Source organism: Staurois parvus, unplaced genomic scaffold (genome assembly GCF_062004578.1).
Source record: "Staurois parvus isolate SC_StPar_1 unplaced genomic scaffold, SC_StPar_1.0 ptg002113l, whole genome shotgun sequence".
Taxonomy (NCBI): domain Eukaryota; kingdom Metazoa; phylum Chordata; class Amphibia; order Anura; family Ranidae; genus Staurois; species Staurois parvus.
The window spans coordinates 4,517,916-4,590,004 of NW_028319909.1; the positions used below are offsets into that span (position 1 = coordinate 4,517,916).

General features: G+C 43.2%; 2 protein-coding genes across 2 annotated transcripts in view; one reads left to right on the top strand and one right to left on the bottom strand.

Moving 5' to 3' along the window:
- Positions 1 to 5,691: 5,691 nt before the first annotated feature.
- LOC149432758 (B-cell receptor CD22-like) lies at positions 5,692 to 42,320 on the top strand. The gene is made up of 9 exons (XM_089665039.1): positions 5,692 to 6,079; positions 8,987 to 9,355; positions 20,570 to 20,866; positions 23,492 to 23,752; positions 30,542 to 30,638; positions 33,681 to 33,732; positions 35,811 to 35,896; positions 37,533 to 37,596; positions 40,153 to 42,320. The coding sequence occupies exons 1-9, from the start codon at positions 5,692 to 5,694 to the stop codon at positions 40,288 to 40,290; spliced, it is 1,752 nt and encodes a 583-aa protein (XP_089521165.1). The 3' UTR covers positions 40,291 to 42,320.
- Positions 42,321 to 70,993: 28,673 nt separating this feature from the next.
- Positions 70,994 to 72,089, bottom strand: part of LOC149432759 (phospholipase A2 inhibitor gamma subunit B-like) — a 44,823-nt gene continuing 43,727 nt past the window's right edge. The window contains exon 5 of the mRNA XM_089665059.1: positions 70,994 to 72,089. This exon is cut by the window's right edge and continues 682 nt beyond it. The gene's annotated coding sequence lies outside the window, so the exon portion shown is untranslated.

Sequence of the window (72,089 nt, forward strand, 5' to 3'; positions counted from 1 at the left end):
GGGTCTTCATGAGGAATTTGAGTTGTGAATGGTCATTAACATATCTTTTGTTTCCAAGGGTGGGAGAGGTCTGAGGTGTGAATGGTCATTAACATATCTTTTGTTTCCAAGGGTGGGAGAGGTCTGAGGTGTGAATTGGTCATTACAATGTGTGACAAGCTTGGTAGGAACATCCTGTGTTCAGTGTTTTGTCCATCTGAGTACCTTGAAAACGCTTTGCATGCATTTTTCATGATGGAAAAAGACTCTGGACAGCATCGGGAACTGGAAGAGTTAAAAAAAATTTTTCAAACACAGACGCTTATAAACGCAATTTGCTGCGTTTAGTCACGTTTACAAGCATTTTGCATTTGAAATGCTAATAAAATTGACTGCTGAACGCAAGTTTTCTGCGTTCAAAAAAATTCCTCCCTTCTTTTTGTATTTGGACATAGCAGAGTGTAGGCAGGTGCAGTTAGTCACTTTGCCATGAGGTGGCCCTGTACCAGAATAGTGTCCGGTTACAGTAAGTAAGCCCCATGTACAAGGGACACTTGTGAACGATGGAAACTGACTGCTGGAAAACGTAGGTTAAAAAATGTCTGTTTAGCCACCTTTGCATAACGCGTTTATATGCGTTTATGAGCGTTTATGTGCATTTGCATTTAGAAGCATTTTTTAAAGATAAGCACAGGAGAACCTCTCAAATGCCCAGAATGCACTGAAAAGTGATAAATTATTAACTATTTCAGGCTATTTCAGAGCAATACAGAGAGTAGAAGCAGAGACAGCAGTATGTGTTGATATTAGCTATGTGTGAGTTGCTCATTAACATTCCTTTTGTTTCCAAGGGTGGGAAAGGTGTCTGGTGGAGGGAGTCATTAAGGCCACCTGGCAGGGGGTCTTCATGAGGAATTTGAGGTGTGAATTGTCATTAACATATCTTTTGTTTCTAAGGGTGGGAGAGGTCTGAGGTGTGAATTGGTCATTACAATGTGTGACAAGCTTGGTAGGAACATCCTGTGTTCAGTGTTTTGTCCATCTGAGTACCTTGAAAACTCTTTGCATGCATTTTTCATGATGGAAAAAGACTCTGGACAGCATCGGGAACTGGAAGAGTTAAAAAAAATTTTCAAACACAAACGCTTATAAACGCAATTTGCCACGTTTAGCCACGTTTACAAGCATTTTGCATTTGAAACGCTGATAAAATTGACTGCTGAACTCAAGTTTTCTGCGTTCAAAAAAATTCCTCCCTTCTTTTTGTATTTGGACATAGCAGAGTGTAGGCAGGTGCAGTTAGTCACTTTGCCATGAGGTGGCCCTGTACCAGAATAGTGTCCGGTTACAGTAAGTAAGCCCCATGTACAAGGGACACTTGTGAACGATGGAAACTGACTGCTGGAAAACGTAGGTTAAAAAATGACTGTTTGCATAACGCGATTCTATGCGTTTATGAGCGTTTATGTGCATTTGCGTTTAGAAGCATTTTTTAACCGCTTGCCGCCCTGCCACTGTGTATATACGTGTGCAGGGCGGCAGTGGAGCGCAAAACCACGTTTAAAAACGGGTTCCGCGCTCCCGACACTTTCACCGGCAGGGGGCGCGCGCGCGCGCTCCCGCCGACCCGCGGGTGACACGATTTGATCCAGGAGGGATCAATCATTAGATTTCAGCCAGTGATTTCTGGCTGAAATCACATGATCGGTCCCTGTCCTATCCTGTCCTGTGTTGACATACACACAGGGCAGGATATGATGTCATTCTTCTCTGCCTGGACACATTCCGTTCCAGACAGAGAAGAAGACATCCAAAAAGTGAGTACACAAGCGCTACACTACAGTTAGAACACTCTAGGACACATTTAACCCTCTGATCGCCCCCCCCCCCCCCAGTTAACCCTTCACTGCCCTGTCACCAGTGTCACTGATCAGTGAAGCGATTTTTACTGATCAGTGTCGCTGGCGACTTCCGATAGAGTTAGCGCCCCTCCCAGATAGCGCCAGTTTGCCCGCCAGTACACCAGTAATCCCGTTTAACCCCTTGATCGCCCCCCCCAGTTAACCCCTTCACTGCCCTGTCACCAGTGTCACTGATCAGTGAACCAATTTTTACTGATCACTGTATCAGCGTCGCTGGCGACTTCCAATAGTGTTAGCACCCCTCCCAGATAGCGCCAGACTGCCCGCCAGTACACCAGTAATCCCGTTTAACCCCTTGATCGCCCCCCCCCCCCCAGTTAACCCCTTCACTGCCCTGTCACCAGTGTCACTGATCAGTGAACCAATTTTTATTGATCACTGTATCAGTGTCGCTGGCGACTTCCGATAGAGTTAGCACCCCTCCCAGATAGCGCCAGTTTGCCCGCCAGTACACCAGTAATCCCGTTTAACCCCTTGATCGCCCCCCCAGTTAACCCCTTCACTGCCCTGTCACCAGTGTCACTGATCAGTGAACCAATTTTTACTGATCACTGCATCAGTGTCGCTGGCGACTTCCGATAGTGTTAGCGCCCCTCCCAGATAGCGCCAGTTTGCCCGCTAGTGCACCAGAAATCCCATTTAACCCCTTGATCGCCCCCCTCCCCCCCAGTTAACCCCTTCACTGCCCTGTCACCAGTGTCATTGATTACAGTGAACAGATTTTTACTGATCACTGTATTAGTGTCACTGGTGACTTCCGATAGTGTTAGCGCCCCTCCTAGATAGCGCCAGTTTGTCGCTAATGCACGGGATTTTTTTTTACCAAAAACATGTAGCAGAATACATTTTGGCTTAAATTTATGACTAACTTTGAGTTTACAATATATTTTTTATAGCTGAAAGTAGAAAATATTGTTTTTTTTCAAAATTTTCGTGGTTTTTTTGTTTATAGCGCAAAAAATAAAAAGCGCACAGGTGATCAAATACCACCAAAAGAAAGCTCTATTTGTGTGAAAAAAAGGACGTAATTTTCGTTTGGGTGCAGCATTGCATGACCGCGCAATTATCATTTGAGTTAGTGCAGCGCTGTATAGCAAAAAAAGGCATAAATTACAGTATCTATACCATAGTTTGTAGACGCTATAACTTTCACACAAAGCAATCAATATACACTTATTGGGATTTTTTTTACCAAAAACATGGAGCAGAATACATTTTGGCTTAAATTTATGACTAACTTTGAGTTTACGATATATTTTTTATAGCTGAAAGTAAAAAATATTGTTTTTTTTCAAAATTTTCGTGGTTTTTTTGTTTATAGCGCAAAAAATAAAAAGCGCACAGGTGATCAAATACCACCAAAAGAAAGCTCTATTTGTGTGAAAAAAAGGACGCAAATTTCGTTTGGGTACAGCATTGCATGACCGCGCAATTATCATTTGAATTAGTGCAGCGCCAAACAGCAAAAAAAGGCCTGGTCATTAAGGGGGGTAAATCCTCTGGGGCTCAAGTGATTAAAGATAAGCACAGGAGAACCTCCAAATGCCCAAAATGCACTGAAAAGTGATACATTATTACCAATTCAAGCTATTTCAGAGAAATACAGAGAGTAGAAGCAGAGACAGCAGTATGTGTTGACATTAGCTTAGGTGTGAGTTGCTCATTAACATTCCTTTTGTTTCCAAGAGTGGGAAAGGTGTCTGGTGGAGGGAGTCATTAAGGCCACCTGGCAGGGGGTCTTCATGAGGAATTTGAGGTGTGAATTGGTCATTAACATATCTTTTGTTTCCAAGGGTGGGAGAGGTCTGAGATATGAATTGGTCATTAACATATCTTTTGTTTCCAAGTGTGGGAGAGGTCTGAAGTGTGAATGGTCATTAACATATCTTTTGTTTCCAAGGGTGGGAGAGGTCTGAATGGTCATTACAATGTGTGACAAGCTTGGTAGGAACATCCTGTGTTCAGTGTTTTGTCCATCTGAGTACCTTGAAAACGCTTTGCATGCATATTTCATGATGGAAAAAGACTCTGGACAGCATTGGGAACTGGAAGAGTTAAAAAAAAATTTAGAACACAAATTTTATAAACACAATTTGCCGCATTTAGCCACGTTTACAAGCATTTTGCATTTGAAACGCTAATAAAATTGACTGCTGAACGAGAGTTTTCTGCGTTCAAAAAAACGGCTGCAAACTTAAATGCCTGTAAACGACGATGTGTACATGGACACACAGGAAAACATTAGGGAGAGTTCAGGGGCTGCTGAAAAAAACACTGAACAGCTCCTAAACGTCGGTTTATCAGCTGCAGTGTACATGAGCCCTAAGACCTTTGGGTGCTAGGCTCCTTTTAGGTAGAGCCCTCCTGCAGTGATGTCAGGGGTGAGATAGCACCCACATATGTAAGTCACTCTCTCTCGGGCCATGGGAGCTAAACACTCCTGTGAGGATATAACCAGCACACGGAGGCCCTCGACAAGGCAGGAGTCTGGGAGGAGTGGACCTGTACTTGGAGGAGCAAGCTGTAGTCATTCTGCCCCTTATGGAGGTGGGGGGTCAAGGGAAAATTGCAAAAAGCAGTTTAGGCCAGTCTGGAGATCCCTGTGTGAGATTGATTCCTTGGAGGGTTCCCAGGAGAGGTGCAACCAGCTTGCAGGTATCTACAGAGAACATAGTCCTGTGAGTACTGATGGCCCTGGGCAGAGGAGACACTAGAGGGAGATGGCTGTGAGGTGCTGCATGTGCTGTCACTGGTGATTACTGCAGATTGTCCACTTTATGTGACTGACCGTGTATGTCAAGTGTACGTCAGAATGTCCAGTAAAGGGCTTATTCATTCGGGTGCCTTGGTGATGCATGTTCATGAGGGAAATAAGTATTTGATCCCCCATCATTCAGCAGGATTTCTGGCTACCAGGTGTCTGTCATACAGGTAACACGCTGAGATTAGAAGCAGTCTCTTAAAGGGAGTGCTGCTAATCTCATTTTTTTACTTGTGTAAAAGACACCTGTCCACAGGAGCAATCAAACCATCAGATTCCAAACTCTCCACCATGGCAAAGACCAAAGAGCCGTCCAAGGAGGTCAGGGACAAGATTGTGGACCTACACAAGGCTGGACTTCCCCAATGGCTGCATCCAGGGTTGCTGCTCCTCCTGTCCACCCCTTGTAAAGGCCCTGGTGAGGAATAAGGGAGGTCTCTACATTTCTTCTGGGATATCTCCAAAACATCCAAGGATGTCGGGGACAAGATTGTAGACCTACACAAGGCTGGACTGGGCTACCAAACTATCGCCAAGCAGCTTGGTGAGAAGGTGACAACAGTTGGTGCAGGGGATCAAATACTTATTTCCTTCACTGTACATGAATAATTACCCCAATGTGCAAATGTTATATGGCAACCTCCAGACATAAACAGTAGCAGTGGGGGCCAAATAACCTTTAAAATGTTTTAATTTTATATGGCCGTACCAGGGGCGGACTGACCATTTGGAAACTAGGGCACTGCCCGAGGGCCCGGGGTCAGTAGGGGGCCCCATGAGATGCTCCTTTGTACCTTTTCCATAGGCTCTTTTGAGTTTGGGCAAGGACACAGGGGCCCCAGGATCCCCTATTGCCCGGGGGCCCCATGAGTTGTCAGTCCGCCCCTGGGCCGTACAGCAAGTGTACTTCCTTTTTCAATTCCCAAAGATGAACCTGTTTCAGGAAGAAAAAAAAAATATGACTCATTGCTATTAGGACTTCAACAGCCTTCATATTCAATATTGATTTTTTTTTACACTGATATAGCGATGTCTCTGTTTTTGTTTTTCATAGCGGTGTCTTCAGATGAGGATGTAAAGAAATGGTCCTTCTCGTTTCCAAACTCCATTAAAGCACTGAAGAATTCTGATGTGACCATTCCCTGCACATTCACTGTTCCTACTGACCACAGTGAGGACAGTTTAATTTGGTATAAGAATCAAATTACAGGATACCCCCAGGTCTTCAATAGTAAAGACCCCTCTAAAGTTATAGAAGAGTACAGAGACCGTACAAGTCTTGTTACTAACGGAACAAACAACTGCACACTGAGGATCAAAGATGTGAGAGAGACAGGAGAGTTTTATCCAGGAATAAGTGAAGCGATCAATTCCTTCCACCTTAATGACAGAAAGATTGTCGAGGTCCGAGTCACAGGTAAAGTTGTTAAAACAATAGTTCATATGTTGAATTACATTAACCTCCCTAACGGTCTGATTATGTCAATATTTCTGTGCTCAAAGCGGTACATTTTTTTGCATGGAAATATGTTGTTTTTTTATTCTAGGCCTGTAATTCTTAGGAATAACTCAATGAAATCTGTCTGAAAAAGAGTCTAGTAAACATCCCGGGTAGGATAAAATTTGAAATCATAAATTATAATATAATAACAAATCAATAAAAAATAAAAATATAATAATAATAAATGTAATTCACTCATGTACACAAACCAAAAACACTGAAATGTGAAATAGAGCGCCAAGTTCTCACATCGCTGAGCAAAGTCGCAGAATCGTTTTCAGTGTCTGATGAGGAATTTCCCCCACGAATCATTATCACTCAATTCGGCAAGTGGTTCTGATTTACTATCGCTGTTCTCTAGCCGGTCTAAAACCGCTTTTGACCTAAAGGGATGCTTTTTGGACGCCATGGACGTTTCTCAGTTTCCAGGCAGAAAGAACAGTAAAAATGCAGGCAGGGCGCCGGACGAAGCACTCGGGACAAAATGTATGTGAAATGGTTTGATACAGGAATGTTATACTATGTGATTTTAGTGTATTTAGTGATTGTCACTTAAAATTTTTTAATTTCCCGCCGTTTCCGTCCCCCGAACGGAACCCGAAAGACGGATGCCGGCATCGGCCGGAGGAGATGGTCGGGGACACTGCAGGGGGGACATTGCGGGAGCGCAGGACAAGGTAAGTGCAGAAGAGATCCCAGAGCAACGCTGCAGTGTATTCCTGAGTGTAGCTTGGGGTTACCGCTTGTGGTGCTGAAACTTTACCCCGAGCTACACTCAGGAATACAGCCGGGGAGTTAATGACAAACTATTTCAACAAAGTTAATAAGACAATACATTTCATTGCTCTCATGGTATAGAAAGGATTATCTGTACAAGTATAATGTGTTAATAACAAACCCCTCCTATGATTGCCTCCAGGACTTCTCCAGAACCTCTACCACCCTCTGCAACTCCTTATCCCAACCTGTCCCCCTATCCCCTGCTCTGTCCGAAAATTCTTGGCCACGAAAATTCTTTTCTCTAGCCACATGAAGTGATATTAAAGGCTTTGTTGGTCGAATTTCGAAATCAATGGTGGTACCATCAGATTACAAAATGCACAAAAATTCTAGTTTTGTAAAGATTATTTTTTCGGAATTCGACCCGTGTATGGCCTGCATTAGTTCCATGACAGTTCTGAGATTGAACGTCTTTGATAAATAAATTGATGAGTGAGGGAGAGTTGGGAGCCATAAGATGTATGTGCTAAACCTATCACCTCAATTTGTTCAGTTTTTTTTTTCTATTAGTGTTTTTTTACTTATTCTTTAGCAACCTCTTTTTTCATAGATTTTTATTTTAGAAATAAAGGATTCAATTCACAGGAGCCCTTTATGCAATGAGCAGTTTTATATTGTATATTTGGTTTACTTTGGCCATCTCTTCAGTCTTGCACAGTTGTACCGGCTCCTCTCCTGGACTGAAATGGCTTCCTCTGATTTCACCGCACACTGTGAGCCTTCCATTCATAAGCAGGTCTGTGCAGTAGATTGAGATTGGAAGTATTCTCGCTTCTACCACTTTAATCAGTGGTCTCCGAACTATGGCCCAGGTGCCGGATGCGGTATCTGGCCCTTGCCCTTATCTGGCCCTTGGGGCACTTTTTCTCCCACTGATACAAGACACTATTCCTCCCACTGATACAAGACACTATTCCTCCCACTGATACAAGACACTATTCCTCCCACTGATACAAGACACTATTCCTCCCACTGATACAAGACACTGTTCCTCCCACTGATACAAGACACTGTTCCTCCCACTGATACAAGACACTATTCCTCCCACTGATACAAGACACTATTCCTCCCACTGATACAAGACACTATTCCTCCCACTGTTACAAGACACTATTTCTCCCACTGATACAAGACACTGTTCCTCCCACTGTTACAAGACACTATTCCTCCCACTGATACAAGACACTATTCCTCCCACTGATACAAGACACTATTCCTCCCACTGTTACAAGACACTATTCCTCCCACTGATACAAGACACTATTCCTCCCACTGATACAAGACACTATTCCTCCCACTGATACAACACACTAGTACTCCCACTGATACAAGACACTATTCCTCCCACTGATACAAGACACTATTCCTCCCACTGATACAAGACACTGTTCCTCCCACTGATACAAGACACTATTCCTCCCACTGATACAAGACACTATTCCTCCCACTGTTACAAGACACTATTCCTCCCACTGATACAAGACACTATTCCTCCCACTGATACAAGACACTATTCCTCCCACTGATACAACACACTAGTACTCCCACTGATACAAGACACTATTCCTCCCACTGATACAAGACACTATTCCTCCCACTGATACAAGACACTGTTCCTCCCACTGATACAACACACTAGTACTCCCACTTACACCAACAAGGGGGCATATTTCTAGCTACTGACATCAACAACAGTCACTATTTCTCTTACTGAAACAAGTCATGGGGCCCTATTTCTCCCACTGACACCAACAATAGGACACTATTCTTCCCACTGACACCATTGATGGGGCACTATTTCTCCAACTTTCCCCAAGAATAGGGCACTATCCCTCCCCTAATGCCAAAGATGCATTGTTTACTCCCAATGACGTAGGACAATTTCTACTCCCAATGGCCATAGTCTGGTCCCCCTAAAGTCTGAAAGCTAGTAAGCTGGCTCTTTGTTTAGAAAGTTTGGAGACCCCTGACTTAGATGAAATGGATTTTTTTTGCTGGGATATACAGTATTCATATTTATTTTTGAAAATTTTCTTCCCTCAGGCTGCTCTGAAGATGGATCATGTAAGGACTGGAAGTTTACATTCCCACACAATATTGATGCTTTGAAAGGTTCCTGTGTGGACATCCCCTGCAAATTCACCCATCCTGAAGATGCTAAAGATTTCAATTTCTTCTGGTATGCAGAAAGGGGTAAATTCATCAGTAATCTCGCTAAAATCTTCAATAATAAAACCCCGAGCGATGTGGCTGAGGAGTATAAAGGACGGACAGTTCTTACTGGGAATACAGAAAACAACTGCTCCATAAAGATCATCAATGTGGAAAAATCAGAGAGTTTTGGTCCAGGAATAAATATTGATATCAATTCCTTCAAACTCGGAAGTGGAAAAGTCCAAGTGACTGTAAAAGGTAAATATTTAATTTAACAGACAGAAAATTATGAAAATTATGAATTCTGGTTTCAGGTTCACAAAGCCATTCTTATTTAAAATGTCATTGTGAGGACAGAAGGAAATTAACTCATGTTGGTAAAGTCAACCTGTCTGAGGGTCCTCCAGAAGTCCTCCTCAATCTGACCCCTTTGTCTAGGAAAAAATACCATAAATCCCTGTTTAGACACCTACTCAACAATCTCCGCTGACCTTAGCTCAATGGTTTGCCAGAGTGAATGACATTGAAAGCATGGAACATCTGACCTCTACCATTCATGAACAATCGGAAGAACATCGGACCAAGTGGTTTTACTGGGATCAGTTTTGTTTCTTTGATGAATACTCCCAACACACATGAGCTACTGCCCTGCCATGGCTGCCCCAATGGAGATATGCGCAATTCCATTACACGTAACCCTGCTGGACCCCTTTCTTGATTTTCATCCTCCTCCTCCCCCCACCTACCTCTAAGTATCTATCCCCCCTTTCTCCACTAATTTCCTTCCCCCTCCCCTCTACCTTTCCCTTTTTCACCTCCCCCCCGCATCATTTTTTCTTCTTACTTTCTTCTTTCTCTATCTTCCCTTTCTTTTTCTCTCCCTCTTTTCTCCCCTCCCCCTTTACTTATTCTTCAATATACACTTTAAAAACGTGGATGCACATTACCGTGGATTGTAGCCTTTGAAAATCAAGAATCCTTGATCTGATCTGACTTGCACTACTTCTGCTATTCTGTACCTTCGACTATACTCTGAAGCAGTGGTCTAAAAACTTTGGCCCGGGGGCTGAATGCAGCCCTTTGATTGCCTTTATTCAGCTCTCTTACTGGTACAAGACATTATTCCTCCCACTGACACTAGAGATGAGCGAATCGAACTTGGCGAAGTGGAATTCGTTTCGAAGATCAGGAAAAATTCGATTCGCGCCGAATCCGAAAATTAGCAAACTTCGGATGCACGAATCGAATTTTCCCAAAAATGGCGGCGACATGTGTGGTGACGGAGCGGGGATCTCTGGGAAGGCGCGCAGACAAGGCGCGCTGACCCATAATGCATTCATTCATGACATGTGATCGCATTAGCCAATCAGCAGCCAGCCAGCCAGCACTGTGTAATGGTGGAGCTATAAATTGCGGCCATCTTAGAATTCTCCATTAGCCTCCGGTCATTCAAGAGAGACAGACCTCTCTGTATTAGGGACAGAGTTAGGGCCACAGAGACTTTAGGGCCACAGAATCGTTACTCAGGGACACAGAATCGTTACTCAGGGACACAGAATTGTTACTCAGGGACACAGAATTGTTACTCAGGGACAGACACAGAATTGTTACTCAGGGACACAGAATTGTTACTCGGGGACACAGAATTGTTACTGAGGGACACAGAATCGTTACTGAGGGACACAGAATTGTTACTCAGGGACACAGAATTGTTACTCAGGGACAGACACAGAATTGTTACTCAGGGACACAGAATTGTTACTCAGGGACACAGAATTGTTATTGAGGGACAGACACAGAATTGTTACTCAGGGACACAGAATTGTTACTCAGGGACACAGAATTGTTACTGAGGGACACAGAATCGTTACTCAGGGACACAGAATCGTTACTCAGGGACACAGAATCGTTACTGAGGGACACAGAATTGTTACTCAGGGACACAGAATTGTTACTCAGGGACACAGAATTGTTACTGAAGGACACAGAATCGTTACTCAGGGACACAGAATCGTTACTCAGGGACACAGAATTGTTACTCAGGGACACAGAATCGTTACTCAGGGACACAGAATTGTTACTGAGGGACACAGAATCGTTACTGAGGGACACAGAATTGTTACTCAGGGACTCAGAATTGTTACTCAGGGACACAGAATTGTTACTCAGGGACAGACACAGAATTGTTACTCAGGGACACAGAATTGTTACTGAGGGACACAGAATCGTTACTGAGGGACACAGAATTGTTACTCAGGGACACAGAATTGTTACTCAGGGACAGACACAGAATTGTTACTCAGGGACACAGAATTGTTACTCAGGGACACAGAATTGTTACTGAGGGACACAGAATTGTTACTCAAGGACACAGAATTGTTACTCAGGGACAGACACAGAATTGTTATTCAGGGATACAGAATTGTTACTCAGGGACACAGAATTGTTACTGAGGGACACAGAATTGTTACTCAGGGACACAGAATTGTTACTCAGGGACACAGAATTGTTACTCAGGGACAGACACAGAATTGTTACTCAGGGACACAGAATTGTTACTCAGGGACACAGAATTGTTACTGAGGGACACAGAATCGTTACTCAGGGACACAGAATTGTTAATCAGGGACACAGAATTGTTACTCAGGGACAGACACAGAATTGTTACTCAGGGACACAGAATTGTTACTCAGGGACACAGAATTGTTACTCAGGGACACAGAATCGTTACTGAGGGACACAGAATCGTTACTCAGGGACACAGAATTGTTACTGAGGGACACAGAATCGTTACTGAGGGACACAGAAACGTTACTCAGGGACACAGAATTGTTACTCAGGGACACAGAATTGTTACTGAGGGACACAGAATCGTTACTGAGGGACACAGAATCGTTACTGAGGGACACAGAATTGTTACTCAGGGACACAGAATTGTTACTCAGGGACAGACACAGAATTGTTACTCAGGGACACAGAATTGTTACTCAGGGACACAGAATCGTTACTGAGGGACACAGAATCGTTACTCAGGGACACAGAATTTTTACTCAGGGACACAGAATTGTTACTCAGGCACACAGAATCGTTACTCAGGGAGACAGAATTGTTACTGAGGGACACAGAATCGTTACTCAGGGACACAGAATCGTTACTCATGGACACAGAATTGTTACTCAGGGACACAGAATCGTTACTCAGGGACACAGAATTGTTACTCAGGGACACAGAATTGTTACTCAGGGACACAGAATCGTTACTCAGGGACACAGAATCATTGAATTAAAGAGTATGTCAGACAACACGCAGAGGAGTGGCAGAGGAGGCAATGTTTCAGGAGCGAGCAGACGTGGCAGCAGAGGAAGGGGTCGAGGCAGCACTAGTCGCAGCCAGAGGCCAGTGCTCCCGGTGTCATCCAGCGGTCGTGTCTCCGCCGACAACCCTGCCGTCATCGATTGGTTGGCTCGGTCGTCTTCCTCTTCCCAAGTCACCTCTGACACCTACAGCCAACGGTCGGTGGGTACGTCAGACACAACCGTTAGTTGTCATGGCCCGGGAGCAAGCCCACTGAAATCACGTGTCCTCTACCTGCCCCTGTCCTTTGGTGTTCCCTCACCAAGCGAAGTATCGCATGCTGTGGGCTCAGCCCCACTGTACAGTGAGGAAGAGCTAACAGAGGGCGGTCAGGAATGGGGGGGGGGGAAATCTACCTCTTCAGCAGCCAGGCGAAGAAGTACTGGCGAGGAGAGTGGCTTGGTAGCCGGTCTAGAGACAGGTCTGTCTCCTGACCCACACGCAGCCGAGGGGGCTAGTAGTGAGGCGGAGACCCTAATTGATGATGATGAGGCTGATCGCACTTGGCAGCCTCGTCGTCATCAGGCTATTGCTTCCGCATCATCAGGAGAAGAGGGTGCCAGCTTGGCAGCGAGCAAAACAGTCGGTGGGTTGCCCAAGAGGCAGCAGGGTCGCAGCAGTGTCAGTGGAGGCAAACGGCCACGGAGTAGAGCACCAGCTCCACTGCAGCCTACCACCACGGCCAGTAGTGGTGCCGGTGTGCACGGAGGAAGTAGCAGTCAGCCAGTGAGGAGTAGCGGGGGCAAAGTTTCCTACTCGGCGGTGTGGCAATTTTTCGTCAAGCCGCCCGAGGAAGTAAACGTAGCCGTATGTCGACTATGTGGCCAGAAAGTCAAGCGTGGCCAGGGGGCCCATGTTGGGACTACAGCGTTGCGTCAGCATATGCAGCGTCGCCATTCGGTGGCCTGGGAAAACCGTGATAAAGATACGGCGGTTCTGCCTGCCCCAGCCCCCGCTCCATCACCCGCTCCGTTACTTGCTCCGTCACCCGACGTCAATCGCCCTCTATCAGCCAGTCAAGGCTCCAACACCTCTGCTGAGGGGAGTTGTCGCTCGTTGGCATCTTCCGCTCGTTCAGATGCTCCTTCTCCTGCTACTCCTCTTCACGGATTCCGTCAGCAGTCTTTCTTGGAATCCGTTTCCAAGAGACAACAGTTTGCGAGCACGCACCCGACGGTGCAGAAGCTGAACGTCCTCCTGTCCAAGTTGCTGGTGCTGCAGTCCCTCCCTTTCCAAGTGGTGGACTCAGCACCTTTCCGAGAAATGATGGCTTGTGCCGCGCCGCGGTGGAGGGTGCCAAGCCGGCATTTCTTCGCCAAAAAGGCAGTGCCAGCCCTGCATTCACATGTAGAAGAGATGGTGGGCCAGTCTTTGAGCATGTCGGTCTCTGCCAAAGTGCACGGCAGCGCCGACGTGTGGAGCTGTAACTACGGTCAGGGACAGTACATCTCATTTACGGCCCACTGGGTGAACGTGGTGCCGGCACAGCCGCACCAGCAACTTGGACAGGTCACGCCGCTTTTGCCTCCACGTTTGCACGTCCTTGGTCCGGCAAAGATGTCCGCCTCTACCACCTCTTCTTCCGCCGTGTCCTCAGCCGCCACCCCCGTGCCAAGTCCCATTACCCGACCGGCATATCACATGTGCAGGGCGCAACGGTGTCACGCTGTGCTGCACCTGGTATGCCTTGGCGAACGTAGTCACACAGGGGAGGAACTTCTGAGTGTAATGAACAGAGAAATCGACAGATGGCTGTCTCCGCGCAAACTGAAAATCGGAACCATGTTGACCGACAACGGAAAGAACATGGTGTCTGCTCTGCGTCAAGGAAGGTTGTGCCATGCGCCATGCATGGCTCACGTGTTCAATCTGGTTGTCAAGCGGTTCCTAAAATCCACCATCCCACTGCAAGACATCCTTAAAATGTCACGTAAACTTTGCATGCATTTCAGCCATTCCTACACCGCAAAGCACACCCTCCTTGAGCTGCAGCGGCAGAACGGAATTCCACAGCATCGCCTGATCTGCGACGTTGCAACAAGGTGGAATTCAACCCTACACATGTTAGACCGCCTTTACGAACAGCGAAAGGCCATCACCGATTTCCTGATGTTACAAGCGGATAAAGGTACTCCCCTGTGTAACTTAGATGTCAGCCATTGGCAGCTCATGCGTGACACCTGCCGCTTGCTCAGGCCCTTTGAGGAGGCCACGCTATTTGTGAGTCGGCAGGACTATGGGATGAACGACGTCATTCCTCTGTTGCACGTCCTGGAACAAATGCTGTTAACAATGGCTGGTCAGGGTGCGGTAGACGTGGCGCACAGATCTCAACGCCACATGACCCCTGTGGGGGCAGGACAGGAAGAAGAGGAGGAGGTAGAGGAGGACATTGGTGCTCAGGAATTATTGAGTGAAATGGGTGGTTTTTCCACTCAGCGGACAGGAGTGGAGGAGCAGGAGCATCTGGTAGAGGAGGAGGAGGAGGAGACAGAGGACCCAGACGCACCGTGGCAGTATGCTGTGGAGATGGAGGCAGGGAGTCCCTCGCATTCCTTGGCACAAATGGCCCATAGCATGCTTGGTTGTTTGCGTAGCGACAGCCGAATAATAACCATCAGACAGAGGGATGACTTTTGGCTGTCTACCTTGTTGGACCCTCGCTACCGTTCAAAAATGGTGGCCTTTTTCACACCTGCTGAGAGGGAGGCCAAAATAACGTACTCTAAAAACCACCTATGTAGTCAGTTGGTCTCTGCCTTTCTGCGCCAACGTCCATCCTCAGACACTGTGGGCCCTGTGCGCTCGCATTCCGCTGCCATGGCAGCAGGGGAGGGGTGGGGTGGTAGAAGCAGTGGCAGCTCCACCAGCAGCGGCTGCCTCAGTCTGCAGTCGATGATGAGTAGCTTTCTTCACCAGCGCAGTGAGGAAACTACTAACTAGCCGCAGCAGCAGCAGCATCAGGTGGACCTGGAGCAGGACCTCAAACAACAGGCTTGGGCCTACTTGGACAGCACCCTGCCAACCGAGGTAGACAATCCCCTTGACTACTGGGCAACGAAACTTGACCTTTGGCCCCAACTAGCTGAATTTGCCCTTGAAAGGCTGTCATGCCCGGCCAGTAGCGTGGCATCGGACCGCGTGTTTAGTGCGGCAGGAGGTATTGTAACTCCGCGGAGGACACGACTGTCCACCCAAAGTGTGGAGAGACTCACGTTTGTGAAAATGAATCAGGCGTGGATTAGTCTGGATTTCAAACCACCAGTTCCTGACACAACTGACTAAATCCGCCATGAATCATGCCCCAAACATGTTATTATTTTTAACATAGGCCTCTGTATGGCCTTCAATTTAAGCTGCTTACGCTTCGCCACTCTGCCATGGGCCCCTGTACCGCCTCCTCTTGCTGCTGCCAGGTCCAGAGTGTGTCATGGGTCCCTGTACGGCCTCCCATTGCTGCTGTCTCCATCGCCACACTCTGCCATGTGCCACTTTCAGGTCTCCTCACACTGCTGGTGGGTTCCATTTTGTCATAGGGTGCTGGCAGATTACGGGCCTCCCATTGCTGCTGCCAGGCCCGTAATCTGCCATGGGCCCCCGTACCGACTCCTCATGCTGCTGCCAGGCCCGTAATCTGTCATGGGCCCCTGTACCGCCTCCTCATGCTGCTGCCAGGTCCAGAGTGTGTCATGGGTCCCTGTACGGCCTCCCATTGCTGCTGTCTCCATCGCCACACTCTGCCATGTGCCACTTTCAGGTCTCCTCACACTGCTGGTGGGTTCCATTTTGTCATAGGGTGCTGGCAGATTACGGGCCTCCCATTGCTGCTGCCAGGCCCGTAATCTGCCATGGGCCCCCGTACCGACTCCTCATGCTGCTGCCAGGCCCGTAATCTGTCATGGGCCCCTGTACCGCCTCCTCATGCTGCTGCCAGGTCCAGAGTGTGTCATGGGTCCCTGTACGGCCTCCCGTTGCTGCTGTCTCCATCGCCACACTCTGCCATGTGCCACTTTCAGGTCTCCTCACACTGCTGGTGGGTTCCATTTTGTCATAGGGTGCTGGCAGATTACGGGCCTCCCATTGCTGCTGCCTGGCCCGTAATCTGCCATGGGCCCCCGTACCGACTCCTCATGCTGCTGCCAGGCCCGTAATCTGTCATGGGCCCCTGTACCGCCTCCTCATGCTGCTGCCAGGTCCAGAGTGTGTCATGGGTCCCTGTACGGCCTCCCATTGCTGCTGTCTCCATCGCCACACTCTGCCATGTGCCACTTTCAGGTCTCCTCACACTGCTGGTGGGTTCCATTTTTTCATAGGGTGCTGTATGGCCTCCCATTGCTGCTGCCTCCACACTGTGGCTCTACACTCTGGTTTTGGCCCCGTGACTGCCCAAATGAGTGAAGTGTGCGGTGATTCTAAGATCGACGGCACTCATCTGCATGTCATACTGACTGTCAGTATTATTTCTCTGCCCCAGAAGACTCCAAGGGCATTTAAATTAAAGGTACAGTGTTCTGCACTAATATAAAGGCTCTCTGAAGCCTAGAAACACCCTTTTTATAAGTTAAATTCGCAGCGAATATATTCGACTCGAATCGAATTTATTCCGCGAATTCGCCGAATCAGCCGAATCGAATTTTTGAATAATTCGCTCATCTCTAACTTACACAAATGATTGGCACTATTCCTTTCACTGTCACCAATAATGGGGCACTATTCCTTCCACTGACAACAATGATGGGGCACTATTCCTCCCACTAATACCAATGATGGGGCACTATTCCTTCCACTGACACCAATGATGGGGCACTATTCCTCACACTGATACCAATGATGGGACACTATTCCTCCCATTGACACCAATTATGGGACACTATTCCTCCCACTGATACCAATGATGGAGCACTATTCCTCCCACTGACACCAATGATGGGGCACTATTCCTCCCACTGATACCAATGATGGGGCACTATTCCTCCCACTGATACCAATGATGGGGCACTATTCCTCCCACTGACGCCAATGATGGGACACTATTCCTCCCACTGATACCAATGATGGGGCACTATTCCTTTCACTACCAGCAATGGGGCACTATTCCTCCCACTGATACCAATGATGGGGCACTATTCCTCCCACTGACACCACTGATAGAGCATTATTCCTCCCACTGACACCAATGATGGGACACTATTTTTACCACAGACACCAATGATGGGTACTATTCCTCCCACTGACACCAATGATTGGGCACTATTCCTTCCACTACCAATGATTGGGCACTATTCCTTACACTTCCAATGATGGAGCCCTGCTTCTCCCATTGATACCAAAGATGAGGCATTATTCCTCCCACTGACACCAATGATGGGTTGCTATTCCTCCCACTGACCCAATGATGGGTTGCTATTCCTCCCACTGATACCAATAATGGGACACTATTCCTCCCACTGCCACCAATGAAAGGACACTCTTCTTCCCACAGACACCAATGATGAGGCTCTATTCCTCCCACTACCAATGATGGTGCCCTGTTTCTCCCATTGATACCAAAGATGAGGCACTATTCCGCCCACTGACACCAATTGTGGGTCCTGTTCCTCCCACTGACCCAACGATGGGGTGCTATTCCTCCCACTGATACCAACAATGGGGCACAATTCCTGCAACTGACACCAATGAAAGGACAAGACATTATTCCTGCAACTGACACCAATGATGGGGCACTATTCCTTTCACTACCAATGATGGGGCACTATTCCTCCCACTGATACCAATGATGGGGCACTATTCCCCCCACTAATACCAATGATGGGGCACTATTCCTCCCACTGATACCAATGATGGGGCACTATTCCCCCCACTAATACCAATGATGGGGCACTATTCCTCCCACTGATACTAATGATGGGGCACTATTCCTCCACTAATACCAATGATGGGGCACTATTCCCCCCACTGATACCAATGATGGGGCACTATTCCTCCCACTGATACCAATGATTGGCACTATTCCTCCCACTGACACCAATGATGGGACACTATTCCTCCCACTGATACCAATGATGGGGCACTGTTCCTCCCACTGATACCAATGATGGAGCACTATTCCCCCCACTAATACCAATGATGGGGCACTATTCCTCCCACTGATACCAATGATGGGGCACTATTCCTCCCACTGATACCAATGATGGGGCACTATTCCATCCACTGATAGCAATGATGGGGCACTATTCCTCCCACTGATACCAATGATGGGGCACTATTCCTCCCACTGATAGCAATGATCGGGCACTATTCCTCCCACTCATACCAATGATGGGGCACTGCTCCTCCCACTGACACCAATGATGGGGCACTATTCCTGCCACTGATACCAATGATGGGGTACTATTCCTTCCACTGACACCAATGATGGGGCACCATTCCTCCCACTGACACCAATGATGGGGCACTATTCCTCCCACTGACACCAATGATGGGGCACCATTCCTCCCATTGACACCAATGATGGGGCACTATTCCTCCCACTCATACCAATGTCTGGCCCTCCAAAAGTCTGAAGGACTGTAAACTGGCCCTTTGTCTATAACATTTGGAGACCCCTGCTGTAGAGTACCGTTTTGACATTTAACCCCTATAGTCCTTAATGTTGGATACCCAGAAGTTTCATATCGTATCGCACTGTATTGCATTGTGTTGTGTTGTATCGTATTGTATTGTATCATATCGTAATGTATTGTATCGTATCGTAATGTATTGTATCATATTGTATTGTATCGTATTGTATTGTATCGTATTGTATTGTATTGTATCGTATTGTATTGTATCGTATTGTATTGTATCGTATTGTCAGACATTGCTGTCTTACTTGTTTGTTAAGTTTTTCTTTTTTTTTCTATGGCCTGTTGACTTTTCGATGGCACACAAGCATTGTATTGTTTGATATTCTGTTACTTTTTGTGCGTCTCTAAATGAAAAAAAAAAGTCAACCTGTCATAAAATTAACAAAAGAAGTTTCCCCTTCTGGGTGTGTAGGAATCTGGGTGTGTAGGGATCTGGGTCTGTAGGGATCTGGGTCTGTAGGATTCTGGGCGTGTAGGAATCTGGGCGTGTAGGAATCTGGGCGTGTAGGGATCTGGGTCTGTAGGGATCTGGGTGTGTAGGAATCTGGGTGTGTAGGGATCTGGGTGTGTAGGGATCTGGGTGTATAGGGATCTGGGTCTGTAGGAATCTGGGTCTGTAGGAATCTGGGCGTGTAGGAATCTGGGCGTGTAGGGATCTGGGCGTGTAGGGATCTGGGCCTGTAGGGATCTGGGCCTGTAGGGATCTGGGCGTGTAGGGATCTGGGCGTGTAGGAATCTGGGCGTGTAGGAATCTGGGCGTGTAGGGATCTGGGCGTGTAGGGAACTGGGCGTGTAGAGATCTGGATCTGTAGGGATCTGGGTGTGTAGGGATCTGGGTGTATAGGGATCTGGGTCTGTAGGAATCTGGGTCTGTAGGAATCTGGGCGTGTAGGAATCTGGGTGTGTAGGGATCTGGGCGTGTAGGGATCTGGGCGTGTAGGAATCTGGGCGTGTAGGAATCTGGGCGTGTAGGGATCTGGGCGTGTTGGGATCTGGGCGTGTAGAGATCTGGATCTGTAGGGATCTGGGTGTGTAGGAATCTGGGTGTGTAGGGATCTGGGCGTGTAGGAATCTGGGCGTGTAGGGATCTGGGTCTGTAGGAATCCGGGTCTGTAGGAATCTGGGCGTGTAGGAATCTGGGTGTGTAGGGATCTGGGTGTGTAGGAATCTGGGTGTGTAGGAATCTGGGTGTGTAGGAATCTGGGTGTGTAGGGATCTGGGTGTGTAGGAATCTGGGTGTGTAGGAATCTGGGTGTGTAGGAATCTGGGTGTGTAGGAATCTGGGTGTGTAGGAATCTGGGAGTGTAGGAATCTGGGAGTGTAGGAATCTTGGGCCCCTCAGCACTCTGGGTCCCCTTTATGGCCCTCTATGTGACAGAAGGACATAGAACTGACATCGAAGTTGATAGAAGGAACCTATAAAAATCCCTATCAACGTTTTATATCACAAGGATTTCTTTCTCAGTCAAAACGTTTCTATTTGTGATTTCAGAGACACTTCCACAACCATTTATATCAGAATACAGAAATTTGGAAGACAAGGAGACGGTGAACATTACCTGCACAGTATATCACTCCTGTCCCTCCCATCCCCCGACTCTCACATGGAACATCAACGGCCATCCTACAATGAAAAGTCATAAATATGTGAATACTCCAGAACAGTGGAGGATGGAGTCCATAATGACTTATACTGCTTCCTATACAGATGACAACACACTTCTACAATGTGCAGCTGCTTTTCCAAATAATCAAACATCTGTTAAAAAAGTTACATTAAAAATAAAATGTAAGTAAATCTAAATTTCTATATGTACATTTTTTCACCAGCTTGCACATTATACAATTCATACAGAGCCCGCCTCTTTTCCTGGCTGGAGGACACCCATCATCATTTCGCTCTTTCCTCCCCAGACTGACTGTTCTTGGCCTGTCCCTTTCATTTGTTGAATTTCAGTTCTTTAAATTATGGAGGATCGGCATTCCCATGCGGGCTTTACCTACAGGGCAGCCTTTCTGTAAATATAGCCTTCATAGGAGCGCCCGCTCCTCCAGTCTGACGTCCACCCACCGAGGAATTTTGATATTTGCATAACTCCTCCCAGGGTCCAACCCACTGCCTGCATCAGGGCTGAGGGCTCTGCAGAGGAGTGCTGAAGAAAGGTGCTGTGCAAAGAAGAACAGAGACCCAGTGATGACTTCACTTCGTCTAAAACAAGCTATGTAATGAAAATGGAAAATATGTATTAACCACTTCAAGTACGGACGGTTTTAACCCCTTCCTGCCCAGGCCAGCTTTCCGCGCTATCACACTTTGAATGACAATTGCGCCGTCATGCAACACTGTACCCATATGAATTTTTTAGCATTTTTTTGAGACAGAGAAAACTTTATTTTGGTGGCACTTATTCACCACTGGGATTTTTATTTTTTTGCTATATAAATGAAAATTTTTTACAATTTTGAAAAAAAAAGTTTTTCTTATAAAATTTTGCAAATAAATAATCTTTCTTCATAAATCTTGGCCAAAATTTATTTGGCTATCTTTTTAGTAGAGAAAAAAATAACCCAAATTAGTTTATAACCAAAAATTATAATTTTTTTAAATTTTGTTTTACATTTTTTTTAATATTATTATTTATATTTTTGTTTTTTTTTAACATACCGTCACCCTAGCAGTACAATGTCCACCATAGTGACAGGTCAGCATTCTTTCCCATGATTGTGATTCCTACTGAGAGACCATTTAAGGGCTCAGGAACCCTTTGCAGGTGTTACAGCTTAATGATCTGATTAGAGTGGGACACTTTGAGCCGAGAATATTCCACCTTTTCCCAATATTCTCATTTTCTGAGATTGTGGATTTGGGGTTTTCATGAGCTGTAAGCCATAATCATCACAATGATGACAAATCACGGCTTGAACTATCTTGCTTTGCATGTAATGAGTCTCATATATTAGTTTCACCTTTTAAGTTGCATTACTGAAATAAATGAACTTTTACACGATATTCAAATTTTTCGAGTTTCACCTGTAGTAAAGCAGCACACAGTTAACCCTTTGATCGCCTCACATGTTAACCCCTTCCTGCCCAGTGCCAATAGTACAGTGTCAGTGTTTTTTTATTAGCACTGATCACTGTATTGGTGTCACTGGGGATATCAGTGACAACAAATCAGCCCCTCCCTCCCCAAGGAATGCCCGCCGCAGTCCCGCCGTAAGTCGCCGATCACCGCCATTACTAGTAAAAATAAAAATTCCAGTATCCATACCGCCATTTTTATCTCATAATTGTCAGTCGTTTTTTTTTAATAGCGCAAAAAAAAAAAATTCCAGTATCTATACCGCCATTTTTAAACGCTATAACTTTCACGTAAACCAATTAATTTACACGCATTGGGAATTTTTTTTGTAGCAAAGACATGGAGCAGAACACATTTTGGCCTAAATTTATGACAAAATTAGTTTTTTAAATTTTTTTTACTGGATCTGTGTAATAGTAAAAAGTCAAAAATAATGTTTTTATCTCATAATTGTCGGTCATTTTTTTTAATAGCGCAAAAAAAAAAATTCCAGTTTCTATACCGCCATTTTTAAACGCTATAACTTTCACATAAACCAATTAATTTACACGTATTGGGATTTTTTTTTTAGCAAAGACATGGAGCAGAATACATTTTGGCCTAAATTTATGACAAAATTAGATTTTTTTAATTTTTTTTACAGACATGTTTAATAACAAAAAAGTCAAAAATATTGTTTTTATCTCAAATTGTCGGTCGTTTTTTTTTTTTTATAGCGCAAAAAAAAAAAAAATGCAAAGGCAACTGAATACCAGCCAAAGAAAGCTCAATTCGTGGGGAAAAAAAGGACATACATTTCATTTGGGTGCAGCGTCGCATGACCGCAAAAAAATGGCCTGGTCAGGAAGGGGGGTAAATCCTCTGGAGGGCAAGGGGTTAATATGTTGATTGGGGGGGGGAGACGACCATAGAAGGCAAAATATAAGCAGATTAAACTTCAGCTTGAATGTTTTTCCATTATTTATTTGCCACCAACCTTTTGTACTGGAGTGTTGGCAGGGGCGGACTGACAACTCATGGGGCCCCCGGGCAATAGGGGATCATGGGGCCCCTGTGTCCTTGCCCAAACTCATAAAAGCCTATGAAAAAGGTACCAGGGGCATCTCATGGAGCCCCCTACTGACCCTGGGCCCTTGGGCAGTGCCCGGGTTTCCAAATGGCCAGTCCTCCCCTGGTTGTTGGCACCCTGGACATGAAAATATACTCAAAATGGAAAAAAAAAAGAAGTTTATGTGTATTCTAAGCATTTTCTTTCGGCTATATATTTTTTAGCCAATTTTATTTATATGATACGTTATAAACCACGCCATATATTATCTGTTACTGCATAGATCATCCCAAGAATGTCACCATTTCAGTTGATGGAAAAAAGAACACACAAGAGGCTGATGATGTCACGTTACTTTGTTCAAGCCAAGCCAATCCTCCGGTAAATAATTACACCTGGTACCGGATTGTCCAGGGAAGAAAATTATTCCAGGGACACGGGGATGAAATATCTGTGAAGAATACAACAACAGCAGAATATATCTGTGCTGCAACGAATGAAATGGGAACCGGAGAGTCTTCTAGGTTCAAAGTTACTAAGCAATGTGAGTCATACAATACTATTTATATTTATATTTATCTTTATTTCACTTCCATATTTTTCTATTAGTTTAAGTAGAGCTCCAGTCATACAGAAAAGTATAAAAAAAGTATAGCCTATTAAAGGGTTACTAAAGCCCAGACCCTGCATTCACTATATCCGGTCTCCCCAGACCCTGCATTCACTATATCCGCTCTCCCCAGACCCTGCATTCACTATATCTGGTCTCCCCAGACCCTGCATTCACTATATCCACTCTCCCCAGACCCTGCATTCACTATATCTGGTCTCCCCAGACCCTGCATTCACTATATCCGGTCTCCCCAGACCCTGCATTCACTATATCCACTCTCCCCGGACCCTGCATTCACTATATCTGGTCTCCCCGGACCCTGCATTCACTCTATCAGGTCTCCCGGGACCCTGCATTCACTATATCCGCTCTCCCCGGACCCTGCATTCACTATATCCGGTCTCCCCAGACCCTGCATTCACTATATCCGCTCTTCCCAGACCCTGCATTCACTATATCCGCTCTCCCCAGACCCTGCATTCTTTATATCCGGTCTCCCCGGAAACTGCATTCACTATATCCGCTCTTCCCGGACCCTGCATTCACTATATCCGCTCTCCTCGAACCCTGCATTCACTATATCCGCTCTCCCTGGACCCTGCATTCTTTATATCCGGTCTCCCCGGAAACTGCATTCACTATATCCGGTCTCCCCGGACCCTGCATTCACTATATCCGCTCTCCTCGAACCCTGCATTCACTATATCCGCTCTCCCTGGACCCTGCATTCTTTATATCCGGTCTCCCCGGAAAATGCATTCACTATATCCGGTCTCCCCGGACCCTGCATTCACTATATCCGCTCTCCCCGGACCCTGCATTCACTATATCTGCTCTCCTCGAACCCTGCATTCACTATATCCGCTCTCCCTGGACCCTGCATTCTTTATATCCGGTCTCCCCGGAAACTGCATTCACTATATCCGGTCTCCCCGGACCCTGCATTCACTATATCTGGTCTCCCCGGACCCTGCATTCACTATATCTGGTCTCCCCGAACCCCGTATTCACTATATTTGGTCTCCCCGATCCCTGCATTCACTATATCTGGTCTCCCCGGACCCTGCATTCATTATATCTGGTCTCCCCGGGACCTGCATTCACTATATTTGGTCTCCCCGATCCCTGCATTCACTATATCTGGTCTCCCCAGACCCTGCATTCATTATATCTGGTCTCCCCGGACCCTGCATTCACTATATCCGGTCTCCCCGGACCCCGCATTCACTATATCCGCTCTCCCTGGACCCTGCATTCACTATATCTGGTCTCCCTGGACCCCGCATTCACTATATCCGCTCTCCCTGGACCCTGCATTCACTATATCTGGTCTCCCTGGACCCTACATTCACTATATCCGCTCTCCCCTGACCCTGCATTCACTATATCCGCTCTCCCCTGACCCTGCATTCACTATATCTAGTCTCCCAGAGTACACAGAACATGGAAATGAAATTAATTTAGTAAATATAAACTGCTAAATACCTTTTCTCATCAGCAGTTAGAGCTGTCTTGTGACTTCTATCAGTACCCAGCAGAGCATTGGTTAAAGCTTGAAGGAGGAGTTTTCTTTCTCTTCTCAAAGTAAAAAGAAAGAAAAGAAAACCCTTAAAAGATTGAATTAAAAAAAAAACAGGTTTTGCTGCAATACTCACATTCAAAACACAACTGTCCTCAGCTTTTCCATATTGATTGACAGCCAGCATCATTCAACCTTATTCATCTGAGCTCAGGCTGTCATGGGCCCACCCCTAGTTTGTGATAGGACAGTGAAGAAGAAGCAGCATGGTAATGAGATCATCTATCTGTCACTCTTCTCTCTCCTCCTATCAGTGGGCTCCCTGTAAGTACATGAACTGCATTATAACAAGAATTTGATATCAGGTCCAATTCAGGTGCTTACAAATTAATTTAATGATGTATTATTAAACACAAAATGCATTAATTTCTGTCTTTTATACCTGCCTGGAGTTCAGCTTTAAGGTGGGTGGACTTGTACGCCGTGTCAGCACTTTAGTCATAAATATAGCAGCGCCAAGAAACAATTTCATTTCAAAGAAATTGTTTCTTTGTATATGAATAATATGATCATTTATTGATGTTAAGTTGCAATATTGAAAATGAATAAAATATTTAAATAAACAAATTAAAAAAAATAAATATATAAATATATAAAATGTATAAATAAATAAAATATATAAATCTATAAAATGTATAAATAAATAAAATATATAAATCTATAAAATGTATAATAAATAAAATATATAAATCTATAAAATGTATAAATAAATAAAATATATAAATCTATAAAATGTAGAAATAAATAAAATATATAAATCTATAAAATGTATAAATAAATAAAATATATAAACTTATAAAATGTATAAATAAATAAAATATATAAATATATAAAATGTAGAAATAAATAAAATATTTAAATATATAAAATGTATAAATAAATAAAATATATAAAATGTATAAATACATAAAATATATAAATATATAAAATGTAGAAATAAATAAAATATATAAATATATAAACTGTAGAAATAAATAAAATATATAAATATATAAAATGTAGAAATAAATAAAAAATATATAAATATATAAAATGTAGAAATAAATAAAAAATATATAAATATATAAAATGTAGAAATAAATAAAAAATATATAAATATATAAAATGTAGAAATAAATAAAAAATATATAAATATATAAAATGTAGAAATAAATAAAATATATAAATATATAAAATGTATGAATAAATAAATTAAAATAAACAAACAAACAAATAAATAAATATAGCAGTGCCTTGTGTCTTATGTTCACTGACATAATCAGAAAATTCTGGACACGTAAGATATTCTTGCCCTATTGCTGCCAATCTAAAAAAAAAATAACTGAAATACTGAATGCAAGATGGATTATCTAAATCATAATGGCGCTTTTTTTCCCAGCACATTGTTGTTAATATAGAGACCTTCGCCATTAGGTTTGACTAAGTAGATACAAAGTCGGTGACTCAAGCCTGGAGGAAACGTACAGAAAACCACCAAGTTATCAGGAATGAAGAGCTGCTTCCGGCGTGGCTTGTATTTATATGTTTGTTATTGTTAGTGCCTGCATCATCCATGGAGACTCTAAAAGATCGATGTAATTATCAAGGGGAGGCGATCACTTAATAAATGAAAATATCATACGAAGACATAGAAGGTTTAGATCCAAGGCTAATGAACTGATATAAATAATGCAAGAAGAAGAAGTGTACAGACCAGATGGGAATGGTTGATAGCGGAAAAGGGGAACTAGCAATAACTACTTTACAAGACACCTGAGATACCAGGCATGGTCGGCGTGGACGTGCTTAAGTGCTTCCTCGTTGCCTACGTCCTCTTTCCTCTGATTTTATGAACAAATGTATTTTCGCTTTCACTGTATCCTTTACAGTAATCCACTAGACCAGGGGCGGACTGACAACTCATGGGGCCCCCGGGCAATAGGGGATCATGGGGCCCCTGTGTCCTTGCCCAAACTCAAAAAAGCCTATGAAAAAGGTACCAGGGGCATCTCATGGGGCCCCCTACTGACCTGGGTCCAAATGGTCAGTCCGCCCCTGCACTAGCCACACTAAAGAAAGTACAAATTTCATAACAAGCAACAAAAGCACTTTAAAATAAGACCTATTCACCTCTGAGGCTATAGGCATTGTGGAGAAATTTGGTTTCAAAGTTCATAACTAAGACACTGAAATCTTGGCTCCTTTCCTATTACTTTCAATTGTAGTAGAATCTTGGCAGTCTGCCAGTCCTCTGTGTAAATATACAGCAGGTGTTTGTAAACCAGCCACCCAGCTGCTGTGACAAGATCCACTCAACGAAGAGTACATCCTTACTCCATGCCGTCATTTTGTCCCACATGGTAGAAAAAATATCTTTTAAATATATCTTAAAAATATTCTTCCCAAATATATTGACAGATATCTGAAATACTACAATTTTGGCCGTATTCAATATATTTCAAAATATATTTAAATATATATATGTATATGTATATATATATATATATATATATATATATATACTGCATGTTGAAATGTGTTTTTTTTATATATTACAAAATATATGAAAAATATTTTTAAAAATATATTTTTCTTACATATATTCTTCAGATTTTTTTTTAAGATATAATAAAGTAATTTTAACATATATTTTTACATATATTTGTAAACGCATTCCAAAAAAGTTGATTAAATGTATTTTTAAAGATACACAGTATCTCTCTTTCCCCCCCCCCCCCCCCCTCTCTTTCTCTCTCTCTCCCTCTCCCCCCTCACTCCTCTCCCTCTCTCTATATATATACTGCATGTTGAAATGTGTTTTTTATATATTACAAAATATATGAAAAATATTTTTAAAAATATATTTTTCTTAAATATATTCTTCAGATTTTTTTTAACGTATAATAAAGTAAAATAATAAAGTAATTTTAACATATATTTTTACATATATTTGTAAACACATTCCAAAAATGTGGATTAGATGTATTTTTAAAGATACACAGTATCTCTCTCTCTCTCTCTCTCTCTCTCTCTCTCTCACTCTCTCTCTATCTCTCCCTCTCTTTCTCTCTCTCTCCCTCTCCCCCCTCACTCCTCTCTCTCTCTATATATATACTGCATGTTGAAATAATGTGTTTTTTATATATTACAAAATATATGAAAAATATTTGCAAAAATATATTTTTGTTAAATATATTCTTCAGATTTTTTTTAACATATAATAAAGTTATTTTAACATATATTTTTACATATATTTAATAATATATTTAATATATTTAAACACATTTCAAAAATGTGGATTAGATGTATTTTTAAAGATAAACAGTATACATCTCTCGCTCTCTTTCTCTCCATATATATATAATGTTGAAATGCGTTTTCTATACATTACAAAATACATGAAAAATATTTTATAAAAACATTTTCAAACATACTGTATGTCTTTAAAATTATATTTAAGCTACATTTTTGGAATGCATTTACAAATATATGTAAAAATTACTTTTTTATTTATAGGTTAAAAAAAAAAAAAAAAGCATATATTTTAAAAAAATATATTTTAAAAAATATTTTTCATATATTTTGTAATATATAAAAAACACATTTCAACATACAGTATAGAATACGACCAAAATTGTAGTATTTCAAATATATGTAAATATATTTGAGAAGAATATTTTTTAAATATATTTAAAATATATTTTTCTTCCATGTGGGGCAGTCTCAGTAATAATATTCTATAAATAAAGTCCAGCAGAAAGATTGAGACCCCTTCAGAATGATTACATCTGGGTGCAAATGGGAACTCAGATACTTGCATTTTATTTGTGGAGCCTGTAAGAGTTACAAATACTGGATGAGCGATTCAGCATTCCTGCATCTTCACAAAATTGTGCCTCTTTTCTCAGCAGTAATCTTATAACTCAGGGGTCTCCAAATTTTCTAAACAAAGGGCCAATTTACTGTCCTCTAGACTTCAAGGGGGCCGGATTGTGGCCAGCGGATTGTGGCCAGTGGGAGGAATAGCACCCCTTCTTCGGTGTCACTGGGAGGAATAGCACCCCTTTGTTGGTGTCAGTGGAAGGAATAGCAACCCATCGTCGGTGTCAGTGGGAGGAATAGTGCCCCATCATCGGTGTTACTGGAAGGAATAGCACCCCTTCGTTGGTGTCAGTGGGAGAAATATCACCTCATCGTCGGTGTCAGTGGAAGGAATAGCACCCCATCATCGGTATCAGTCGGAGGAGTAGCACCCCTTCTTCGGTGTCAGTGGGAGGAATAGCACCCCATCATCAGTGTCAGTGAGTGGAATAGCACCCCTTCGTCGGTGTCAGTGAAAGGAATAGTACCCCATCGTTGGTGTCAGTAAAAGGAATAGCACCCCATCGTTGGTGTCAGTGAAAGGAATAGCACCCCATCGTTGGTGTCAGTGAAAGGAATAGCACCCCATCATTGGTGTCAGTGAGAGGAATAGCACCCCATCGTCGGTGTCAGTGGGAGGAATAGCACCCCATCATTGGTGTCACTGGGAGGAATAGCATCCCTTTGTCAGTGTCAGGAATAGCACCCCATCGTTGGTGTCATTGTAAGAATTGTGCCCCATCATAGGTGAAGAATAGTGTGGAATTGGTATCAGTGGGTAAAATAGTGCCCCAAGAGCTGGATAAAAGCAAACCAAGGGCCACATCTGGCTCCCAGGCCGCAGTTTGGAGACCACTGTTATAACCCAATGTCTTTCTATATGCAATAATTCCTTCACAACTTATCCTTATCACACATTTTTAAATTCACATCGGCAATACTTATATAAAATGGTTATCACTTCCGCCTGGCAGTACTCGGGTCATTGGTTCGAATCCCAACCACAGCACCACCTGCCTGGAGTTTGCCTGTTCTCCCTGTGCCTGCGTGGGTTTCCTCTGGGTACTCCAGTTTCCTCCCACAATCCAAAGACATGCTGGTAGGTGAATTGGATCCTGTCTATATCGGCCCTAGTATGTGTATGTATGAATGTGAGTTAGGGACCTTAGATTGTACGTTCCTCGGGGGCGGAGACTGATGTGAATGTACAATATATATGTAAAGCTCTGAGTAAATTGACGGCGATATATTAGTGCCTGAAATAAATAAATAAATAATATAAAATGTGTTTTATATCACAGCAGAAAAGGGAAGCCTAGCCCTGTATGCCGGAATCGTACCTGCAGTGGGACTGGTGTTCATAATTGTATCGATTGTCCTTTTCTGCATATGTAGAAGGTATGTAATCATTGAATTATTGAAGAAAAGATAACATTTCTATCAGGGGCGGACTGACAACTCATGGGGCCCCCACCCAAAAAAGCCTATGAAAAAGCCAATAAAAGGTACCATCTCATGGGGCCCCCTACTGAGTGCCCGAGTGCTCGAATGGTCAGTCAGCCCCTGATTCCTATAATTTGCCGGTGCTGGGTAAATATCTGAATGAATCTACATTCACTAAGTGATAAAATCGGGTGAATAGTTCATTAAAACACTTTTCCTATTGAAAAAAAAAGATGTTAGATGAATCTTTTATCAGTTTCAATACATTTGCTTACCACCCTATAGCAGATTTACTGATACAGGGCGGCCGCTCTGCGCAAAATCACGTGATTTCTCAGCTCCGGTTAGGGGGTGGGTGTATATTCTTCATCAGGGAGAACACCCTATTATCTTCAAAGTACTATAAAAATAACCCTACTATAGGAATGCCAATGTAAAACTTGGAATTGAAAGTGTTACTAAACCCACAACAGTACAGTCAGTCTGTAGATGCAGTAAAGTATGCTTGTTATACTCACTGTGGAACCTAAGGGGTTAATCCTCCGCATTGTGTGAAAGTGCTGCTTGATCCTGTCTTTTCTGATCCTCTCCTTCTTCCAGTGCCCCCCCCCCATCTCCTGATAAGACATATCGTGTGGAGTCACAGGCCCAATCAGCAGTGTCCTGCATCCTCCTAGAGAAAACTCCCCTTCTTCCACAGATATAGTGAATGCAGGGTCTGGGGAGAGCGGATATAGTGAATGCAGGGTCCAGGGAGAGCGGATATAGTGAATGCGGGGTCCAGGGAGAGCGGATATAGTGAATGCAGGGTCCTGGGAGAGCGGATATAGTGAATGCAGGGTCCAGGGAGAGCGGATATAGTGAATGCGGGGTCCTGGAAGAGCGGATATAGTGAATGCAGGGTCCGGGGAGAGTGGGTATAGTGAATGCAGGGTCCGGGGAGAGCGGATATAGTAAATGCAGGGCCCGGGGAGACCAGATATAGGGAATGCAGGGTCCAGGGAGAGCGGATACAGTGAATGCAGGGTCCGGGGAGAGCGGATATAGTGAATGCAGGGTCCAGGGAGACCGGATATAGTGAATGCAGGGTCCGGGGAGAGTGGATATAGTGAATGCAGGGTCCGGGGAGACTAGATATAGTGAATGCGGGGTCCGGGGAGACAAGATATAGTGAATGCGGGGTCTGGGCAGACCAGATATAGTGAATGCAGGGTCTAGGGAGACCGGATATAGTGAATGCAGGGTCCTGGGAGAGGGGATATAGTGAATGCAGGGTCCGGGGAGAGCAGATATAGTGAATGCAGGGTCCGGGGAGAGCGGATATAATGAATGCAGGGTCCGGGGAGAGCAGATATAGTGAATGCAGGGTCCGGGGAGACCAGATATAGTGAATGCAGGGTCCGGGGAGAGCAGATAAAGTGAATGCGGGGTCCAAGGAGAGCGGATATAGTGAATGCGGGGTCCGGGGAGAGCAGATATAGTGAATGCAGGGTCCGGGGAGAGCAGATATAATGAATGCAGGGTCCGGGGAGAGCAGATATAGTGAATGCATGGTCCGGGGAGACCAGATATAGTGAATGCAGGGTCCGGGGAGAGCAGATAAAGTGAATGCGGGGTCCAAGGAGAGAGGATATAGTGAATGCGGGGTCCGGGGAGAGCAGATATAGTGAATGCAGGGTCCGGGGAGAGCAGATATAGTGAATGCAGGGTCCGGGGAGACCAGATATAGTGAATGCAGGGTCCGGGGAGACAAGATATAGTGAATGCGGGATCCGGGCAGACCGGATATAGTGAATGCAGGGTGAAGCGTTTAGTAACATTTTAATTAGAAAAGCAGCCTAAAAGATTTTAGAAAATAGAAAGACAGGGATGAGAAGAGGAGAAGGGAAAAAGCCGGGTCAGGGCTGAGCTAGGACCCCACTTGCAAGGCAGAACCCCACACAAACATTTCCCCACACTTAGACAAGTCTTCTTCTAAGAAATTATCATACAGCCAAAGCTTGTTTGATGCAGTTTTCATTGGATTTTCCTATTGTTTAAAAATTGTCAGGTCTTGAGTGAAAACCACTGTAACAAATAAAGGGAAAATACACTTTTGGCCAAAAAATGGGCAAATCTTGGCAACAGTTGTGCAAATCCAAAATAATGAAAGCTTGACCCCCATATGTTTCCATTGTACGTGGTCATTGCTGGAAATCTGGGCAGCACAGCGGCTAAATGGTTAGCACTTCCGCTTGGCAGTACTAGGGTTGTGGGTTCAAATCCCGACCATGGAACCACTGCCTGAATTTTGCATGTTCTCCCTGTGCTTGCATGAGGATATTCCAGTTTCCTCCCACACTCCAAAGACATGCTGGTACATTAATTGGCTCCTGTCTAAATTGCCTCTAGTATGTGTATGTACGAATGTGAGTTAGGGACCTTAGATTGTACGCTCCTCAGGGGTGGGAACTGATAGGAATGCACAATATACATATATATATATATGTAAAGCACTGGATACATTGATGGCGCTATATAAGTATCTGAAATAAATTCTGTCTATTTTTTTACCAAGACACATCTTGATGTTATGCAAATTTTTTAAAAGCCAGACGTTTGTCAATGTATTAATGAAAGTATACTTTTTAATGAAAATAATTAATGTGTGATCTATATCTGGCACATTGAGAGTCCTATTGTTAATTCATTTTTGGATCTTGATATGTTAAGGGAAACGGTACCCATGATTACCCATCACTCTTCTTGATTTTTTTTGGTTGACTGCAATTCAAAACTTCATCAACAGATGGTGCTGTAGGTGAACTTTGGACTGTAGTTACCATCCCCATCACATGAAATGCGTGCTTAAGAACTCTGAAGAACTTATATTTGTTAAAAAATAAAAAGCAGAATTTTGAAGACATCATTTAGAAAAATAAATATGTACTGTATATAATGTATGTGCTAAACTTTACTGTAGTATACTGAAAATATTTTATTTATTTATTTTTAAAGAAAAAGAAAGACTTCTGCTTTAAAAGTAAAGAGTATTGAGAAGACTGCACAGGTATCATTTGTTTGCTATTTAGACCTTTTTTATTTTTATCTTTATTATTTATTTTATTTTATTTTTTTATTTATTTTATTAAATAAATTTTTTAAATATTTGTTTTAAATCATTTTATTACATATTTTTATTTATTTTATTTAATTTTAAAAAAATGTATTTGTTAATATTATTATTATTAGACATTTATTTGCTATTTAGACATTTAGACATTTATTTGCTATTTAGATATGTATATTTATATTAACATTTATAGATTTATATTTAGCAAGTTTTTAGTCAGCTGTTGCAATTTATGACAGACAAAATGTAGATCAGCTACAAAACCAAATGACAGACAAAATGTAGATCAGCTTGATGAGATTAATTTCTATTTTAATACAATTTGTATATCCAATTTGAAAACTTACTGTTAAGTGTCGCCAGTTGTTGGTGGTATCTTTAAAATCCCTGTTCTAACTAACAGCATCTGTTGTAATTTTTGGTCAGCGCTATGACTGGTCTGGCTGGATCAGAATAATATATTATAATTTACATGACCATTTTTATGAAGCTTTGTCACTGACTTTAAATATTATTGATGGTAGAAGATATTCCTTTATATATGTCATCATTTATTTGTTTGCTTATTTAATAGTTTCTATTATCTAATTAATTAAAGAAAAAATAAATGTTCTATATTCTATTCAAGCATTTATATGGTTTACACACACATATATATATACACTATATTGCCAAAAGCATTGCGATGTCCCTACAAATCATGTGATTCAGGTGTTCCAATCCCCTCCATGGACACAGGTGTATATAATCAAGCCCCTAGGCATGCAGACGGCTTCTACAAACATTGGTGAAAGAATGGGTCGCTCTCAGGAGCTCAGTGACTCCAAGCGTGGTCCCGTGATAGGTGGCCACCTGTGCAATAAGTCCATCCGGGACATTTCCTGGCTACTAAATATTCCACGCTCAACTGTTAGTGGGATTATAACAAAGTGGAAGCAACTGGGAACAACAGACACTCAGCCACCAAGTGGTAGGCCACGTCACATGACAGGGCGGGGTCAGCGCATGCTGAAGCGCACAGTGCGCAGAGGTTGCCAACTGTCTGCAGAGTCAATAGCTAAAGACCTCCAAACTTGGTGTGGCCTTCAGATTAGCACAACAACCGTGCGTAGAGAGCTTGATGGAATGGCTTTCCATGGCCGAGCAGCTGCATCCAAGCCTTCCATCACCAAGTGCAATGCAAAACATCGGATGCTGTGGTGTAAAGCATGCCGCCACTGGACTCTAGAGCTGTGGAGACATGTTCTCTGGACTGCTGAATCGCGCTTCTCTGTCTGGCAATCCGATGGAAGTGTCTGGGTTTGATGGCTGCTAGGAGAACAGTACTTGCCTGACTGCATTGTGCCAAGTGTAAAGTTTAGTGGAGGGGGGATTATGGTGTGGGATTGTTTTTCAGGGGTTGGGCTTGGCCCCCTAGTTCCAGTGAAGGGAACTCTTAACACATGAGGATACCAAGACATTTTGGACAATTTTATGCTTCCAACTTTGTGGGAAGAGTTTGGGGATGGTCCCTTCCTGTTCCAACATGACTGCGCACCAGTAGACAAAGCAAGGTCCATGAAGACATGGAGGAGCCAGTTTGGGGTGGAGGAACTTGACTGTCCTGCACAGAGTCCTGACCTCAACCCCATAGAACACCTTTGGGATGAATTAGAGCGGAGACTGCGAGCCAGGCATCCTCCCCCGACATCAGTGCCTGACTTGACAAATGTGCTTCTGGAAGAATGGTCCAACCTTCCCATAGACACCCTCCTAAACCTTGTGGACGGCCTTCCCAGAAGAGTTGAAGCTGTTATAGCTGCAAAGAGCGGGGGCAACTCAATATTAAACCCTATGGACCAAGACTGGGATACCATTAAAGTTCATGTGCATGTAAAGGAAGGTGGCCCAATATTTCTGGTAATATAATGTGTGTATATACAGTATATATATATATATATATAATAATTTTTTTGTGAAAAGTATATTGTAACATTTGTCAATGCCTTTGTGTCGTTGCAAAACAATTGGTTCAGGAGGAGATACCAATGGATGATCATGTATATGGAAATGTTGATCAGCAACAGATGGCCATAAGCAGACAAAGTTCTTCAGAATTACAGTGAGTCCCACTAATTACAATTAACATATTATTGATAATTAAAAATAAACATGTATTATTATTATTATAATACAGGATTTTATAGTGCCAACAGTTTGCGAAGCGCTTTACAATATAAAGGGAGACAGTACAGCTACAATACAATCAAAACAAAAGGATTAAGAGGACCCTACTCATAGGAGCTTACAATCTAATAGGGTGGGGCAAGTGGTACAAAAGGTTATACCTGTGGGGGATGAACTGATGGGAGTGATTAATGTCTCTTTGGAGGCTTAATTGGCTTCCTTGAAGAGATGAGTTTTCAGGGATCGCCTAAATGCGTCCAGAGTAGGAGATAGCCGGACAGATTGAGGTACAGAGTTCCAGAGGATGGGAGAGGCTCTGGCAAAGTCCTGGGGGCGAGCAAGGGAGGAGGAGGCAAGGGAGCTTGAGAGCAGGAGATCATGGGAGCAGCGGAGGGGACGGTTTGGGTGATATTTGGAGACAAGATTGGTGATGTAGCTTGGGGTAGAGTTGTAAATGGCTTTGTATTTTGTTAGTATTATAATTTAATTCACTGGGCAATGGGAAGCCAATGGAGGGATTGGCAGAGAGGGGCGGAGGACACTGAGTGGAGGCCAGTGGAGGGATTGGCAGAGAGGGGCGGAGGACACTGAGTGGAGGCCAGTGGAGGGCTTGGCAGAGAGTGATGGAGGACACTGAGTGGAGGCCAGTGGAGGGATTGGCAGAGAGGTGTGGAGAACACTTAGTGGAGGCCAGTGGAGGGATTGGCAGAGAGGTGTGGCGGACACTGAGTGGAGGCCAGTGGAGGGATTGGCAGTGAGGGGTGGCGGACACTGAGTGGAGGCCAGCAGTGGAGGGATTGGCAGAGAGGTGTGGAGGACACTGAGTGGACAGCCAGTGGAGGGATTGGTAGAGAGGGATGGAGGACACTGAGTGGAGGCCAGTGGAGGGATTGGCAGAGAGGGGTGGAGGACACTGAGTGGACAGCTAGTGGAGGGATTGGCAGAGGGATGGAGGACACTGAGTGGAGGCCAGTGGAGAGATTGGTGGAGAAGGGTGGAGGACACTGAGTGGAGGCCAGTGGAGGGATTGGTAGAGAGGGGTGGAGGACACTGAGTGGAGGCCAGTGGAGGGATTGGCAGAGAGGGGTGGACACTGAGTGGTTGGTAAGATGGATGATTCTGGCAGCAGCATTCATGATAGACTGAAGAGAGGATAGTCTATGGAGAGGTAGGCCTATGAGAAGGGAGCTGCAATAGTCATAGCGAGAGATGACAAGGGAGTGAACGAGTAGTATGGTAGATCCGTTAGCTAAAAAGGGCGAATTTTAGAGATGTTACAGAGGTGATGTCTACAGTCTTTTTACAGCAATCGGATTTTGGGCCAAAAGGATTGGTCAGAGTCTAGCATTACACCAAGTACCCTGGCTTGAGGGGAGGGACTGATAGTTGTATTATTGATCATGATGGAAAAGTCATGTAGTAATCTTTACAGAGCATTCATTTCACTTAGGCTGAGCTGACTCTTCAGGAGCTTGACTTCTTGACTAGATTTTGGCATTACATATGTTACTTCTATGTGGGAGCCTTTATTATCTCATATAGTGAATATATTTTTGATTTTTATAATACAGGGATTCTTCCCATATCTACAATAATACTGATTCAGAACAAAGCAACATTATCAGTAAAACAAAGGTAAGTAAGTGTAACTTTCTTTGAAAAGCTCAAAGTCTCAAAGACTTCAAGATATTATTATTATTATTATTAATATTATTATTATCAGTACCATTTAGTATAGTGTTATCTTTATTAAAATGCCATATTTTGGCAGGTTTTCTTGGATATGTTTTATACTGCAGTGCAGGGATACCTAAAAGACAAGGGACTAATTTACTAAAGCAAAATCTGGTGCAGATCTACATAGAAACCAATCAGCTTCCAGGTTTCTTTGTCAAAGCTTAATTGAACAAGCTGGTTAGAAGCTGATTGGCTGCCATGCACAGCTGGCCCAGATTCTGTGTGCTCCATTTTTAGTAAATCAACCCCATACTGTATTTGTTGTTCCGATTCTGGCCACTAGGAATGGAAATATTCAAACTATGGTTACCATGATTTTTTTTTTAAAGACCATTGATGATGGTCTTATATCACTGGCCGTGAATACTTTTTATTTTATAGTGTTCTTTTTTTTATGTCAGTAGTTATTTGTTGATTGTTTTAGTTTTCCTAAATAATCGTTATAACATTTTAAACTACTATTTTATCTGTTGTATATACTCCTTAACAACATTTTAACACCTTGTGTTAAGCCATTTAATTTTTTGAGGTGAAGGAAAAAAAATAAAATAAAAAAATACTATATATATATATATATATATATATATATATATATATATATATATTTATTTATTTCAGGTACTTATATATCGCTGTACCTTTTTCATAGGCTATTTTGAGTGTGGGCAAGGACACAGGGGCCCCATGATCCCCTATTGCCCGGGGGCCCCATGAGTTGTCAGTCCGCCCCTGCATATATATAGTGTGTGTGTGTTTGTGTGTGTATATATATATATATATATATCTCATGCATGATTGTTGGCACTGCAGATTTTGACCTTGTACTGTATTCATGTGCCAAAGTATATAGATTGTAAATCTTTTACATAATGTAGGGCTTTCACAGACCTTACTATCATATATCACAGAGAATTTAATTGTGACTCTTGGTGAACTCAACATGTGTTCACCTGAAATACACAGTCACGTGCTGGGTAATTTAAAAAAAATCTTCTGTAAATTAGCAGAAATTTTGCAGGATGATCTCTTTTCTTCTCTTTTCTATGAAGACAATAAAAATATACGGGTACAGTCAGGGGCGGACCGACAACTCATGGGGCCCCGGGCAATAGGGGATCATGGGGCCCCTGTGCCCTTGCCCAAACTCAAGAAAGCCTATGAAAAAGGTACCAGGGGCATCTCATGGGACCCCCTGCTGACCCTGGGCCCTCAGGCAGTGCCTGAGTTTCCAAATGGTCAGTCCACCCCTGGGCACAGTTATTAGATGGCTCAGTAGCTATTCACCCACAGTCTGCATACCTTAGATCAGATTTGCCACTACACCCTTGAGTGCCATCTGGGTCCTTCATGGGTGCCATGACAGAATGCCTAAAAATGACCCTTTGTGAAGAAGCCAGTGGGTGGATTAAACCTACCTTTTTGTGTTACACAAAACTACAGGATTTTATTATCCTAGATTGTAAGCTCCCAGGATCAGGCCCTCTAATCCCTCTTGTATTGAACTGTATTGTTACTGTACTGTCTCCCTCCATAATGTAAAGCGCTGAGCAAACTGGCGGCACTATATAAGTCCTGTATAATAATAATAATTGTGCCGAATTACAACCTTGAGGACCAGCTGCCAGAATCCTAGTAACCGAGGACATCATAAGGAGCTTGTTGGGTGCCTGCATAGCATCCATCACAATACTAAAATTAGGGAGCACACATCACATAGATCAACCACACTTGCTGATAGGCCAACAGAGGCTTCATCTACCGTCCGTGCATCCTGGCCACACCCCACTGACGTGTTTCACCTTGATTAGGCTTAGTCATAAACCTCTACGATGAAGCCCAATTGTGATTGTTCCATGCAGTGGAATGTGCTCCTAGAGGGACTGGCACCCACTGTAGGAGAATAACTGACGAAAGGACAAACAGGAGGAAGTAGTATTTTTTACATGTGTGCAAAGTCATGTTTGCCCCTCTCTGTCATCACTGAGGTCATGTTAGATGCTTGAAGAAAAATGCTGGTACCAGTGGCAGACTGGCCATTCAAGCACTCAAGCACAGCCTGAAGGCCCAGGGTCAGTAGGGGGCCCCATGAGATGCCCTTAGTACCTCTCATAGGCTTTTTTGGGTGTGGATTGAGTGTAGGTGAGGAAACAGGGGCTCCATGATCCCCTACTCCCCGGGGGGCCCCATGAGTTCTCAGTCCGCCCCTGGTCAGTACCAATGTGCAGTGTGGTGTATCTGCATTGTAAAATTGTGTGGCTGCTGCTGCATTATGAATGGGGAGCCCCGAGATTAGGTATGTTTTTAAAGGGAGCCTTGATTGAAAAAAAACTGCCTTAGAAAAACAATGCTACCTATGAAAAGTATCTTCTCTGTAAAGCAACGATCTCTCTCTAGCGAATGCCAAACCTATACTTGTATGATTTCTTGATTTTGTTGATGTTATATTCCTTTTAGGAAGGACAGACTGTGGAATCCGATGGTGTTATATACACTGTAATTGAACTACCAGCAACGGGAGAACACACACAACCACAACAACCAACTATATCTTTGGAAACAGAATATGCAACTGTAAAACGCTGTAAACTGTAAAACGACCAAACTATAATTCCAAAGTGGATGGCAACACATAACAGATGTAGCTGTTGAATGTACAATTTCAGATAAATATCCGAAAACATACTTGTTTTCTGAAAGATGCAAATATTTTTTTTCTTAAAAAAAGCATTATTAGATCAGTATAGGGAATTTATTTTTTATCTGTTTTTTCATTTAGTTTTGTTATATATTTATTATGTTTATATATATATTGGGATATTGGGGAATTCAGCTCAGTGGTAGCAGCATTTGTGGTCTTCACAAGTCCACACTGTAGTTTTGAGGCTTGCCAGCCCACTTTTATTCAACAAACGAAAGTAAAGTCCATTAAACAGTTGCCCATGCAGGGGACTTTCACCAGCAAGAACAGATGACAGAAAAATGGCAGGCTACCTGGCTCTCTCTTCAGCAGTGCTGCTGCTCTGTCCCTCAGATCATCTCACCCAGCTCATCTGGCTCACTCAGCCTTGTAGGTGTAGCTCCCTGAAGCATGGCCCATCTCACCCAACTCATCTGGCCCACTCAGCCTTGTAGGTGTAGCTCCCTGATGCATGGCCCATCTCACCCAGCTCATCTGGCCCACTCAGCCTTGTAGGTGTAGCTCCCTGATGCATGGCCCATCTCACTCAGCTCATCTGGCCCACTCAGCCTTGTTTGGTGTAGCTCCCTGAAGCATGGCCCATCTCACCCAGCTCATATGGCCCACTCAGCCTTATAGGTGTAGCTCCCTGAAGCATCGCCCATCTCACCCGGCTCATCTGGCCCACTCAGCCTTGTAGGTGTAGCTCCCTGATGCATGGCCCATCTCACCCGGCTCATCTGGCCCACTCAGCCTTGTAGGTGTAGCTCCCTGATGCATGGCCCATCTCGCCCAGCTCACCTGGCCCACTCAGCCTTGTAGGTGTAGCTCCCTGATGCATGGCCCATCTCGCCCAGCTCATCTGGCCCACTCAGCCTTGTAGGTGTAGCTCCCTGATGCATGGCCCATCTCGCCCAGCTCATCTGGCCCACTCAGCCTTGTAGGTGTAGCTTCCCTGATGCATGGCCCATCTCGCCCAGCTCATCTGGCCCACTCAGCCTTGTAGGTGTAGCTCCCTGATGCATGGCCCATCTCACTCAGCTCATCTGGCCCACTCAGGCTTGTAGGTGTAGCTCCCTGATGCATGGCCCATCTCACTTAGGTCATCTGGCCCACCCAGCCTTGTAGGTGTATCTCCCTGATGCATGGCCCCACCCCATGGCCTCTCAATAGTGGTTCTTCTAACCCCTCAGGCTATCTCACTCTTCTGAGACCTCTAGATTCCTTTAGTCCCCTGGAGTCTCCTAGTTGTCTTGGCTCTCACAGTCTCCCAGATTCTTATCTGCCTTGACTCTTCCAGTCCTATGGACTTGAAATCTTTCCCCCAACATGGGGTGTCATCTTTTGAGTAGAGCACCTCTGTCTCTAAAAAGGAGCACTGCACTATGGTCAGGTCCTTGCTTATAATAAGGGTGCACACTCACAAAACCTGCAGGTCTGCATTAAAACCTAAACACAGGATTGAAGGCCTCGTCCCACCCTAGACTCTTTGAAGCCTTTGGATTCCGGACCCTGATCCAGGATTGCAAAACCCAGAGAAAAACTGAAAAACAAGTTTTCTCCGCTCACAACTGACATTCCAGAACCCACATTTTGCAAACATGCGAATCCTGTGTCTTTTCTACATCCATGTTCACAGTGGCAGGGTGGTTGAAGGTTGAAAACTCAGGATTGGAAAGCATACACCTGTTAAACTTCCTATTCCAATTATAAGAATAATTATTATAAATATGTTAGGAATAGGATTCAGCTTTTGTATAATCATTACAGTATGTTAGTAAAGGGAGAAAGTTCTTCTGTTGAACTAATTTCCATTTTAGGGAAGCTATTTATGTAACTGTTATGATGAATGCTACTTGTTGGCCTGATGAAGGGCTGTCTATACAACTTGAAACTATAACCAAGATGATTTTGTAATAAAACAGATTTGATTCTTGTGAATTAATCCACGTTGCCGGCACTACTTTTGAAACTAAAGTGTGCTGTCTACCTCTTCTGCAGTTGAATATATTTTGTGGGTCACCAGGGATGGGTCCAGGATGGGAGGTATGTGTCCCCTTTGTTTGGGTTTAAAGGGGTGACAAGTATTCAGGGTTTCTCACCTATGCAGGTTGAAGGGTTCTGGGGTGATATGGTAAAAAGTGGAAAACTGACTTACAGTTAACCCAGAATTGTTAAAGTGGAACTTCACTCTCTCAATCAACATGGACTGTTTCTAATCCCTATGCTGCTAGCATTAGTAAAAAAGATTGGAAAATGTATCATATATATGAGGAGGTGAGCAAAACCTTGGACAGAGGGGTGGAGGTGGACGTGGTATACTTGGACAGAGGGTTGGCTGTGGATGTGGTATACTTGGACAGAGGGGTGGCGGTGGATGTGGTATACTTGGACAGAGGGGTGGTGGTAGATGTGGTATACTTGGACAGAGGGGTGGCTGTGGATGTGGTATACTTGGACAGAGGGGTGGCGGTGGACGTGGTATACTTAGACAGAGGGGTGGCTGTGGATGTGGTATACTTGGACAGAGGATTGGCTGTGGACGTGGTATACTTGGACAGAGGGTTGGCTGTGGATGTGGTATACTTGGACAGAGGATTGGCTGTGGATGTGGTATACTTGGACAGAGGGGTGGCGGTGGACGTGGTATACTTGGACAGAGGGGTGGTGGTGGATGTGGTATACTTGGACAGAGGGGTGGTGGTGGATGTGGTATACTTGGATAGAGGGGTGGCTGTGGATGTGGTATACTTTGACAGAGGGTTGGCTGTGGACATGGTATACTTGGATTTTGCAAAAGTGATTGACACACACGGCTAATGTGTAAGGTAAAGTCTACAGGCTTGGAAAAATCTGTATATAAATGGATAAAAAATTGGCTAAAAGACTGTATTCAGAGAGTAGTGGTTAATGATTCATACTCTGAATGGTCTAGGGTTGTCAGTGGTGTACCCCAAGGTTCAGTGTTGGGACCCTTACTTTTTAATATATTTATAAACAATATGGGGTGTGAGATTATAAATCCCATTTCAGTCTTTGCAGACGACACCAAGCTGTGCAGTGGAATAACGTCCTTATAGGACGTCTCCAATTTACAAGCCGACCTCAAAGCTCTGTGTAATTGGGGGACTATGAGGCCAATGAGGTTTGATGTTGATAAATGTAAGGTTCTGCACTTGGGGGTTAAGAATATACATGCATCATACATACTAGGGGGGGTACAACTGGGGGGGTCAATGGTGGAGAAGGATCTGGGAGTTTTGGTAGATCACAAGCTTAATAATGGCATGCAATGCCAAGCTGCAGGTTCTAAAGTGAGCAAAATCCTCTCTTGTATTAAAAGAGGTATAGACTCCAGAGAGAGAGATATCATTTTCCCTAGTGCAAATCATTAGTAAGACCTCATCTGGAATATGCAGTTCAATTTTGGACACCAATTCACAAAAAGAACATTGGGGAACTGGAGAAAGTACAGAGAAGGGCATCCAAACTGATAAGAGGCATGGAAGAGCTCAGCTATGAGGAAAGATTAGAGGAACTGAATTTATTCTCTCTTGAGAAGAGGAAATTAAGGGGGATATGATCTCCATGTATAATACATAAGGGGGGATATGATCTCCATGTATAATACATAAGGGGGATATGATCACCATGTATAATACATAAGGGGGGGATATGATTTCCATGTATAATACATAAGGGGGGGATATGATTTCCATGTATAATACATAAGGGGGATATGATCTCCATGTATAATACATAAGGGGGGATATGATCTCCATGTATAATACATAAGGGGGGGATATGATCTCCATGTATAATACATAAGGGGGGATATGATCTCCATGTGTAATACATAAGGGGGGATATGATCTCCATGTATAATACATAAGGGGGGATATGATCTCCATGTATAATACATAAGGGGGATATGATTTCCATGTATAATACATAAAGGGGGGATATGATTTCCATGTATAATACATAAGGGGGGGATATGATTTCCATGTATAAATACATAAAGGGGGGTATGATTTCCATGTATAAATACATAAAGGGGGGGATATGATTTCCATGTATAATACATAAGGGGGATATGATCTCCATGTATAATACATAAGGGGGGATATGATCTCCATGTGTAATACATAAGGGGGGATATGATCTCCATGTATAATACATAAGGGGGGATATGATCTCCATGTATAATACATAAGGGGGATATGATTTCCATGTATAATACATAAAGGGGGGATATGATTTCCATGTATAATACATAAGGGGGGGATATGATTTCCATGTATAAATACATAAAGGGGGGGTATGATTTCCATGTATAAATACATAAAGGGGGGGATATGATTTCCATGTATAATACATAAGGGGGATATGATCACCATGTATAATACATAAGGGGGGGATATGATTTCCATGTATAATACATAAGGGGGGGATATGATCACCATGTATAATACATAAGGGGGGATATGATTTCCATGTATAATACATAAGGGGGATATGATCTCCATGTATAATACATAAAGGGGGATATGATTTCCATGTATAAATACATAAAGGGGGGGGATATGATCTCCATGTATAATACATAAAGGGGGGGATATGATCTCCATGTATAATACATAAAGGGGGGGATATGATTTCCATGTATAAATACATCAGTGGTTCATATAGTGAACTCAGTGTAGAGTTATTCCCCCTGAGGTCATCACAGAGGACAAGGGGGAACTCTTTATGTCTGGAGGAAAAGAAATGTAATCTCCAAACACGGAAAGGTTTCTTCACAATAAGAACTGTGAAAATGTGGAATAGTGGATTATTTAAAAAAAAGTCCTGGATTCTTTCTTGGATACACAGAATATAACTGGATATAACATTTATATGTAAAGTTGATCCGGGGAATATCCGATTGCCTCTCGGGGGATCAGGAAGGAATTTTTTCCTCTGCAGGAGCAAATTGGATCGTGCTTTGCTGGATTTTTTTTTGCCTTCTTCTGGATCAACTGTGGGTGTAGGATTATAACTTTTTTTATTTTTTAAGGTTGAACTGGATGGACTTTTGTCTTTTTTTAGCCAGACTAACTATGTAAGATCCCTGTTGGGTTGGACCAGCCACTGTGCACTCCACCTCCCTTGGCAAGCAATCTCTTCGGCTCGGCCCTAGCACCACTTACTCTCCGCTCCATTGACTGTGAGTTTCCGGATGGGCATTCTACCCCGCCGGACTCGGTACTGTTCTGCAAGTTCCTCAATACATTGATTGTTGCATTCTGGGCCTCACTGTCAGTACTACCGCCGCACCATGCTGCACCTACCCCACCTATTTGCCCATTGGTCTGGTAGCAATGACAATGCTGCAGTTGCCAGTCACAACTCAAGTGCTTCTCCAGGCTGTCCTCTGTGGTGCCCATAAAGATTGATAGGTATTCAGTCACATGATCTTTGACCGAGGGCAAATTCTATAGATCATTTTAGCTGACCATCAACATTGTTCATGTGACCTAATAGCCTTGAAGTTCAACCTGACCAGTAGAGGAGGGAGCCTGAAGCATCATCTTCTCCAGAGAAGGTAACAAGTGTAGCCCTTCAGTAACTCTTTTTTTAGTCAATTCTTTTTATTAATATGATAGCTAGTGTAGCTAATGTCTTTTTTATTACCACGCCCAAATCCTTGGCTCGTATGAAGTATAATGGATGGCCGTTTACATGTTGAGGGAAACAACGTTCTCCTCTATGGCAGCCTTTCTCAACCTTTTTGTTAACACAGAGAAACCCTTAAAATAATATTTGAGCATCAGGGAACCTCTGCTAAGAATTACTCTATCTACAGCTCGGGGTACATTAGTGTGATGGCCATTGGGAATAATGCTCCTTACATTTGTGGCCATTGGGAATAATCCATTCCCTATAGGTAGCTAAAAAGATCATTGCTGTCAGTGGTTACTCAGCCAAGAGACAGAAGTTGCTCACTGCTCAACAAACCCCAAGCATCCCTTTGAGGAACTCTGATTGAGAAAGACTACTCTGTGGCATGCAAGCTTTAATGTGGGTAGCCATAAAAATCATAGCATTGCCTAAAAGTGGAAGTAAAATGCTGCTGTCTGCATCTGCCATCTGTTGGCCTTTACTCTATCTAGGAGGAGAACCAAAAGAGATCTTTACTTTTTTTTTTTTTTACTACAAATATCATCTATTATTTAAAATAAAACTAAGCCCCAACTTTTTTTCTTGGTTTCATCTTTTTTCCATCTTTTTTTGCATTTCACTGCTTCTGATTTTGACATAATAAGCCCAAAAGTTCAAAGTAGATCTAAGCCTTAATTGGATGACCGTAAGGACCGCTAAGGAACCGTGTATTCTAAACCATTGCCATTTTTTAACATAAAATATTGTTTTCCCTTTTTTCACCTTTTTTTGCATCTCAGTGCTGCTGATCCCCCTCCAACCATTTCATGTCTACATGTTTTCACTCTGATGTCAGTTGTACGTCATTGCTCTGAACCAACCTCCCAATTGTGACAATTGTGGACCATCCTTGTGCAATGTGAGTCGGCACAGCTGCAATGAGGACTGGCTGATCCATACCCAAAGAGGAGGCTTCCTAAAGTAGAGGATAGGCGTGGTCCCTACGCTGTCCCTACTCCTCCTGATCCTTTCTCTAACTCTCAACACTCTCCCTGACAGATGGGAAACCTGTCCCTACACTAACCCTGGGAACCATGCCTTAAATAAGCACTGCCCTCACTAAAGATGTTCAATCAGGGCACCAGCGTCCAATCAGACATCTGTTTCCCTGATGATGATAGAAAGTCATAGAGGAACTAAGTTCCTCACACTTTCCTTTCTAAGCCTAGCACCACCTACAGAAGGGAGTATAGACTGCATCGGTCTACAAATACTATGAGATTTCCGTGATTGTACGTACATCTACTTTAAGATTTGTCTCTAGGCCTGCTTTCACATTATAGCTGTTGTAATCCTTTGTCCTTTCACCGTTTCCTTTACAGATACCAGCTCAAGGAATGATGATAACAATATTCCTGTCACTGCTAACCCATTGGAAGTGGTTTCCGAAATAAAGGAAGTCATTTAATGGTATATTTAATGCATTGTTTTCTTTAATGGGAGTTTGGCATGAGTTCAGTGGAAAAACAAATGTATATTGCAGAACTAAGAAGGAGTTTGGCTCACACTCGCGGATCTCATTTTTAAGTGTTAAAGGACGTAACGGATAGATAAGACTTTACGGCATAGCATCCCATGGATAAGCAGTATGGTACAGTGACTATACAACAAACCACTCTCCAAATATCAATTTTGAGTTATGTATTTGGTATCTGTTTATGTAAATGATCACTGCAAAATCTGAAGAACTCACACAGCGGGAGCCTGTCAGCAAGTCCTGGCCAATGATTCACGACTGGGACCTGCTGATCAGCTGTGTCCAATCACAGCCCAAAGCTCTGTGTTGAAAATCAACACAGAGCTCTGTACAGAGGAATCGATCACTGTGTTTCTCATTCCTGAAAAGCAGGGGTGAGAAACTGAGAGATCTCTTAGTAAAAGCAGCACACTTTACACACATTTTACACACATTACACATAGTTAGACACACATTTAACACATTGATTGCCCTCATGTCAGGGCAGGGTCACGCACTGACTGACAACAACCACCACCCACAGACCGGAGTCCCTCAGGGCGCGGAGTCTAAGTCCCAGGCTGCCCTTCACCAGGGCCCCTGATGGTGGGGATGGACTTGACACAGCCAGGAACCAGGTCATGGCCCCCAAGACACCCCAGCTGCGGTAATGGCTGCCACCAATGGCGTGTAGCTGGTAGGGACCAGATAGACAAAGAGTAGTCGGGCAGGCCGGGTCGATAACAATGGGACAAATGGTACAGAACGGTAGACAAGAATAACAGGTCACAGGCCGGGTTCAGCAACGGAAAGGTCAGATCAATGAAAAATGCAGAGAATGGTCAGTCAAAAGCCGAGTCAGATTCCAGGAGAGCCACGAGAGTATAAACAGAGCTATAGTCACACTAACACACAAGACACAAATGCAAAGGGCACGTACGGACAACAGGCTTATATGTGATCAACCACACCCCTCTGGGGGATGGACCTGAAGGCATAAAAGACTCCCACCATGCTCTGCAGAAATCCAAGAAGGATGCCAGCACATGGAGCAGCATAACCTCTGGGAAAAGGTAGGACCTTGACACCTCAGCTATCTGCAGATCTTTTAATGTCCCAGCTTCCATAGTGCCACCCAACCTCTCAGTGGGCCTCAATCTCTTACATTGCCCTCAAGCCTCATAAGAGCCTTCAGTCCCCACAATGCCCTCCAACCTTTCACAGTGCCCCATGCCTTGATACAGAGGCTCCAAACCTTCATAGTGCCCACAGTGCTCCACAACCCACAAATACTCTCCAGTCTACCACACTGCCCCTCCAAATCCCTCAGTCTCCTCCAGAGACTGCATCGGCTACACTTGCCCCTGACTTCCTTCAGAAACCTCATTCCTTACAGAGCCACCAAGTCTGCTGCAGAGTCTCCTAACCCCAGGGTCGGACTGACAACTCATGGGGCCCCTGGGCAATAAGGGATCATGGGGCCCCTGTGTACTTGCCCAAACTCAAAAAAGCCTATGAAAAAGGTACCAGGGGCATCTCATGGGGCCCCCTACTGACCCCAGGCCCTTGGGCAGTGCCTGAGTTTCCAAATGGTCAGTCCGCCCCTGCCAAACCCCCTACAGAACCTTCATCCCCCACAATGACACCAAGGCCCATCCATAGCCTTCCTGTATTTCAATATATTTTTTGCATTCCCATAATTTCATTGTGTGAGCTTTTTTATTACGGAGCATTGACAGTTTTTGATGAATTTGAAGGGTCCTGGTCTCAAGAAGGTTGGGAACTGCTGTCCTAGATCACATGGTCTCTGCTTCTCGGATACAATAATAAAAATAAAACATTTGGAAAGGTAAAATCAGAAACCAACCAATTGTTAATAAATAAATATGACTAAGTACTGGTAAGCTTCAGTACATTACATTTTTGTTTTTGAGTTTAGTTCTGTTTTAAGTCTGAAGAACTCTCCATTCACAAATGGTGTATAAATAGAGCATCTGGTGATTAAGAATGGCACTACTTTCATTTCCTACAAAACTAAATTCCTGGACTGTAACTCATGAGAGTGGAATCATTATTTTTGTAGGTCTTGGATCATGAAATCTCTTTACACCCTTGTTTTATTGCTGATAGGTCTGAATGTGTTATGCAGATAAGAGAAGATTAAACGTAAACCATAGGAACAGCTAAGCAGTCACAAAGCCAGGAAGCACTTCCAAAGAAAAATATTATTGTTTGGCCAGCGACATACACACGAGCAGACGTCCCTCAAAACCTCAAAAGACATGACCGTAGCAACACGAGTTTAAGTACAAATCGCTCTTGTTCCATCAACAAAAATATACCGCGGGTTTAGCCTCCAGCAGAGCACACATAGGAAGGAAAGCCTTTCTGGAATCTTACATAAATACACGGAAAAGTTACAGCAGAAAAAAAAACAACTGGTTCATCAGATATTTTTGTCTTTAATTCTATATTGTTTTGTTTGAGTATAGATCTATATTTTTCCCAAGCATGTTTAATTCCACCTACTATTAACTAACTTACTACCTTTGATGGAAGTATGTTTCAAGCATCAGCTATTCTTTTGGCAAAATAATACTTTCTAAGTTTCTTTTGAAAGTTCCTTCTTCTTGTTTGAAGTCATGTCCTCTTGTTCTTGACCTTAGCTTTATATTGAAAATACTGCCTGTAACGGAACCGACCCAGACTGCGCTTGAGTACTTCTGTTAGAATACCGCTTCCCCATCCGAACACCGACAACAGATACCACAGCTGACCATACAAGACTAGACGCCACCAGTCTTGAAGTAAACCAGGAGGTAGACTAGTTTATCTGAACACAGATACAAGATATATACACTCAGGGGACTATCCCCCCTCCCTGCATAATGACACAGGGTGGAGCAATCTACATTTAGTAACAAGAGACACAGGTATTCAAACTTCACACCAGCAGACAGTCCCATCAGGAGGGAAGGCTGCTGGAGACCCCCCCCCCCACTAAGCTAATACACATAAACACATACATCCCATAATAGTTTGCTCCCAGACCAGACAAACAATAGAACAATGGGATGCAGCCACGTGACATTAAACAATCAACAACCCCCACCTATCTCCTAAACATGTCTACACAGTCTGAGACAAAGCCCACACAATATTAGGAAAGATCACTCTGTACCCCTAACAGGCACCGGGTGATTTACACCTAAGAGGGATATGGGGAGCTGAGACAGGGGTCTCCCCACCTCTCCAAAGTGAGCTGGGTTCCATGGCCTCCCCACCCAAAGTGACTCCCGTCACACTGCCCTAGTAAACCCTATGTACACCTGTAATGTACTGTATATAGAGGTTTCAGTCACATCCCACATCTAGACCTTTGGTTCCTGCAGTCTCTCCTGGTATGTTTTAATCTTCATAACTTTCACAATTTTTGTCGTCCATCTTTGGACTTGTTCTATCTTATTATCTTTTTGAGAGGTCTTTAGGCTACCCAAAGCGCTATATAGAGGAATTGGGACTTCCTTCATTCTGCTGGTGATCCCTCTGGTGATCTGTGAAGAGGAATGGACTTTCTTCCTCCTGCTGGATATCCCTCTAGTGATAACTAAAAATTTTTATAGAGGAAACAGGACCCCTTTTCTCCTGCTGGAGATCCTTCCAGTGATATAAAGATCCACAGAGGAATCAGGACCTACTTCCACCTGCTGGAGATCCTTCCAGTGATATAAAGAGCTACATAGAGGAATCAGGACCTTCTTCCTCCTGCTGGAGATCCTTCCAGTGATATAAAAATCTATATAGAGGAATCAGGACCTCCTTCTTCCTACTGGAGATCCCTCCAATGATAACTAAAGATCTATATAGGGAAATCAAGACCTCTTTCCACCCACTGGTGATCCCTCTAGTGATATAAAGAACTATATATATGAATCAGGACCTCCTTCCTCCTGCTGGTGACCCCTCTAGTAAAAACTAAAGATCATTATAGAGGAATCAGGACCTCCTGCTGGAGATCCCTCCAATGATAACTAAAGATCTATGTAGGGAAATCAGGACCTCCTTCCTCCCGCTGGTGATCCCTCCAGTGATACGTAAAGGTCTATATAGAAGAATCAGGACCTCCTTTCTCCTGCTGGTGACCCCTCTAGTGATATAAAGATCTATATAGAGGTATCAGGACCTCCTTCCTCTTGGTGATCCCTTTAATAAAAACTAAAGATCAATATAGAGGAATCTGGACCTCCTTCCTTCTGTTGGTGATCCTTTTAGCGATATAAAGATCTATATAGATGAATCGGGACCTCCTTCCACCTGCTGGTGATCCCTCTAGTGGTAACTAAGGATCTATGTAGAATAATCAAGATCTTCTTCTTCCTGATGATGATCCCTTTAGTGATAACTATAGGTTTATATACTGTATAATGTATTCATTTATACAGAGCTGCATTTGTTTGTGTATTTTATATCTGCATGGAGCTTAACTTCAGCTTTACATTTATTTTTTGGCTAGAGATAATCTGGCCATAGATGGATTGAAATTTGGCATGTTCAGAAGGGATGGACCAATTTTCGATTTTTATAAGGCTTCTCCTGCAGAATGCTGGAAATTATTTCTCAAACAGAGGCTGCAGCCAGTCAACTGTAGGCAATGATCTGTGTATTCTGACAGCGTAGGGTCCCCACTGTCAGAATATAATGTCAATGAGAAACTACCAGAAATAGGACTAATTGTGGACTTAACCAGAAAGGGGAATTTGTAAATACTCAAGAAAAATAATTCAAACAAAGGAGAAGGTGATCAATGGCACACAAAAACGTCTTTATTAACACGGACAAAATTAAAAGTATAAAACCAAACATAAAAAATCGTACCACACGCCGCAGGTCCCATGTAGGTAAATCCCCATAAGGGGAAGCTGAAAGGTGATTGTTTGGATGACTCATTTGTAAGCTATAACATATTCTATGCAGGAAAAAATGCAATTGACATAATAACAAATAACTCCTACACCCGGACTTGACCAGCCATTAGCGCCAGGATAAACCCAGCTCCAGACCAATCATACATAGAGATTAGTGTAAATGTTAGTGTAATACAGGGAAGGATGCAGGAAGAGGTAACAAAACCTCCCTCATACACTAAACAACAAGGCGTAAAGGTCACAACAGCAACTGATCTTGAACGTATGACCACATGTAGTCCAGAGGAGGATGTAAATAATGATATGTGAAAAGCCCGTGACACCCTCAGGCTCCAAGCTGTAGGGCACCATCCAGGGAGATCCTAGCAGGCCACTGTAACCTCCCTCATACATGATCAGGTCAAGGACTTAGCTGAGAAGTAATGGTGTATTGATGGATGTTCCTGAAAGTAGGTATGCTTAGAGGTGGTTAGATGGAGAGTGCACTCCTTTTAGGGAATATAACATGTAGTGGCCGAGTTGGCATCCATGAGGTGATAGACAATTAGCCAGTCCCTGGAAAGTGGATGAACTAGCATCAGGATTTCCTCAGACTGAAGGTAATTGGTATAGCTAGTGAACTCTCAGAGTATGCTGTAAGTTCCCAATTAAAGAAATGGCATTAGTTGAAGAGAAGCACGGTCCCTTTGATACGCGGGTGCACATGGTAAAGCTTGTAAGCAACCAGAGTAGGCAGTAACTTCTCAATCAAAGAAATGGCATTATCTGAGGCACAGTCCCTTTAAATGCACAGGGGTGCACGTGGTATAGCTTGTAAGCAATCATAGTATGCAGTAACTTCTCAGTTTAAAGAATGGCCACCACACAATCCCCTTTAAAAGGGAGAGAGGCAAACAACACCTTGAAGCATAAAGCCTTGTAGGTATCTTCTAAGTCAGAGAGAACATAGTGAGTGAGAAGTAGGCACACAATGCAAGACCAGCATAACAGCTTAGTCAAGCAAACTTTTTGAGTCTACCTCTTAGGCAGCTGGTTATACTGGTGAAACTGGTAAGGAATGGCCCGATCAGGGGCGGACTGACAACTCATAGGGCCCCCGGGCAACAGGGGATCATGGGGCCCCTGTGTCCTTGGCCAAACTCAAAAAAGCCTATGAAACAAACAAAAAAAGTGTACCAGGGGCATCTCATGGGGCCCCCTACTGACCCCAGGCCCTCAGGCAGTGCCCGAGTTTCCAAATGGTCAGTCTGCCCCTGGGCCCGATGCCACACTCCCAGGTCCTGCAGTGAACTCTCCATGGACTTCCACCTCAAGATAAGTACCTTCATTGGCTTTGGATGCTCCTCCTAGTGGCTTTAACTCTGCTACCCCATGCTGTTATGCTATTATCACCTGGAAGGATTGCTGGTCTTGCATTGTGTGCCTATTTCTCACTCACTATGTTCTGTCTGACTTAGAAGATACCTACAAGGCTTTATAATTCAAGGTGTCATTTGCCTCTCTCCCTTTTGAAGGGGATTGTGTGGTGGCCATTCTTTAAACTGAGAAGTTACTGTATATTCTGACTGCTTACAAGCTATACCACGTGCACCCCTGTGCATTTAAAGGGACTGTGCCTCAGATAATGCCATTTCTATGATTGAGGAGTTACTGCCTACTCTGATTGCTTACAAGCTTTACCATGTGCACCCCGCGTATCAAAGGGACCGTGCTTCTCTTCAACTAATGCCATGCCTTTAACTGAGAAGTTACTGCATACTCTGAGTGTTTACAAGCTATACCACGTGCACCCCTGTGCATTTAAAGGGACTGTGCCTCAGATGCCATTTTTTTCATTGAGAAGTTACTGCCTACTCTGGTTGCTTACAAGCTTTACCATGTGCACCCGCGTATCAAAGGGACCGTGCTTCTCTTCAACTAATGCCATTTCTTTAATTGAGAAGTTACAGCATACTCTGAGAGTTCACTAGCTATACCAATTACCTTCAATCTGAGGAAATCCTGATGCTAGTTCATCCACTTTCCAGGGACTGGCTAATCGCCTATCACCTCATGGATGCCAACTCGGCCGCTACATGTTATATCCCCTAAAGGGAGTGCACTCTCCATCTAACCATCTCTAGAGCATTCCTACTTTCAGGAACATCCATCAATACACCATTACTTCTCAGCTGAGTCCTTGACCTGATCATGTATGAGGGAGGTTACAGTGGCCTGCTAGGATCTCCCCTGGATGATGCCCTACAGCTTGGTGCTTGAGGGTGTCACGGGCTTTTCACATATCATTATTTACATCTTCCTCTGGACTACATGTGGTCATACGTTCAGGATCAGTTGCTGTTGTGACCTTTACGCCTTGTTGTTTAGTGTATGAGGGAGGTTTTGTTACCTCTTCCTGCATCCTTCCCTGTATTACACTAACATTTACACTAATCTCTATGTATGATTGGTCTGGAGCTGGGTTTATCCTGGCGTTAATGGCTGGTCAAGTCCGGGTGTAGGAGTTATTTATTATTATGTCAAATGCATTTTTTCCTGCATAGAATATGTTATAGCTTACAAATAAGTCATCCAAACAATCACCTTTCAGCTTCCCCTTATGGGGATTCACCTACATGGGACCTGTGGCGTGTGGTACGATTTTTTGTGTTTTGTTTTATACTTTTAATTTTGTCCATGTTAATAAATACGTTTTTGTGTGCCATTCATCACCTTCTCCTTTGTTAAGTGTTCCTGCATGGGAAGACAACTTCCTGTTATCTCACATATATATTCTTATTATTATAGCCAAATTTACCCCCCTAACTCCTCCCACAGTTTTTACACTACATAGACAGTAATATACGGAAACGTGCGGATTGTTCCCGATTGGTGTGCTATTACTTTGTGGAACGTTTCGCCGAATGGTTCACGAAATATCGGCGTTTTTGTGGTGAAATTGGTCCCATAGGAATGAATGGCGGAATGTTTAAAACTAAAGTGGAAGCTGACAAAAGCTAGAGTGTGAGCTGAAAAATCAGGACATGATTTCTAAACTGCCATCACTCCCTCATTTTCAAGCCCACCTACACAAATCTTATATCAAAACGTTCAGTTATCCCTGCTGCCACTAAAAATGTCCATGGCTAAGCCATAGTCCTGGTAGTTTTCACAATATGACCATTTGTTTGCAACTCACGCTGCCCATTGACATTTATTGAAACTCCACTCTAGCCACCTCAAATTTGAAGGGCAATTTCTAAACTGTGACTGTTCATTTTTCATATTTCAGAGACATACTATGCATCAAAATGTAGGTCTTGGTCTTGTGATTCTCACAATATAAAGCTCTTTGGTGTAGGATTTAATATTTTTAAACTACAACCGTTTGAAAATGGTAACAGCCACTGAAGTGAGCAAGTTGGAGCAGTTTGTTTTTAACCGCTCTTCTCTGCCCTTGCTGTAGAGTGAGTTGCCATAGGAACCCAGGTGTGTGAGCAGGCAGCAGAGTGACAAGCCACTCCACCCAGTTACTCCGCCCACTCCAGTTGTAGACTACTGGTGGAGGCAAGAACACGTCACACAATTTCCCCAGAAATTGTAGCTTTTCTAGTTTGAATTATTTTTCTTGAGTATTTACAAATTCCGCTTTCCAGTTGAGTCCACAACTAGTCCTTTTTCTGGTAGTTTCTCATTGGCTTGGTGTCTAGGGACTCCTGGAATACATATTTTCATTTGATCAGATTTGTAGGTACCTTGAGGCCTCTTTTTGGAAGTTTTGCAGAATCTAATGTCTCAATGGACAGGATTCTTCCAAATACCTTGTTCGTGTTCTTTCTTTTTTTTTTTTTTGATCAGCTTGCTGAGTAATCTTTGCCCAACCCCTGGACTGGGTACAACCCCTTTTTTATATTCCTTAGGGGATATTTCTCCTTAACTCCTGTCTTAGAGACACAAAAAGAAGTGATAAGAACCCTGCATAGATAGAGAAAATTCCATCTTAAACTGGCCACTGATGGAATTTCGAACCGGGCAAATTTTGATCCTTCTTTGGTCATCCTTTTTGACAGACGTTGGTCATTAGAAGGACCTCTGTGAAAGGACAAGCTGGAAAACATTTTTCAATGGCTGCAGCCATTGATTAGTGTATTCTGGTAGTGGAGTGGGTGGCACAGTGGCTTAGTGGTTAGCACTTCTGCCTTGCAGTAATTGGGTCATGGGGTCGATTCCCAACCATGGCACCTCCTACATGGAGTTTGCATGTTCTCCCTGTGTTCGTGTGGGTTTCCTCCAGGTGCTCTGGTTTCCTCTCACACTTCAAAGACATGCTGGTAGGTTAATTGGCTCCTGTCTAAATTGTCCTAGTTTCATCCCTGGCCATGTGGGATCTCCTGCATGGTGGGGGTTGGGGAAAGACCTGGCAACTTACCCTGTAAAAATAATTGCTAAGAGAATTCATGGAAGAAGTTGCTTGCAAGTGACGGCCCATGCAATCACCAAGGGTCGGATACAACTGAATGGATAGATAGGTTGTTGAGTGTCCCTCTGTCAGAATACAATGTACTGGCGGTGGAGATTCCTCCATCTACCTCATTTGTGTGGATGGAGGAATCTGTTCGTTCTTTTTTCATGCTGGCAAAAAAGTTTGCATGTTCTCCCTGTGTTCGTGTGGGTTTCCTCCGGGTGCTCTGGTTTCCTCCCACACTTCAAAGACATGCTGGTAGGTTAATTGGCTCCTGCCTAAATTGTCCTAGTTTCATCCCTGGCTATGTGGGATCTCCTGCATGATAGGGCTTGGGGAAAGACCTGGCAACCTACCTTGTAAAATAATTGCTAAGAGAATTAATGGAAAAAGTTGCTTGCCAGTGATGGTCCATGCAATCACCAAGAGTCAGATACAGCTGAATGGACAGATAGATAGATAGATAGATAGATAGATATGAGATAGGTAGATAGATAGATAGATAGATAGATAGATAGATAGATAGATAAATATGAGATAGATAGATAGATAGATAGATAGATAGATAGATAATAGATAGATAGATATATAGATAGATAGATAGATAGATAGATAGATAGATAATAGATGATAGATAGATAGATAGATAGATAGATAGATAGATATGAGATAGATAGATAGATAGATAGATAGATAATAGATAGATAGATAGATAGATAGATAGATAGATAGATAGATAGATAGAGATAGATAGATAGATAGATAGATAGATAGATAGATAGATAGATAGATAGATAATAGATAGATAGATAGATAGATAGATAGATATGAGATAGATAGATAGATAGATAGATAGATAGATAATAGATAGATAGATAGATATAGATAGATAGATAGATAGATAGATAGATAGATAGATAGATAGATAGATATAGATAGATAGATAGATAGATAGATAGATAGATAATAGATAGATAGATAGATATAGATAGATAGATAGATAGATAGATAGATAGATAGATAGATAGATAGATAGATATAGATAGATAGATAGATAGATAGATAGATAGATAGATAGATAGATATGAGATAGATAGATAGATAGATAGATAGATAGATAGATAGATAGATAGATATGAGATAGATAGATAGATAGATAGATAGATAGATATGAGATAGATAGATAGATAGATATGAGATAGATAGATAGATAGATAGATAGATATGAGATAGATAGATAGATAGATAGATAATAGATAGATAGATAGATAGATAGATAGATAGATAGATAATAGATAGATAGATAATAGATAGATAGATAGATAGATAGATAGATAATAGATAGATAGATAGATAGATAGATAGATAGATAGATAGATAGATAATAGATAGATAGATAGATAGATAGATAGATAGATAGATAGATAATAGATAGATAGATAGATAGATAGATAGATAGATAGATAGATAATAGATAGATAGATAGATAGATAGATAGATAATAGATAGATAGATAGATAGATAGATAATAGATAGATAGATAGATAGATAGATAGATAGATAGATAGATAGATAGATAAATAGATAGATAGATAGATAGATAGATAGATAGATAGATATGAGATAGATAGATAGATAGATAGATAGATATGAGATAGATAGATAATAGATAGATAGATAGATAGATAGATAGATAGATAAATAGATAGATAGATAGATAGATAGATATGAGATAGATAGATAGATAGATAATAGATAGATAGATAATAGATAGATAGATAGATAATAGATAGATAGATAGATAGATAGATAGATAGATAGATAGATAGATAGATAATAGATAGATAGATAATAGATAGATAGATGATAGATAGATAAATAGATAGATAGATAGATAGATAGATAATAGATAGATAGATAGATAGATATGAGATAGATAGATAGATAATAGATAGATAGATAATAGATAGATAGATAGATAGATAGATAGATAGATAGATAGATAATAGATAGATAGATAGATAGATAGATAATAGATAGATAGATAATAGATAGATAGATAGATAGATAGATAGATAGATAGATAATAGATAGATAGATAGATAGATAGATAATAGATAGATAGATAGATAGATAGATAGATAGATAGATAGATAGATAGATAGTGGAGTGTCCCTCTGTCAGAATACAATGTACCGGTGGTGGAGATTCCTCCATTTACCTCATTTGTGTGGATGGAGGAATCTGTTTGTTCTTTTTTCGTGCTGGCAAAAAAAAAATCATGGAGGTTTTAACTCTTCTTCACTTCATTCAAATCTAAGAAAATCGGTTTCGGCTTCCGATTAATTATAGAGATAGAAGAACGTGGCTTGCGGGTAGGGGGTCGCCTTTCTGCTTTCCAGGGAAAAGAAAACAAGTGACGAGGGATGATATTCCTTCTGGTGAACATAAACTACAATATCCAAAATGTAATACAAGCAAAAGATGAATACATCTGCTAATGTGAAGCAACACGCTGGGGCAAGTATTAATCACCTGCGCCCACCCAGGAAAAATGCCAACCAGACAATGTGCTCAAAATCAAAATCAAGAGTTCCAATTTGAGTTTGAAAGGGCATGTTTGTAAAGCAGCGTGTTCCTTCTTGTAGCTGTGAGCGGATCCTTACAACCTGGAAATTCCACAATCTTGCAGTTTTCTGTAACTAAGATAAAATTATCTTCTTTGCTCAAAACCCATAAAAAAGAATCCTTTGGCTATCCAAAGGGATGACCTCCAAATGCTTTTGATATCCTTGGTATGGACAGCTTCTGTGTAGACTTCAACAGCAATAAAATCAAACAAAACACAGAATGCAGATGACTTACAGAGGAGGGACAAACCATCGTTCTCTCTCCTACCAGATACAGGACTGTCTTGCTTAGTCAGTCATACACAGGGTGCTCCAAAGCATGCCGCCAGTGCTGGGTTTTCTCATTACTTAGAAAGAAAGTGCAGCACTAAACAAATGCAGATCCGTATTAACTTCCTCCCTGGCGGTATGATTATTTCAGATTTTTGGTGCTGAAAGCGTTACCATTATTTTGCATGGAAATATGTAGTTTTTTTATTGTAGGCCTGTAATTCTTAGGAATAACTCACTGAAATCTGTCCGAACAAGAGTCTAGTAAACATCCCGGGTATGATAAAATTTGAAACACGAAATCATAAATTATAATATAATAAATAATCATAAAAAATAATAATATAATAATAATACATTTAATTCAATAATATAAACAAACCAAAAACACTGAAATGTGAAATATAGCGCCAAGTTCGCACATCGCTGAGCAAAGTCGCAAAATTGTTTTCAGTGTCTGATGAGGAATTTCCCCTACGAATCATTATCACTCAATTCTGCAAGTGGTTCTGATTTACTATCGCTGTTCTCTAGCCGGTCTAAACCCGCTTTTGACCTAAAGGGACACTTTTTGGACGCCATGGACTTTTCTAAGTTTCCAGGCAGAAAGAACAGACAAAATGCAGGCAGGGCGCCGGACAAAGCACTCGGGACAAAATGTATGTGGAATGGGTTGAAACAGCAATGTTTTACTATGTAAAATCGTTTTGAAAAAAATGAAATTTTTTCAAAATTTTCAAATTTCCAGCCGCTGGTGCCCGTACCTCCTGACGTCACACGGACCGGAACACAGGAGCCGGATGCTGGCATCAGCTGGAGGAGATGGCCGGGGACGCTGCAGGGGACACATTGCGGGAGCGAAGGACAAGGTAAGTGCTGAAGGGACTCCCTGAGCAACGCCACATGGTAAGACCGAGTGTAGCTCGGGGTTACCGCTTTTGGTACAGACATTTTTGGTACAGACAGGTTAATAAAACGTATTCAAATCCAAGTCCATAATCAAGCTAAACTTAAAAATCATAAACTTATGAGATCATAATATATTAAAATATATATATTAAAATGGTGACAGTCTGTGGAAGGTGATAGGTACAGGAGATGATAGTGACTTCACGTTCCAGTGGCGAGGTGATAAAATAGTTAAAATACGCACTCACCAGATGCGTATCTTCAATACGCATATAATCAATAACCAGAGGTCCCCCTCATGGGATGGGATGGATGAGCTGGGCCGTCTTAATGGACTCTCCTCCTCTTGGTATTGGGCAGGAAAATGGTCGTCCCCCTTGATATAACCACCGGGTGTCATCGTGGAAACTTCTTGGGTATATAGGCAAGATAAATCGCACTGCACCTGGCGTTCTCCTCTTACACTGGTGGGCTAATGTCAGCAAATGGGAATAGCTCCTCAGATTGTTCGCCTGAGTGACAGGTGAGAAAAAGACCTATGTCTTCTCCGCGTCAATCCCAACTGAAGCTCACGTTGGTGTACTAGCTCTTTCCCTGGGCCTAACACAAAACTGGGTGCCTCAGTAGCAAACAGGGGCGGACTGACCATTGGGAAACTCGGGCACTGCCCGAGGGCCCGGGGTCAGTAGGGGGCCCCATGAGATGCCCCTGGTACCTTTTTCATAGGCTTTTTTGAGTTTGGGCAAAGGCACAGGGGCCACATGATCCCCTATTTCCCGGGGGCCCCATGAGTTGTCAGTCCGCCCCTGGTAGCAAATTATGAAGTTGAGCCCTTCCGCTTCTGCCACCGCAAACTGCAATAGGCACCACACTACACATGCGCCACTCCTCAAAGCTCAGGGTTCTCATTAGAAAGCCCAGCATGAGTGTAATAGAAAATGATTATTCCAACTTGACTAAAAAGTTGTTCTAAACATGGTTGAGAGCGCAAAGTCGATGCCTTATCAGTCCTCATGCACACTGGGTGTTTTTAGAGCGGTTGTTTTTGGCTCCTGGCGTTTTTTTTTTCTACAGCCAGTAAACTCCCCAGCATGTTATCCTAGGTGTCCGTGCACACATAGACTTTAATCGGCTTTTTTTGGCAGGAGTGTTTTGTGGCTGGAAAAAAAGCCCAGATCTAGTGGGTTTCAAGAGGACTTTTTTAGCTGTAAAAACACTCTAACATTGGTAAAACGCAGCAAACTGGCATTTTTGAGCCCCAATGTTTTTTGCACTAAAAAACACTAATGCGGCAAAATTGGGCTAAATGCTAATGCAAAACACTAAAAAATGTGGAAAACTTGCGTTTTTAAAGCGACTTTACACAGCTAATGTTCTCAGCATTTTTAAAACGCCCGGTGTGCATGAAGCCTTAGTGCCTTCTTCAAACAGTGGGTTTCGGGTGGGGAAGTGACACTACCAGGGGCGGACTGACCATTTGGAAACTCGGGCACTGCCCGAGGGCCCGGGGTCAGTAGGGGGCCACATGAGATGCCCCTGGTACCTTTTTCATAGGCTTTTTTAAGTTTGGGCAAGGACACAGGGAGCCCCATGATCCCCTATTGCCCGGGGGCCCCATGAGTTGTCAGTCCGCCCCTGGACACCACTGTACTGCTTAACTCTAACAGAGAAAGTGGAGTCACCCTTCCTGATGCATGGCAAAGATGTCTAAGACTCAGTTCACTCTAGATTTGTAAGCAGGCATTTTGCAGGCGTTTGAGGGGCATTTTTAATGCCCCTCAAATGCCTATAAAAATTATACACATGGCTGCTGTTCACACTGAAGTGTTAGCGTTGCATCTTGTCACATCAAAATTGATGCCTTGTGTCGAGTCAGGAGGAGTTGAAGCCTTTCAACTCCTTCCATTCAAGTCTACGGTGACGCTCCTCAAAAGCCTGGCAGGCGTTTGCAGGCCATTAATATCAATAACTTCATTCTAGGCATTTGTGGTGCGGTTTTGGCGCTTGGAAAACACCTATGAAAAGCCTCAAAATCGCACATAGGGTGTTTGGGGAGCATTTAATGAGTTTTAAAAAAGCTCCCCAAACGCCTGTCTAATGCCTGTCAAACGCTATAGGGATGTTTGGGAAGAAGTCGTGTGAACAAGTCTATGGTGATGCTCCTCAAAAGCCTGCAGGCGTTTGCGAAGCATTTGAGGGGTATTATTACATTTAACTTCATTCTAGGCATTTGTGGTACAGTTTTAGTTCTTGGAAAATGCCTATGAAATGCCTCAAAATTGCACATAGGGTATTTGGGGAGCATTTAATGAGTTATAACCACTTCCCGACTGGCCGTTGTATATAAACGGCCGGACGGTGGCAGTGCAGGGTCAGGTGGCCATTTATAAACGGCCTCCCCAACCCCAGCTTGTGCGCGCTCCCCAGGAGCGCGCAGCACCGCGATCCGGTGCCCGCTGTGTCCTCTGGACACAGTGAAACAGTGATCGTCGGACGGGACCTCTGTGTGAGGTCCCGATCATGTGATCACTGATTGGCCAATCAGTGATCACATGCAGAGTAGTAAGCAAGATGTCACTTCTGATATCATTGCTTACTACGTGTGAAATCTGTGAATGATCACAGAGATCACATGGTACAGGGCTATTCACAACAGCCTTGTACCATGTGACAAGCTGTGACCAATCACAGCTCACTCAATAGTTCTCAATGGCTGCAAGAATACAGAGAGAAGGAGAAATGATTGCTTTTACATCCTATATCGGTGTAAAAGCAATCAGTGTAAAAAAAGAAAAAAAAAATCTTCATCACCCTCCAAAAGTAGTACAGTGTCACCATGGTGACACTGTACTGCTAGGGTGACAGTATGTAAAAATAAATAAATAAATAATAATATAAAAAAATAATAAACATTTTAAAAAAAATGTTTAAAAATTATAATTTTTGGTTATAAACTAATTTGGCTTATTTATTTTTTTTTACTAAAAAGATAACGGAATAAATTTTGGCCAAGATTTATGATGAAATATTTTTTATTTGCAAAATTTTATAAGAAAAACACTTTTTTTCAAAATTTTTGGACATTTTCCTTTACATAGCAAAAAAAAATAAAAATCCCAGCGGTGAATAAATACCACCAAAATAAAGTTTTATCTGTTTCAAAAAAATGGTAAAAAATTCATATGGGTACAGTGTTGCATGACTGCGCAATTGTCATTCAAAGTGTGATAGCGCTGAAAGTTGAAAATTGGCCTGGGCAGGAAGGGGGGAAAGTGTCCGGACTGGAAGGGGGGGAAAGTGTCTGGATTGGAAGGGGGGGGGGAAGTGTCCGGACTGGAAGGGGGGGAAAGTGTCTGGACTGGAAGGGGGGGAAAGTGTCCGGACTGGAAGGGGGTAAAAGTGTCCGGACTGGAAGGGGGGGAAAGTGTCCGGACTGGAATTGGTTAAAAAAAGCTCCCCAATGCCTGTCAAACTCTATAGGGGCGTTTGGGAAGAAGTCAAGTGTGAACAAGTCTATGGTGATGCTCCTCAAAAGCCTGGCAGGTGTTTGCGAGGCATTTGTGGGGCATTATTACATTTATCTTCATCATAGGCATTTGTGGTACAGTTTTAGTTCTTGGAAAATGCCTATGAAATGCCCCAAAATTGCACATAGGGTGTTTGGGGAGCATTTAGTGAGCTTTAATAAAGCTCCCCAAATATCTGTCTAATGCCTGTCAAACGCTAAAGGGGCGTTTGGGAAGAAGTCAAGTGTGGACAAGCCCTAATTCACAAAAGTATAAGAAACCAATGGCAGATATGGGAATTTCAATTGTATATTTCAATATTTTCCTGACGTTCAGCTTTAAAGTAAGTACAAAGTTCATAGATTTTTGGAAATAGCCTCCAATGCCTCCTCTGAGCCGGTAACTGTTCCTAAACTGATGATTAATGTCACCGTATCTTCTGTTATCTGGATACTAACAATAGGAAATAGATACAATGAACTACACTTCCTATTATTCATGCAGATATTTTTAGATGTTCTGTAGAGACAATCCGGATTCAAGTCCCTTTGTATTGTAAACAGCCATAATGTCTTGAAGTACATTCAGGCATTAAAAATAGCAACCGAAAAACTAACATATAAATTCTTATCCCATTCCCATGCGGGATTCCCATTTCTTCCTTGCAGCACTGGGGTTCTCAGTTCGCCTCTGGGCAATGGTGGATTTAGGTTTTGTGCTGCCCTAGGCAACACAAAAATTGTCTGCCCCTACGGACACGAAGCAACACCACCCCCCTTCCGTGGAGAGAGCCTGACCAACAATACCCCTGCCCCCCCACCTGTGAGAGCCTTCCAATACCCCCCCCTTCCCGGTGATAGAGAGACACCTATCTTCACAGCTCCCGGTAATGAGATTCAGGCTCTAAATACACCATCAAGCAGCCCGCAGCCTCTCTTGGATCCCACCTGGTTCCCATGGCACACATGTTCCTTCTTCCATCCCTTCTTCTGGGTGGAAGTGCTGCCCCCCTGAAAAATGCCACCCTAGGCAAGTGCCTTCTTTGCCTTGTGGTAAATACGCCCCTGTCTCTGGGTCAGAACCAGGGGCGGACTGACAACTCATGGGGCCCCCGGGCAATAGGGGATCATGGGGCCCCTGTGTCCTTGCCCAAACTCAAAAAAGCCTATGAAAAAGGTACCAGGGGCATCTCATGAGGCCCCCTACTGACCCCGGGCCCTCAGGCAGTGCCCGAGTTTCAAAATAGACAGTCCGCCACTGGTCATAACACTAGCTGCATGGAGTTTGCATGGTCTTCCTGTGCTTTTGTGGGTTTCCTACTACACGCCAAAGACATGCTGGTAGAATAAATGGCTCCTGGGACTAGCATGACACTCTACTGAGCATGCCCAATATGGTTGCCTCACCATCATCCCACCAGTTTCATTTCCCAGGAAGAAAATTTCTATAGAAATATAACAATAATATTAATGACAACAACCTAAAGTGGTACTAAAGTTTCTTTCTTTTTTTTAAAATAACAAACATGCTATACTTACCTGCTGTGTGCGGTGGTTTTGCACAGAGCAGCCTGGATTCTCCTTTTCTCGGGTCCCCCCCAGGCTCTCCTGGCTCCTTCTTCCTGTCGGGTGCCTCCAAAGCAAGCAGCTTGCTATGGGGGCACCCACTGCTCTATGTGTCCATTCACACCCGGAGTCACTGCTTGGCCCCACCCGCTGCTCCATGTGTCCATTCACACCCAGAGTCACTGATTGGCCCCACCCCCTCTCTCTCCTTTTGAGGGTATATTGCTGTGGAATATATTGGAAGAAATACAATCCTTTGGACACTTGTTTTTTCATTGCTATGAAAATTAGCCTTTATTTTGAGAACACTTTAGGGTCTGGACTTTATTTGTGTAGTCGTTAATAGAGGATTTTCATTTTTCATTTTTTATTTATTTTATTAATTTAACCCCTTGCCTACCGGGCACTTATACCCCCTTCCTTACCAGGCGCATTTTCAACTTTCAGCGCTGTTCCACTTTGAATGACAATTGCGCGGTCATGCAACATTGTACCCATATGAAATTTTTAGCATTTTTTTTCTCACAAATAGAGCTTTCTTTTGATGGTATTTACGGGCCGCTGGGGGTTTTATTTTTTGCACTATAAACAAAAAAAGCAAAAAATTTGAAAAAAAAGGTTTCTTTGTTTCTGTTATAAAATTTTGCAAACAGGTAATTTTTCTCCTTTACTGATGTGTGTTGATGAGGCTGCACTGATAGGCAGCACTGATGGGCACTGATAGGCAGCACCGATGGGCACTGATAGGCAGCACTAAAGGACACTGATAGGCGGCACTGATAGGCAGCACTAATAAGGTGGCACGGATAGGCGGCACTGATAGGTGGAACTGATAGGCGGCACTGATGATGGGTACTGATAGTCAGCACTGATAGGCGGCACTGCTGGGCACTGACTGTCGGCACTGCTGGGCACTGACTGGCACAACTGCTGGGCACTGACTGGCACACCTGCTGGGCTGCATTGATGAGCACTGGTGGGTGGCACTGATGGGCACAGGTAGGTGGCACTGATGGGCAGAGGTGGGTGGCACTGATGGGCACAGGTTGGTTGCACTGATGGGCAGAGTTGGGTAACACAGGTGGGTGGCACTGATGGGCACTGGTGGGTGGCACCGCTGGGCACTGGTGGGCGGCACTGCTGGGCACAGGTGGGTGGAACTGGTGGGTGGCACTGCTGGGCACCGATCATCAGATCCCTGCTCTGACAACTGCCGGTTCTTGGCAGTACATTCCCCACGTTCTGACAGCATGAGGAAAGTGCAGCCGAGAACTGGCAATTGCATTTCCCTGTGATCAGCGTGTCATTGGACACGGCTGATTACGTGGTAAAAAAACGCTGTTAATGGCCTTTTACCACATCACCGAGATCGCCGGGTGCGCGCCCCCGGGGGCGCACAGGAGAGCGCGTTCTGGGAGGACGTCATATGACGCCCTCCCAGAACTTTCCGGCCGCAGTGTAGCCGTCATTTGACTATCTGCGGTCGGCAACTGGTTAAAGCACTTTCTGTTTATCAATTTTACCGAAATGGCAAAATTTTACCCAACCCTCCCTGATTTCTCTGAAATTTGGAGGAAATTAAAACTCCCAATTCTGCTCATCCCTGTAACTATCACGTATATTAAAAAAAAATTGTGAGTACCTTATTGGCTGCTATGAATACTACATTTAGCACCTAACTTGGTGCTTCCCTGTTTAATAACCTCATACTCGGCACTCTGTGATGCTGAATTCTCCTGCCTAAGTTGCATGTCTCAGTATTATTTTCTATTTGCTCTCAGTCATCTGCAATTTGAACAATTTTTTTTTTTCTTTCAATATTTGACTTAAAAGAAGCCTAATCCAACAGTTTGTTAGTGGCAATTATATTCACATAAATTGTATCATGAACTCTGTGATGATTAAAGCTAAATGCTGTGACCTGTTTTATTGCTGCATTGTCAGAGGTTTTAGCTGATGAAAGGATCTGGCTTTCACAATCCTCTCTGAGCAATCACGAATGGAAAGTTACCTCTAAAGGATTTGTAGGAAATGTGTCCACACTTGCTAAATCTTTTTATCTTGCCCTTCCTCTGATGGCTTGTGTGGTAGACTAAAAGACTGACAAATTCTTTGTTTCTTTTTGGCTGTATTTCCATCTAATAAAACTAAGGAGAATGGCTTTAATCTTGATTTAGTCGTATGAAGCCCAAGATGGTTGGTATTTAATGTTATCAAAGGTAGGACCATTCTTTTTAAATTCCCGCTGACACTAGGAAAAGCAATGAACAATTGTTTTCTTGATTAACTCTGCTGTAGCTATACCCAGAAACATTCTAGAGTCCATCAAATACTCCACTACCAGGGGTGGACTGACCATTTGGAAACTTGGGCACTGCCCGAGGGCCTGAGGTCAGTAGGGGGCCCCATGAGATGCCCCTGGTACCTTTTTCATAGGCTTTTTTGAGTTTGAGCAAGGACACAGGGGCCCCATGATTCCCTATTGCCCGGGGGCCCCATGAGTTGTCAGTCCGCCCCTGTCCACTACAGTGTTCTAAGCTTCAATGAAGGGGGATCTTCCTTGGCCTCCAACTCATGTTGGATGCTGTGTGTCTTTGTGCCAACGAAAGTAAGAAAGCATTTGACTACAGAGACATTGGTTTGGCACCTTCCATGGCTCGAATACATTTAATCTTCTCAGTCTTCCATTGACCTCCCAGTTCTGGTTCTTCCTTGGACCAACCAGATGTGAAGATTGACTCATGTGACCATTTGAGTGTCTGTGTCTAGCATCTAGGAAGGGGTCCTGCGAGACTCCGAAATGTTGCCTTGCTGTAACTATGTGATGGTTTATTAAAACCTTTGGACCCATATTGGTGACCCCCGGTGTGCTGGTGACATTTTTTCCTTGCTGATTTTGTTCGGTTCCAGCCGACAGTCACTGCAGGACCCAATTATACACAGAGCCATTTTTAACGCAGGAACGTGTGCGTTTGGATCATACACTTGTGTCTAGAATCTCACACTCATTCAATTGTTTTTAATGGTTGCCACAGACCTTCACTTGTAAGAGTTTTGGTTGGAGAGAGTTTGGAGCCGGTATTTTCTGCCTAGAAGCTGAAGGATTTGCACTACAAGCCAGGCCCACTAATTTACTAAGGGCCCCCTTCCCTTATGCCTAAACACTAAACAAAATAAAGGAAAATTGTGGGTCAAAGAAAGATAGTTGATATAGGTACAGGGGTGGACTGACAACTCATGGGGCCCCCCGGCAATAGGGAATCATGGGGCCCCCGTGTTCTTGGCCAAGCTCAAAAAATCCTATGAAAAAGGTACCAGGGGCATCTCATGGGGCCCACTACTGACCCCTGGCCCTCGGGCAGTGCCCGGGTTTCCAAATGGTCAGTCCGCCCCTTTATAGGTACTTTCCCCAGACTTCCATACAGCAAGGGCTGACCTCACCATCCTTCCACCAAGATCTCATTGAGTAGCCTAAATCTTGTGAGATTGGGTTCCAGCACAGTGCAGTGGCAACTTCTTATGGGATTATGGACTACCCAGAATTCCCCAGATCTTGCTGAAAGAATGGTGGCATCACCCTTACCTAGATGATACAAGTGGATGCCAGGGGTATGTTAAGCACATGAATTCAAATTATTTTTTTTTGTTTTGTTTTCATTTTTGTGCAGGTTTTGCCAAAGGGTAAGGAGCCCTTGGGAAATAAGTGGACCCACTTTAATTTCATTGAAATGTTAAAAAGGACAGCAGTTGGTTTGGCTTAAAATGGAACTCCAGGCATTTAATCACTGGGGGTGGGGAGACTGAGGTAATGCTTTCTCCTGCCTTTGGCAGACTAAGGACATCATCTCAGTCTAGGCAAACCAATTGACTGGAGCTCAAGGGTTGAATGATATTGTTTAAGGGGTAATTGCAAGAGTTCAATTAGGTGTTAAGGGAAGAAAGTTAAGGGTTATAGTCAGATTAAAGGTTAGGAAGAGATTAGGTATATACAGCTTATTTGAACATCCAAAACCATGGGTATTATTATAAACTTGGTCTTCCATTTTTGGCTAGAGTGAAGGTCAGGGTTCTGTGCAGGCTGCTCAAGTTCCCCCACCCCAAACTGGTCAATCCATGTCATTGTAGTGCTGGCTTTGTGCATAGGGGCAGTGGTGTATTTAGGTTTTCTGCTGCCCTAGGCAACACAAAGATCGTCTGCCCCCACGGACATGAACCTACACCCCCCCTTTCCCCTCCCACGGAGAGAGCCTGGCATTGACCAACAACACCACTGCCCCCCACCTGGAAGAGTCTTCCATAAATCCCCCCCCCTCCCCCAGCGATATAGAGAGAAGAACACTCATCTTCATCTCCCCTAGTGATAGAGAGGAAGACACTTATCTTCACAGCTCCGGATATCCCTGGGAACGAGAATCAGGCTCTACATACACCATCAAGCAGCCCTTAGACTGGCCATACATTATACAATTTTCTTGAGATTTTTGGTTTAGATTTACCAAAAACCATAAAATAGGAGGTCAAACCTAACAACACTTTCAATTGTACCCAATTAGGCAGGCTCTTGCACTACATAGTTGAAGGTAAATCTAAAGGAAATTGAGCAGAAATCGGACAGAAAATTGTATAGTGTATGGCTAGCCTTAGCTTCTCTCGGATCACACCTGGTTTCCATGGCGCATGGTCACTTCTTCCATCCATTCTTCTGGGGGGAGGTGCTGTCCCCCTGAAAAATGTTGCCCTAGGCAAGTGCCTTGTTTGTCTTGTATTAAATACGCTCTTGAATAGGGGCACAGTCATGCTGGAACACAAAAGGGCCTTCACCAAAGTGCAAGGATCGAAGAATGCAATTGTCTAAAATGTCCTTGAATACTGTAGTATTAATAGTACCCTTCACTGTAAATACCTGAACCAGGGATGGACTGACCATTTAGAAACTCGGGCACTGCCCGAGGGCCCAGGGTCAGTAGGGGGCCCCATGAGATGCCCCTGGTACCTTTTTCATAGGTTTTTTTGAGTTTGAGCAAGGACACAGGGGCCCCATGATCCCCTATTGCCGGGGGGCCCCATGAGTTGTCAGTCCGCCCCTGACCTGAACTCAATAATTTGGAGGGGTCACCGCATACTCTAGGTCATACAGTGTATATATGAACATATTTTTGTTCAGGTTTTCAAAGCATTATTGTGAATGCAACATGCTTGAGACCACACAACAATATCGATTAGTTCTTTATTGAATTTTAAAAAATGTGCAAAGAAGCAATTACATTTTATTTTCTACACATTAATCATGCTACATTTTCAGTGTTTTCCATGAGCTAAATATATGTACAGCATCATCTTCAGAAATCATCTTCTGCACATGTTAAAATAAAGTAAGCATTAGATAATTGGCTCGGGTCCTTCACATTGAATATACTAAAAGAGGCATCATGTGATTGGCCACTTTTTAGTTTGGACAACTCGGGTTGAGGTGATCAAGATTCAGCCTGGAATGAGCGAATTTGCACACTTGAGAACTAGGGTACTAAGTATGGGCGGATTGAGACTCCAGATCTGATTCATGTGCTGAAGTGCAACATTTTTTGGCACCCCCGAAAAACTTATAGACCACACAAGGAACTCATAACCCATCAAAAGATTACTATAGAGAAAAGAATTGCATTCTGGTATGTGGTTAATACCAGTAATGATAGTATTCAGCATATGAACTCCATTTTCTATTTCACATTTATATTTTCTCATTCTTGTCAACTTGTTAAAAGAAGTGGAAAAATAGTAGATTTACCGGCAGGATTAACAGATTATAGGGAGACGAAGAAAAAAATCTGCTGAACAAGGGCCTTCAGGTGACTTTTACGGAATTAACAGGCAAGAAGAGAACATTGAAAACATTGTGTAGTTAAATCCATCTACTCACTACAAGGGTGGACATGCCATTTGTGCAGGTTGTGCATATGCACAAGGGCCGAAAAGGAATTAGGGGTCCATTTTGACTAGATGTATCAGATGGGTAGTGTACCATAGACATGGGCAGTGGCTGCTCCAGTTTTGGTAACAGTCATCAGTTTCCATCAGTGAACACATCATTTTAACTGGCCAGCTGTTGAAAGGGGGATCTTTAAACTTGGCTTGCACAGGAGCCTCTTGGTAACTATCCACCACTGGTTCTCTATATTGCCTTTATTCATAGTAGCTTCCCATTTTTAAGAAGATTTTGAAATGTTTTTACAATCGTTTGTGAATGACAATATTTTTTTACATTATTGGGTGTACATTTTCTTTACCAGCTCTTTACTGGGATGTAAAGGT

What these genes read in the sequence shown, in the direction of transcription:
- LOC149432758 (XM_089665039.1), top strand. Translation starts at nt 5,692, where the DNA reads ATGTCTCTGTTTTTGTTTTTCATAGCGGTGTCTTCAGATGAGGATGTA. An exon ending in CTTTTCTGCATATGTAGAAG is followed by an intron (nt 30,639 to 33,680) that starts GTATGTAATCAT and finishes TTATTTTTAAAG; the next exon opens with AAAAAGAAAGACTTCTGCTT. An exon ending in CAAAGTTCTTCAGAATTACA is followed by an intron (nt 35,897 to 37,532) that starts GTGAGTCCCACT and finishes TTTATAATACAG; the next exon opens with GGATTCTTCCCATATCTACA.